This window comes from Alosa pseudoharengus, unplaced genomic scaffold (genome assembly GCF_046254945.1).
Source record: "Alosa pseudoharengus isolate Yale_2024_CS ecotype anadromous, Long Island Sound unplaced genomic scaffold, YU_APseudo_1.1 YU_APseudo_1.1_scf_5, whole genome shotgun sequence".
In the NCBI taxonomy this organism is placed as follows: domain Eukaryota; kingdom Metazoa; phylum Chordata; class Actinopteri; order Clupeiformes; family Clupeidae; genus Alosa; species Alosa pseudoharengus.
Window position 1 is genome coordinate 24,101,784 of NW_027468837.1, and position 72,089 is coordinate 24,173,872.

Below are 72,089 nucleotides of genomic sequence, written 5' to 3' on the forward strand. Positions count from 1 at the left end.
TTATTATTTTAATTGTGATAGCCTTATAATTATTAACATAGGTTATAGGTACTCATTGTTTGCTTATTTTATTGATAGACGTTTGATGAATAGCCTAGGGCCTAGGCTACTATAGTTGATTGGGAGTGGAGGGGCAAGTTTTCGAAGGTATTTTCAACTACAATATTAATATTGGTATATCATATATGTGCTGCTGTTTTACAGAAATAGCCATGATTCCCCATACCAAAAAGGACAACTTCACTTAATTGTTAGTCTATGTCATAAGCGTTGTTCCCTTTGTGTGAATGACGCTATTTTCCGCGTCTTTTTTATTCCAACCATGGGCACTTTGAAGCAGAAACGAGAACGCGCACTGAATTACCTACACCTGGCTTGACATAGTCGCTCCTACTCATCCTGGATTGGCATTAGTGAAACGAGTTGAGCTAGGATGACCAGACAACGCTATGTCAAACCTCGCTTTATCACTTATGGATGTCTTAATTCTGCCTTTGTTAAATACCCTTCTGAAGGTGTACAGATGATGCTATTTTCCTTTCAGTTAACAAAACAAACTGCTTTCACAGTGTAAGATTAAACTAAAAAAAGAACATCAAATTTTAAATCTATGATGCTTCGTCAACCCAGCATCACTTCACTTCATGTCTACCTTTATAAATGCAGAGAGACCATGTTGAAGGTCAGCTTGATATATGTTTGGTGTTCTTGTTGTAGAGTTAAACCCGTCAAACATATAAATGATGTTATTTTGTATCATAAAAGATCACAAATATGAAAAAGAAAACACATAATATTACTTGTGCATAAGATACATGCACCTATATATCATGTATTGTAGCAATAATCATAATTTATTACAATATTTGTAATTACATTTATATTAAACAAAATATTACTATACAAAGTAATTGCATGTAAGACTGATAAGATTTGATTAAAAGACATAGCCATAATGGACACTAAAGAAACTAAAGAAACCTGTGACATTTTTTTTTTTGGTCCTCAAATTATATCAATGTACCACGACCCTTCAATCGGAACTACACTGCATTTATATTTATATTTAGTCAAGTGAGATGCTTTTATATTTTATGCATGTTCGCAGCAGGACTCTTCACGCCATTTACCACTTGTCAGTCAGAACCACTGGGGAGTAACGAAACGTGAAGCCATTAAAATGACATAATTAATATATGGGATGTGTTTTGGGATTAGGGTCAGTTCGACACCATGCCGTGTAAGGGTGCACCCCCCTGGAAAAATGATGCACCCTGTCAGTATCCAGGAGTCTTCCAGAAAATTCCTATGAATCTATTTTTTTCAAATGGGGGCACTTTCAAATCAACAGCCTTCAGCATACTTCCAGGAAGCCAAGACTGGATTTGGGTGCTTTGAGTTCCAGAGGTGAGCATGTCTGCGCTAGAGTTTGCTCTCAGACAGGGCCTGCATCCTGAGCACTCCCTCCTGGGCACAGGAGGCCGCCAGCACTCCATCCTGCCTCCACAGCCGGCCCTGGACCAGACCCCTGCTGCCTCCTGTCACAACACACACAACAGACATTACAGTATGTCCACACAGTGCACACACATTCAGACCGTCTAAATTAATCTTTTTACATATCTGTTTCTTTACTCATTCCTGTCAGATGTCTGAAATTTGATTCAAAGAGAACACATTGCACTTGTACTGATAAAATGCACACGAGGGCCAATCAGCTTCTGATAAAGAAACAGATGCAGATGCATCACACATTAACATTCAGATAGCAGATATCTGCAAGATGATTTTTAATACAGCTCAATTGTGTAGTTTCACAATCAGGGTAAGTGCTTTGTTTCAAGAAGCCTAAAAATTAAACCTTCTTTAAATGTCATTATTTTTGGGGTTTAATGTACATCCTTTGATGGAAAAAAATGTAAATGTTTATTGGAGTGGACATATGAAAGAAATGTAGTTTATCCATATAAAGTTTAATACATACAATATTTAAAGTGTTTATTAGTGTTACTTGGGTTAACATAATTTAAATAACACTTGTTAAGTAAGTTGCATTATCATATATAAGGTACTCTGTATAGCATATGTATAGAAAATGTGTTGGAATGGTCAACAGCTGTTTGACGGAAAACTTTTACTATATCAGTTATTATGATGTTCAAATGATATGCGAAATTTTGTTGGTAGGCTGTTACTTGGCTTGATGCATATCCTCTGCTAAATAATTTCAACCAGGTCAGCTATGTTTCTGAACTTATGATTGACGCAAATTTGGACCATAACTCAAATACCTGCCAATTTCATTATAATAATGATTATAATTATTTGCTTTATTTGACGTCACAATTGTAACATATTACATAATGTTCTAATGTGATCCAGTTTTCTGCCCACAGTAAAAATATTGTTAATATAATTTGCTGAAGTGATATAGTTTTAACCTCAAGTTGGGGACGAAAATGACTGAAAGACGTGTTTTATCCCTACAAATGGTATTTTTGCACTTTGTCAAGGTGCTCCTAAGTCTAGTAATTAATTCAACAACATACAGTTATCCAACATAATTACATACTTTGAGGTACACTGACATGTATGCGGAAAAGGTCAAGCACTTACCCTGGTCGTGAAACTACCCAATATTTGGGAAGCACTGAGAAAATATACTAAACTTGGGCCTGAGCTCACGGCAGTCTCACCTCATTCTCATACTCCATACATTTAGTCACATAAAAGCACAATCAGTAGGCCATTCTTACACTCCACCTTTTGTTGTTCTATTTCTTTCCCTCCTATCTAAACCCTCACTTCTATTCTTCCTCTTCCCATAGCCTGGGAGAACCCAGACAAACATTTTACATATTTGAATTTGCACTGCAGGTCCGGTCCGTCAGGCAAATTCACTCCAATTTCTAATGTTCCTAAAATCCGGGCACACATCACAATCGTCTATCCAACTGCGTCCAGAGGCATTTTGATCAGCGTCCATTGGTGACTCCCTTTTGGAAATGGGAGGTGAATGAAGCTTGTCCAGAACCTATCTCAATTTTAATTGAGATAAGGTCTGTTAATAACCAGGCTACTCTTCCTAGTCTGATGTCATGCAAGCTTATTTAACCCTGAGTTGACTGAAAGGTCCCTTTCTGGTAGTATCGATGTGAAACTCCTATGGAAATCCAAACCGCAATGGATATTGAAGTAAAATGGTTAATAAATTATGGTCATATTCATATTACAAACAACCATATTGTGTTATTAACTGATGATAACACAATCTGAATCAGAATCTGATTTATTGTACATGACTAATGGTGGCCCACAGGTTTGTTTGTCAAAGTTTGGAATACCGACTAACCTGCCCATGGACTCTCACACTCATACAGCATCCACTCGTCGGCACGGAAGGTGTTGTGGAACCACATGGCGTGGTCGAGGGAGGCTGAGAACTGGGCCCTGTATTCCGGGTAGGGCAGCACAGTGGTGCCCAGGAATGAGTAGTCCGACACGTACGCAGCCACGCAACAGTGCAGTTTCATGTCGCCTTCCCCTAGGAAAAGAGAGGAGTTCCTTAACAGTTAGGAGTTGTTACTTGATAAAACATGTCCAAAGAAATATATTGTTACTCAGTATCACACATCAGATTTGACATGGAAATACATGTTCCACAGTATAATAAAACTTACTTGCTCAAAAACATAAGTGAAGTAGATTTCAAATGCCAAATGTTTACATCTAAGTCTTTCATTACCAATATGCCCTCTTGCTCGAACCCAGAAGAGTTTCTTTGGTTCCATGGCAACACGTCTGTAGAAATCAGGTGGATTAACTGGCTTGATTTCAATGGGGACCTCATCTGCCAGGATTTTATTAAGTCCTTGTCTGGCCTTGTCTGCCAAATTGGGAATACTGTGTTTAAACAAAAACAATGGTAGAGATCAACACAGAGCTTCACAATTTGTGTATAGTCCCTCTACAAAATAAGAAAATAACCTGCAACATGCCTAACTTTGATTAACTGATGACCTATAAGCGTGAGTATCATTTTGTTTTGAAAAAAAGCATGAGTATCATTTTGTTTTGGGAAAGACTGATTTTACAGTAAATGTACACATACATTTCATGTTTGTGCCTCAATTCAGTTGTACTCTATTTTGTTTGAGAATTTTGGTGAGATTTTGCTTTTAGCAGACAAAAGTGGTTGAGCCGAATTAATTTATGATTGTGGTGGGGACATACACATACAGAAGTGTACATGTGGTTGTATTCCTGTTCATGACTAACTCAGGGGCTATGTGATTTGAATGGCATGGCAGACTTCAACGTGCAGCCCAAGTCTAGTCGAATTCTCAGCAGGCTCTTCACACATTGCTTCAATAATGTTGGAGGAGTGTAATTTGATTGGTTGTTGAGCTGAAATACCAACAAGCATTTGCTGTAACTGTGGACTGTCCCTTTAACGCTGCACTAACTTTGACAGTATGGGGTTGAGGGAGTGGGAGCCCCACCTGAGGTACTGCTGGATGAGCTCCTCAACAGTAAATAGCTCCTCGGGCGGTGGGACAGAGGGCATGGTGAACTGGTGCTCCAGGACACTGGACTGTTGGAGGTGGAAGGACGCCTGACAGATCAAAATGGGTTTCCCGTACTGGATGGCCTTGACCGAGCGCACAGAGAAACTGCGGCCATCTCGTGTCCGCTCCACCTGGTACAATACTGGAACTTTGGGGTCACCTGCGACCAGAGATTTTCAGTAAGTGGCTATGACTGTAAATGAGACTCTAAAAATCAGGAAGTGAAACTCTGCCTTTACCTGGGGGTGGGGGGTTCTATCTTAGCACTAGGGATTAAAGGCATTTCTCTTCTACTTACATACCTGCTCTTACAAAGTAACAGTGAAGAGAGTGGGCAAAGAATTGGTCTGTGACAGAATTGGCAGCAGCCACCAAAGCCTGTCCAACAATCTGGCCCCCAAAGAGACGTTGAGTGCGAGGTACCCAGTGATGCTTCCCACTGGATGAAGAGAGAATGAAACAAAATCCTAAATGACGTTGGGATTAAGTGGGCTCTTACTCAAAGCTACCAACAAAGCAGTTGCTATAGCATTACACGTAGCCTCGTAATTTCATTAACACAAACACATATAAGGACAGAGGGTTAGGCCACTGTTGGGCGGTTAACATGTTGGTAGGTGTAGACTAGATATGCATACAGATTTTACGTTGTCATTTGTAACTTGTTGTAACAGCTAGAATTATTAAGCATGTAACCTGTAAAGATCCGTGTCGATTTTCTCTAAATTCAGAACGCTAGTGACCAGTATGCTTCTTAGATCCGGTGTATCAGAACTGGACATATTTTCTGGGTTTGTGCCGTTACAAGACTGGCTCTTCAACTTTTCGTTTCGATTATTTTTATGTCCCATGCACGGAACTGTCGACTTCTTGCAGGTGTCCGCCATATTGTCGGGGGCTATTACTTCTACGTCACGTAAAGAGGCGGTGTTTCCCTTTATCCCAGTGGAGTAGGGGTTAACCCACTTACGCACTTTACGCAGCGAAGTGCCGGTGTCGCAGCACATTAGATTGGTGATAGACGTGCTAATACCCTTCAAATTTCCCGTCTCTTAGTGGATATTCATTCAACACTCTTCAGTTGTAGCCTACTTGTACATCACGACAAGGTCAATGAGTAGGCCTACAGTTCTTACTTATTCTGTAGACCTTTTATGAATGACACACTGTGCAGAATACATATAACCGTATCACTTTAATATTACCAAATAAAACATATATTTGAATGAATGTATTAACATGAATGTTGCTTATTTAAACATTTTACAATCGGAATCTAAGTCCATTAGGCTAGATCACAGTTCATACTAAATCACGACGCATCTGTTGTGGGGCAGCCGTTCAAGGCACATTGATCCATTTACATTACACTCGCCATTTTAACATTCGTGTAGTTGTAATGTTACTCTACAACCACATGACGGCAGCTTTGCACAGCATACCAGAAAACACGAGCGCTATGGCAAGCACACACATCATATCGCCCGTAACCTACACAGCCTCATCAGTACAGTACCATCATAGTGGGGAGAACGTGTCGATTTATCCTTTAATTTTGTTATCGACTGTAAGCAAATAGGCTATTTACTTGGCACATGTGCTGACACTCTCCCCACAGTAATGCCACTACTATGCAGAAAATGTTTTTTTTTTCCTTCATGAAATTGCTGCGCGTACTCTTGATCAATGACATTGAAATTCAGTATACGAATCGTATTATAAGCCATCAGCGCGCATTTACAGGCATACACACACGCGCGCGCGCACCCGCACGCACCCCCACACTCAGGATTCCCCCCACCCCTAGAACAAGTCTCTGATATTAGAGGCTGCAGTTGTCGAACCAAATTACACGCTTCCGTTGCTTGCTCCCGTCTCCATCCAGCTCTGGACTCATATTTTCATATTTTCCTCCTTACTCTACTCGACCATCACCATGGCTACATCGGATGGAATAGATGATAGCATAGTGCAGCGAGGAAGATCTCAAAGTGACCCAAGCATCGTTACAGAGGCTCGCATCGTCTACGCCAACAGTACAGGTAGGACTTAACCTATGTTGTGTCATGATTCATGTCACAATTAAGAGCGCATGTTCTCATCACATCAAATGTGATAGGCAGGCACATCTTCATGGGTGCGCTGTGCTGGAACTATCTTATAACCAAGACCTAGTAAATCGTAGAAAGTCCAGGATTAGGCTGCTATAAGCACATTCGGTTAAATAATAAGGCATGCAAATGAAAAACATGCTGATCGTTGATTGACAGTGTTGACTGACAGCCTTTTATGACGTTCTCTGCGGGCTTCACTTTGACATTTTGCTTGCTGTGCATGAATAAGACATTTAGGTAGAGATTGATCAAACATTCCAGCTTCTGGAATTTAGTCAAGGTGTAAGATCTCTCTTTGCAGTTTGCATCAACATTATCTCAAAAGGTCAACACAGTGATGTCAATGAAGTGTTATTATAGATGCAATTCCCAGCACCCAGTCATATTTTTCTGATAATAATAAGTACATTATAAGTTCCCTTTGCTCTTCATATAATGTCCACATGCCTTGCTTGCCTCTCTGCAAGTCATTGCAGTCACATTGAACTACAGGTTATGCAGCAACCCCCCCAAAATCCCTGCAAAATACAACTGACAGAAAACTGCAGTCTCACTGTTGATGTAGTTTACCCTTGCAGTCTGCATTTGTGAGTCTCTCCCGCGTGGCCAGATGAAGTGTTTATGGTTCAAGTGGCATTCTGGCATGCCTAAGCGTGACATGTTTCAGTGGGCTTTTGAGCCCAGCCAAATGTGCCTGTGCATCCATGCTGCATCTGAAACGACCTCCTGCTACAGCCGAGTGGACAGCAGAGAGGACAGAGAGTGAGAGAGAGAGGCGCATGTGTCCCCTTCACCTGCAGTGGCCGGAAGCATGGAGGACAGAGAGAGAGAGAGGGGGAGGAGGGAGGACATCCAAATTGGCCACAATCATAATCATAATCATACTCGTCCCTAAATGAGGAGATGATGGTGGACGTTAGGGGTCGTCTCATTAAGAGGAGCCCATTGGTCCATAATTCACCATGTCCACTACTTTAGCAGACTGTGTTCATCAGTCATCGCCCTGTCCCGTCTCCAAACCCCATTAAGTGTCCTTGGACGAATGTGACCGATCCCTTTCATCTCCATCTCTGAGAGAGGAGGGCTGAGCATCAGACGACAACAATGCTCAGTTGTGTATCTGGTTGTTGTCATGGTGACCCCTGACGGGGCTCAGAGCCTGTCCTCCTCCAGCATAAGGGGGAAGACACAGCGATGCCCAGGATGCTTCCGTCAATGTGGAGGCAGCGTGTGATTCTATCTGATCACCCTTAATGAAGAGAACCTCTCCCAGGAGTCAGTAAGAAGACTGCGCTGCCTCAGCAGCATGTCAACCCAAATCCACTTACCTACGCACAATGACAGCATAGTCACACACACACACACACACACACACACACACACACACACACACACACACACACACACACACCACAAACAAACACTGGCAGGGAGAGAGAGAGAGAAAACTCATTGGAAATTCATATCAGGCTTACATCTAAAACATTTAAAAGTATTTATATAATGATGTGCTGATTAAACTTATGACTTAACATATATGTGGGATCAAGGGAGGCAGTCCTCAGGGTAGTTGCCTGTGCTAAAAGATCTAATCTAAATATCACAGTATTGTACCAGTGTTAAGTGATTAGCCACAAATCCAAGGCTAAATGTGCGACAGCTGCCTGTGTGCAAATAGGGAGCTTTTAGCACAATTCAATCAGTAATTCCGTGTTAGCTGTGCTGTCGAGGAGAAGAGAGAGAGGCCTTTCAGATGTAAACCCTGTTGACTGGTAGAGCAAGCCTGCATTATTGTACCTCAGGGGCATTGTAGATCAGGATTAACTGCAAAGCCTTTCAAATAACATGAAGAATTAGAAGCACAACACAATCTTGTTTGCATGGATACGTCTAATGTAATGTTTGTTTTTTTTTTACAAAACACACCTGCTTGCCAATGTGTCAAAAAAAGGTTCAGATGGCTTAATTGAATCAACTGTGATGTTAGATTCTGGAAGAACTAATGCAGAAGACTGCAGCAAATGCTGTGCATACTTCACTTCTGGAAAGTTCAGCCAAAGGGCCTTGGCCTTTTGTGGATTCATATCAAGTAATCTAAAGTTCGGAAAAACAGATCTATGAAATTAGACTTCTGGCAGAAGAGATAACGCCCCAACCAAATGAGTAAAGTACGATATAATCAGCAAAGCCTCTTGCATTCTCTTTCCTTATTAAAGGAATTATCCGGAGTAAAATGCACTTTAGATCAATTTACGGATGATTGGGAGTACATACGTTGAGTTGACATCAAAATCATGTCATTCGGATGTGTTTTGAGAAAGTTCGTTTTTTTACCGTTTTTAGTCAAAACTCGTTAGCCTGGAAGTGACATTCCAGGGCATGTAATTTTGCTGCTACAAAACACTATTTTTATACCTCTTCTACAGTTCCAAACAACATTCCACTTACGTGGTAGTGAGTAGAGGGTCCCTAAAGCCAAACCGAAGTATCCCGAGGTCTTTATGTGGTCGAATAGAGAGTCCAGAATGAATTTTAAGCCAGAAATCAAGCCAGTACCTTTCCGGAAATGTTGCTGCTGTAGCTGGCATCTTTAGGGGAAAGTCCGTAGGAGTCGATTGCCGAGTGTGGAGTAACACGCTCTGGAAATTCACAATTTCGTCGCCGTTTAAAAAAAAAAAAAAAAAACATAGTCCAGTATTTCTTTCGAAATTGAAATGAAGTTGTATGCAACAGCAAACCCTAGCTTACTAACAGGTTGGAATTTTGAAATGTCACGTGACATGATGTCGTGCAACGACGTGATGCAATCGACTCCTACGGACTTTCCCTTAAAGATGCCAGCTGCAGCAGCAACATTTCCGGAAAGGTACTGGCTTGATGAAATTCATTCTGGACTCTCTATCCGACCACATAAAGACCTCGGGATACTTCGGTTTGGCTTTAGGGACCCTCTACTCACTACCACGTAAGTGTAATGTTGGTTGGAACTGTAGAAGAGGTATAAAAATAGCGTTTTGTAGCGGCGAAATTACATGCCCTGGTCACTTCCAGGCTACGAGTTTTGACTAAAAACGGTAAAATTTTCTCAAAACACATCCGAATGACATGATTTTGATGTCAACTCAACGTATGTACTCCCAATCATCCGTAAATTGATCTAAAGTGCATTTTACTCCAGATAATTCCTTTAACCACTTATGGGTGACACTATATTTTTATGTTTCAATTTAATTTTTTTATTACAAAAGGAGGTTATGGAGGTTGAGTGCATTTCTATGCCTGAGTACTCTCGGGAATCCTTATTGGGTGGATCGTTTTTTCAAGGTCTGAGTGATATTATCTCTGCTCAAAACACAGGGCATTATGTAAAAATTGAGAGGCTCTCATGTCATCATTCTACATTTCGCTGTTTACCTAGTAAACACAGTCAGACTACTGGTGGTGTGTTAGTGTTTGGTTGGAGGGGATAGGGGTGAGGGTATGGGAGCCAGCATTTACAGAGATTGGCCAGACTGTGGAAGTTTTGTGTGTCCTGCTGTCGTTGCCATGGTGACAGGGCTGCAGGGTTTGTTTTGGTCGGAGTTGAATGCTCGCGCAGGGCCCCTGGATGTTGTGGCGTGAAATGCTAGATTATGTAAGTGGCAGGAGCTGAAGTAGGAGCATGCCGCTGCTGGAACATCTTGTGAGATGGCAGACGGAGGCCAGGGAGGCTCTGTCAGATCTCGCTGATTACCCATGATTCACTGCCTCTCTCACCATTCTCTATCTCTCCCTCTCTCTCTCTCTCTCTCTCTGTCTCTCTCTCTCTATCACACACACACACACACACACACACACAAACGCATAAACCCACACACAGCCCTTCACTCATTAGTATCACAGTGTGTTCCTGATGTTGTTCTTGTCTCTTTGCCATGAAGGCAGCTTTGGTCTGTCCTACTAGTAGACCCCTGCATGCACACACCACACAAATACAAACACACAAGCATACAACACACAAACACATGCATACAGACACACATGCACAGCACACATAATTATACACACTTTGTACAACACACACACACACACACACACACACACACACACACACACACACACACACACACACACACACACACACACACACACACACACACACTTTTGTAGATTTAGAAACAAAGTCTTTCATCTGTCTTTCTCCCCCATTATGGCTTTGATCCTGCCTCTTGAATGCACACTTGAGGACCAGAGCAGAAGCCCTCCAATTGCAAGAACAGAAAGAATAGATCAAATAATCTGGTAAGGAAATGAGAAAGAAGAGAGAGTGAGAGAGAGTGAAAGAGAGAGAGAGAGGGAGAGAGAGATGGATGAGAGGGATCTAAGTTACAGCTTATCAGCCTTGGATAGTACTAATTTAGAAACACTTGAACACCTCACAGGGAGATGGAAATGACTGTGGCACTGCAGTGAAATGGCATCCATCTTCCAGCTTTTAGTTTGTTCCCCCTCTTCCTCTGGAGACGTGATTACAGAGGGGGTGACGGTGACTCATCGAGTCAGTGTTCTCTCAGAGAGCGAGAGAGGCAAGCTGACCAACGCTCAGGCCCTTTTTTCGAGCATCTTACCTTATGACAGTGGTTGGGGTCTGAGGAGGCCAGTGAGTTCGGCTCTTTAAGGTGGGCTACTCTGAGCAGCCAGACTGGACTGGAGAGTGTGAGAGGTGGGGGTCAGGCTTATGAAAGCTGAGCGCATGTGACTCATCCACTCTGCACTCTGAGGTGGAGACAGGATGGAGAGAAGAGGAGAGAGGCGTGAGGAGACACTAACAACGTCTGACATGTTGACCACGGCGAGTAGGTCAGGGGTGAGGTCACGTTTCGAAGAAAGAAAAAACAAAAATACTCATTCAGGCCTTGGCATTATCATCATCATCATCATCATCATCATCATCATTTTCGCACAATCAATGCTGCAATTTCCAGAAGGATCATTGTGCTACAACCATGTGCATTGATATTTAGCAGATGTTTTTAAATTCAGAATGACTGATTTGATCAGGATGTGTGCTGTCTGGGGTGTTGTAAGCAGTACTCTTCCAGTTGAGCAGTACCATAACTAAAGGAGATTGTTCCAAATGATAGGGCGGTGAAGCTATTTGAAAATGGAGCTCATTCAGTGTATCGATCATCCAATCAAGCAATCACCGACTGAGTGCTGAGTGTTTGCTCGTCTGCTGAACTGATGAAGCGAGGCGTCGCGTAGTTAATGTGTATTTTAGCCGGGGCTGTCTTGGTGCCTTCAGCGTTGCCTGTGGGGGCCGTATATCACACTTGGATTAGCTGCCCTACATTTCCAGCTGATCCTATTGGCATAATCTGCCACGCTGCGACATCAAAGGGTACCCCGCCCCTGGGACTTTTCCTCTCCTTTCACAGGTCCGCCTAAAGTGAGACGTTTCTTTTGAGTCTCTCAGTGCTGCTTAAGCAGTGTCTTATAGTGCAGCCTGATGAGGCCGATGAGAGCCCTTATCCGCTGAAATCAGGTGTGTTTAATGTTTTATTAATGTGTGTGTGGAGGGGGGGGGGTGTTGGGGCTGGGTGGGTGGGTGGTTGTGTGGGGGGGGTGCTGTGCTGTCTATAATTAGCCCTCATGTTCAGTGGTTAATATTCAGAGCTGGGATGATGAATATGTGTGTGCTGGGGAGTGTGCAGTTCAAAGGGAATAGCAAGCAGGTTGGGCTCCTGTGTTCCCACGTGTGGTTGGCGGTGTTTGCAAGCAATTCAGCTCCTCCAGAAGTGCATGTGCCGATTTATTTCACTCACATCAGCACATGTCATATTCAGACAGCAGACAACAGCTTGTTTTCAGACCTCTGTTGAAAATGAAATCACGCCAGCTGTGCGTTTATGAGCCTTTGATATTCCGGGTAGAATGGTTTGATCATAATTAGACAATTACACTGAAGTATTAGTCAAATTAGGAAAAAGGGTTCTTTTTTTCTTACTCAGTCTAAATCTTCAGTTTACACATACACACACAGACAAGAGAGACTGCCAAATACAAAAGCACACAGAAATACATAAAAATATGCACACAGTTTCAGACATTACCAGTAGTTCTGGCAGTTTCATATTATACAAGAGCTTTGTGGAGTTGACATAATCAGGACAAATTGGTTTATGTGAGATAATGAAGCCTGGTACAGGTTGATTTTCATCAAGCCAAATGTAATTGTGAACTATTTTGTACAATTATGCCAGAACAGAGAAAATTACCACAGAGGGTGATTGTCTGCCATGCTGCAAGAAACACATTCCCATAAGCATGGTCATGCTCAATGAATTGGCACCTTGAGACTGGCAAGAGAGGATAAACTCTAGTCTGGCCGGCACAAACAAAATGGGATCTGACGCAAAAGGCAGACTGCACTTCAGGAAAAATCCATACTACAAAAAGCTGACATATTTGAATTTCGTGGCTGTGAGACTCAATGATTAAGAGCAATAATCGCTGAGTCCACCAGAGATGTACAAGGGGAGGTGAATAACAGCCTCGTTTCTGTAGCACACCAGAGACTTGTCAGTGAAACAGGAGATAAAAAGGAGGAAAGAAAGTGTGAAGAGCCAGGTCTAAAAGGAGGGGGGACTCAGCCAAGATAGGGGCCACCTGCTGGCAGTCTCCCTGAGGGGCAGCGAGAGAGAGCGCCGGTAAAGACGGAGGTTAAAAGAGGCGCTGCCCTGCCAAAAGAGTCTGCAGGGAAAAGCCATTGGCCTACATCAGTGAGGGCCGAGAGCCATACTGAGTCCCTTCAAGGCCAGCAGCTCTCACAAGGACAGTGCAGGAACGCAGGCAGGATGCGCTAGTGGAGGACAGGGCCAGAGGCATGAAAGGGGGCCGCCGTAATGTAAGGGCGGTACGTGCATCAGTGGGGGGGGGCCATGTGGTCGTCGTTGTCATGAGATCCACTCCGTCAGGCCTGGAGTGACACCTCGCCACCTGGACACCAGCAGGGGATGGGAGGAGAGGGGGGGCGGGGCCGGACCCGACTCTGCGCTGTCCAAGGTCACCCGGCTTCTCAACGCAAGGCCATTTTCTCTGCAGACCTGTTTCACTTTCTCTCTGTCTCCCAGATATTTTTTAATAGACTACTCTGCAACAAGGCTTATCTGGCTGCGCTGTTCTCTCTCCCTACTTAACAGAACATGCCCTAAGGAAAGGCTCTAGTCAGACTGACTGTGTAAGATGTGCAATGAATTGCCTGTCTTGTGAAAAATATGAAAAACAGAAGGGCACCGTGATGGATGTTCGGCACTGCTGTACAGTCATTTGTCAGACATCACATAAATCACAATGTAATTTCATGCAAAAACGGAAGGCGGCTCTCAGATAGTGGGGGGACAAGGGAGCGAGGGGTGAAGGAGAATCACAGACACTGAGATTAGGACAAAGCTGTGAGGTGCGGACGGACATGTTCAAACAGAGGAGAGAGGAGCGGAAGAACTGAGTGAGCAGAAATCACCATATTAAAGCTCTCGGTATCTGGGGCAGTGTGAAGTTACTCGCTCTCTAGAAGCATTAAAATAATATTTTATGCATGACATTACCTTTTGCAGAGGGGGAAAATCACTACAGGGCTCATGGTTTACTAAGATTACTAAGGTTATTGCATTTTAAAACAATATTTCTGGGTTATTTTGGATTAAATCATAAAATATATTGATGCAGTATAGTAGAGTGCTTAGCAGTATATTGTATTAATGTTACCTCATCATTCATGTGAATTAGATAGATAGGTAGATAGAGTACTAGATCCATTAACTGTAAGTAGTTTTACAGCAGCACATGACAAAAATCAAATCCAAATTTATGATTAAATCTAATGATCATGAATTTAGTTATTTTTTTTCCTCTAGGCCTTCAAACTGTGAGAGAATCATGTAAACTGTTATATGATGGTAGAACAAAGTAATGCTGAAATGTGATTGCTATTGTTGCCAGTGGGTTGTATGATATATTTCTAACATACTTAATCTACATTCAAGCTTTCTTCTCTAGTCTGCTTGAGTCTGTGGGACAATGGGTTCTTTCTGTGGCGTCCATGCAGGACGTTGTGCTGACTGAGAAGTGTGTTAGGCTGAATTGGCAGCATTGTGGCCCAGGCTGATGATGCATTTTGCTAAACAGAACCCCCCTGCTGCCTCTTACCCCATTCTGTAGAAACCATGCCGAGATGTCACCAGCTTCCATTGACTTCAGCACCATAGACAGCAACCTCACACAGAGAAGGGTGTGGGGGCGGGGGGCTGGGTAGTGACATCACTCTGCTCCAATCAAATGCCACCACACAGGCCCCAGAGAGCTTCAGTGATCCCATTGGCCCTGGCCGGCTGTGTGTCATAAGGATAGAGTCCGACCATGCTTCAGTGCTAATTAAAGGCAGGATGGGCACAGAAGGCCTATCAGGGCTAGCCAGCTTGCAAAAGCAGGCTTGAGAGAGCAGAAAAATTTAAAAATGCCCGTCCTCCCCCTGGTTTTCCTCTCAGCTCATTAAAGAAGCTGTTTTCACACGTGGTGCTTCGGACCAGATGAGATTGAAAGAATCAAGATATGACATGTCTCATATACAGTCTTAAAGTGCTAAAAGGAAACCGGCAGATATAGAAGACAGGCTCAGTCTGGCTCTCAAGACAGGTCAGACTTGCCTCACATCTGCCATGGAAAGCTGTGTTCAAATCTCTCTGCAGACAGAGGCTGCTGTACGGAGGGTAGTAAATGCTTCAAAGCTCACTGGATGGGGAGGAGCCCCTGCTCAGTGACCCACATGCACACGCTGTCTTCCATTCTGTCTCCTAATAACGCTCATTTCTCCCCAACATGGAGCTCTCATGTGCTTTTATGTCCTTACATAATTGGGCCGCCTTGGCTTTCCTTGTCTTTTATTTATGCGGTTGACTCTCTCTGTCTGTCTCTCTGAGTGGGGAAGAACCCACTGTCTGGTAGGTCCCATGTAATCACTGACTTGTTTACTGAGACTGCCTGAGATTTACCGAGCCATGGTGGAGGTGGTGATGGAGAGACAGAGACGAGAGAAGGTGAAAGGGTGGAAGAAAAAGAGATTAACAGTGCAGTGGTATAGGGTTGAGAGAAAGAGAGACAGAGGGGTACAAATGAGACTAAACAAGCAAAAGAGACAGCATGAATGAGCCCCAGTGTGTTAATCTATCTGTTGTGTGTGTGTGTGTGTGTGTGTGTGTGTCTGTGTGTGTGTGTGTGTGTGTGTGTCAATGTAATAACAGGTCTTGACTCTGGGCAGTGATAAGTCTGCCCAGTGACTATTCTGTGTGTAGACTCGTGCACTCCTTAGGGATCTTCGACCAAGCGACGCCATTAGCCATTCATGCATCATAATATATTTTTTATGGGCATTTCATGTGCTGACCTAAATGCATTCAGCTCTGAATAACAGCAAAGCATGTTGCACATGAAAACACACCCACCTGATTCTCCTGCCCACCACACACACACACACACACATACAAACACATACACACGGACACAGAAATTCTTCCATTATCATCACAAAGGCCGACATTAGTAAACAAGCCGAGGAGATGTCCTATTTTCCTCTCCACATATATTTGTGTGATGAGCAAAAACAGTGATGCATTTAACACTGCTGACGTCCCAACAGTCCCATCATCAGGAGTCTGTGAAATGTAAATGCAATGCAAGCTAAAGGTGTGTCTGTGGTGTGTGTGTGTGTGTGTGTGCGTGCGTGCGTGCGTGTGTGCGTGTGTGCGTGTGTGTGTGTGTCTGTGTGTGTGTGTGGGTGGGTGGGTGGATGTGTGTGGAGTATCTATTTTTTGCAGCTGTTCTTCCTTCAGATGTAATTAAAATAACACACTAACACCTCAGAGAAACACTGGGAGGTGGGCGCATGGAAGCTGATTGGCTAAGAGGACAGATTACTAATACAGAGACGCAGGAAGCTCCCCCCACACACACCTCCAGGGTAGAAGATGCACGCATGAGTTTACATTGACGCAGAGCAGCTGGTATTGTGGCTTTACAAAGAAGTCTTATGGTGTGAAAAGTCAAAGCAAGATATTATGTTTAGAAGTAGGATTCTTAAATGTTGTTCTTAATTCAAATCTATTTCCCTGTTTCTTTAATTTGACTTTTGCTTTAATGCTGTGCTATTCATAAACTCAGTTCGCTGTGGCACCATTTTAAATCACACCAACCATAATGTGGACATTCGTACATTTTTTTCTGTTTATGAGGGATGAAAACCATGATAACACATCATTTGACCCATTAGTGCTCAGTAATTATGAATGTGTCTCGCAGTGGACATATAGCGGCAACGCTTACCCAGTAACTTGTAAATGGAGTCGAGCAATGCTGAGTCGCAGTGGATAAAGGCCAATTGTTACATTACATCCTTTGCACTAAAAACGCACTGTCCGCTGTCACTGGGAGAGAACAAGCCAAGGGGAAGGCGGTCACTGGGGTCGTGTAAACCATTAAAATGGACGCAAGCAATTCATTTTGGGCCAAATTCTGTGCCTCAATGCCTGTAGCTGAATATATGATTAATTGCTTGACCTTTTCCCTTGAGCAAACTCCACAAGGAGCCATTTCTTTAATGCACGTGTTCTTTGAAGGGGACCCAGAACCAAAATGAAAAAAAAAACAATTTTCAGCAGAAAAAAACAAGCATTTGAAATACTGTATGCACTCAGTATGCACTGAGAAGCTAGGGAAAATACCGACTCTAGGCATCCCTTGATAACAAAAGTAGTGCTGTCCACTGATAACATCTGGAGGCTCCAGGGTGAGCAACAACAGAGGGTGATTTAGCAGATTAAGTTATGTGTGCAAGATGCTTACGAAGAACTAGAAAAGGCAGACTATCTGTACAATAGCAACCACACTAAAGCTTGTGTGTGCTGCTCGCCAACCTTTTCTGTGCACCTGTCCTGTGTCCATATTTGTTTACATCATTCATTCCAATGTTACTAGGAGAATGACCAAGAGCATAAACAGACCACTACAATCACAGTCCCTGTGAACTGCCTTTGCAACATTTATTGAAGGCTGTACACAAAAGAAATTGAATTGTGGGCCCAAGACAAATTATTGCTGGCCCAGTGAGCCACACACACATACCTTTGCAGGTTCTGGTTTCACTCAGCAATATTGAATTAGGAGAATGTGCATTAATTATTCAAGCCTTACAAACAGCAAGGGTGTAGTCCCCAAAAGCACAGCGTCTGTTCAATTATTTACACAGGACCATATTTTGGCGGTTGACAAGGGTGTGTAAAGCCATGTCTGAGCTCCAGTTTGTCCATTATGTCTGTAACATCTGAGAAGTCTAAGGGAGTTCATGTTCACAAATCAAAGAGGACCCCTATGAAGCACAATGTAGAGTTTGACTGTTTCTTAAAATATCAATATTTACATGTAGAATACCGATATATTACAATTACGTAATTCTAAGGGGAGTGTAACAGTGCTCTTATTTTAGAGCATCTTCTTCTTGTGTGAATCCTGTTATTGCATTTTTCTGTTCCTGAAAGAATGTGAATAAAGGAAAAAGGCAGAAGAGGAATGCCCAAAAAATGAGAAGCTATTTGCTCAGAAATGCATGCAAGTATAAACATATATTGTCAAACGCCCTTCAATAACTTCATATTTTATTTTCAAATATGTCTTTGTGGATGACGCCTGTGTTCATGCACTGCGCCTACTGTAATTGGTTGGGTAGCCTATATCTTTCTCGTCTCTCTCTCTCTGTGGATCGTCAAATCAGTCAAGATGGCTTTGCATTCTGTGGCCTGCCATTCTTTTCCACTGACATAAGCAGCCCCCAGTAGCAGCAGCAGTCTTTCCTCTGAGCTCACTCAGAGGGGAAAGACAGAGCACTGGTGCCAGAGTGAGAGACAAGTCTGGCTCCCTTCCCAGGCCAGAGGTACTGTATCACTTCCAGTGGAATCCCTGAGTGGACATCTCGCTGCCCCGGCAGGCTGTACCAACTACCCCTGTTTTGCGACGCATGGTGTCTGTTAAAGAGCTTTGGGTTGGCTTGTATTTGCAAACTCGTTTCCCCCCTGCTCTGTCTTCAGCCTTTTTTCTCTCACTCTCTCTCTAACTCTCTCTCTCTCTCACACACACACACACACACACACACACACACACACACATACACACACACACACACACACACACACACACAGATATATACACAGTCTCCCTTTCTTGCTCTCTTATTCTTTAACATAATCTTGCCCAATCTCTCACTTTCTTTTTCTTTCTCTGTCTCTCTGCCATTCATTCTATCTTTTCCTCTCCTGGCTTGTCTCTCTGCACTTATGCACACTTACTGTAAGAATGGGAAATGAAATGCTGGGATGACTCATCTGATTCACTGTCTCTTGAGACCATGTCAGTTCTATTCCAAGAACCCAAAAACCTGCCCAAAAACATGTCTTTCCCATTTGTCATCCAGCTGCCATCAGAGCCAGTGCCTTATCTCGTAACGATGTTGGAGTCATGGACAGAGGCTGAGTTGGAAAATATAGTTGAGTGTACATTTTGTGGTGATATGTCATGAGCACAATCGCAGAAAATCCAGCCAGGAAATGCTTTAAGCCATTCAACCAAATCAGTTGAGCTGTCTGAAATATGGAAGAGCTTTGGAAGTTGAATTTGAAATTCAAACTTGAAAAGCAAGTGTGGCTGACATTTTTTAATTAATGCACAATAACAGTCTTAGCAATAACATAGGGGATATAAACTATTACAGTAAATTTGAGAAGAGGGCTATGCCTCTTTGATATCTCAATCAATGTAGCATATAATATACTGTAGTTGAAAGCTTATTGGCTGTACTGTACCTACAATTTTCAGATGCCACCATTTATCCTACAGTATGTGTCCTATAGGCCTGTAGGCAAGGCCACTTTGTATGTCTGTTCCCTGGTAACTGAATTTGTGATATTGTCAACACCTTCTTCAACCTGTCAACCAAAACATTAGCTCTATATATCAGATATTCAAATATGACTCAAAATACTTTTGAAAATTGTGCTTGGATATTTATTTCCTGGTTATGTTCATTGATGTGTTTATTACTACTGTCACTGACAAAAAGCTCCAGTGATATCTTTGAACATGTATGTTGTGACCTTGCCATGCCTGATGTCAATTAAGTATTAATGGGCTCTTGGACACTTTCATTACCAAATATGTTATTATTAATGAATGATCGATCATCATTGATTTTCAGTAGGTCTATAATTACACAGAGGATCTTGCAGTCAGTTGAAACATAAATAATGACATTTCCTTCCCTTGGATTTGTGATAGTTGATTCGCTTAAGCTAAGAGCAAATCACTATTTATTGTAGACATAGCTCATACTGTATGCCTATTAGCATGATCTACATCACACTGGCTCTGAAGCAGTACCATAAAACTTGGACCCATGCAACACAATAGATGATATACTGCTGAACCACAAGTGAAGACTACTTAATATTTAATGTTCAGTGTAAACAACATTTTTATGGTCTCAGTGTGTTCTTGCATCAATTATGTGCATCTTACTCAGTTAAGGTGAGGCTTCACTGCCCAGGAAAATCAATTGTAAAGCACTTATGTGGCATTGCTGTGTGGCTTAGATGAGCTCTGCAAGCTCTGTAGCTTTGATTGGCTTTGAGCAAGTGCAAGCCTTGTAAGCTTTTCTTCTGCCTCTCTCGAGACTGCTCTCCACTCTAGATAAGGGTTGGCCAAGGCTTTCCTCACTAACCTCAATCATTTCTCATTTATATATTACACTGTTTGGTTGAATTTCTTATTGTCATGCGTTCTTTAAAACGTGTAATAACTGTATATTATTTGCACACCTATGAAGTAGCTCTGATTTTTTGGCTGTGCGTCAGGGCCTTGAACGTGCATTTCTTTCTGTGAACCAAACGCTGTGTCGTCCATTACCCCTTACATATTACACAATTCTTTTTGTCTTTACTCACTATTGATTGAGCTCAATATTATGTTTAGAAAGACCCATATACCCCCCTCAATTTCTGTGCCACACTTACTGTACATATTGTCTGTGCCTGGAGAGATCAGTCTATCTTCGAATTTCTTGGACTGTGTCGTGTATCTGAAGCCCTGCATTTGAGGCAAATGCTAATGGTCATGCTGCCTTCTCTGTTTGCAACCACAGATGGTTGTGTTTCCTGCCAAAGTGATTGCTGTCACAACAAACATTCAGATAAAGTGATCGTCCTCTAAAGGGAGAGAGGCGAGACAGGCACACCGACTCAGACAAAGACACACACACACACAGTCAAAGCAGCACAATTACATATCAATTAAGGAGCCAGATCAATGGCGATACATTCAAAATTGGACCACAACTAATCAATTTTACTGGCTGGCCTAGTTGATGATGGCCATTTGTTAACAAGCCAGTAAGCATCAGTGGGAAGAGAAACATGGCAGCAAAACAAACCCCTTGACATTTCTGCTTGTACCATAACCCTTATGGATATCAGAGATTTTTATGTATGGGCCAAGGGCCATCTTGCTGTTGTAAGCCTAATTATGACCCGACTCTCAAGTGGATAGTAATTGACTCAGTGGTCTCCTGTTGCAGTAATACCTGTATTTAACAAGAAGCTGGTGTAATTATGCTATTTTTATCTCTATATCCAAGCTGGTATTATAGTGTGTACTCCCATCGTGTATTCCAAGATATGACTAAAACTAATATAATATTTGAATGGAGTATAACTTGACATAGGCCACCATTTTACAGTAATAATACTGTATATGGGCTTGATAGACTACTGCCTACCACAAACCTTTCTAAAGCTGTTCATTGTTAGCTGTAGGCCACACTATTAAATATATTGTAGCCATCTATTCAAATATAAGCCAGATGCAGCAGCATATGTAAATATATTTTTCCCTTGATTTTTCTGTAGTCTATGTTTGTCCCAGGAGCAGATTTTGTTCCCCTTCTTTTAAATAAAACTGTCTTATTCTTGAATGAATGGCCAGTGTTCATATTTGCCATCAACAGAGGCGGGCAGACAAGACTGTTTTCAGGCTTGTAGCACGTGGTCTGTCCGCTGACATGCATTGAAGCTGAAAACATGAGCTATGACATCGTTCGCCCCACAGCCGCTACTACGATTGGTGAGGGAAAAGATAGTGGGTGCGGTAGGCAGAATATGAATTAGTCCCAGCTGTAGCAGACGTGTAGACCGCATGCGGGTGTTCTCGGTCCTAGTCAAGAGTTTACAGAGGACATAAATTCGCTTGTAGGCTACCGCTGAATTCTGTTATTTACTCTCGTCTCCTCCCTGGGGCACCACCACCACGGTTGTTTTGAGCTCTCCGGCTACCCCCTCCCTTTTATCGCTGACATTCCACGGCTTGCATCACTTTTCCCCCATCGCGGCGTGCAGGCGCGGTGAAGCTTTTGGGGCGAGCGGGAAGACAGAGGTGAAAGTCTTGAAGACACCCGACGAGACTTTGGAAATGTCATGTGAGTGTGTTCAGAGTTTAAACCACTTTTGAGCCGGTGTCCTGATAAGTGTTCGTGAGAGATAATTAGTTGTTGCTGGGTGACACATGCCTACGGGAATGCCTCACAGTAATGTGCATGGCAACGATGTTGCGAAGGCCAGGCATGTTGTGTTGCTCGCGTGTGGCAGACAGCGATATCGTGGATGTTTGTGTGGCTTGTACAAGTGTATCTAGGCTAGGCCTACTGTAAAAAAAAAGAGTACTCTGATCAAACTTTACTGTAATCTAAAACAAGAGGGGATGAGAGTGACAGGGAGAGGGAGCGAGAGAGACTCCATGCAGGAAGTAAACAATTTTGTGCTTGTGAACTAATGTAGTAAAGTTGTCTTTTTACTGTAAAATCTCAAATAAGTCATCTGAAACAGAAACATGCATCTTGGAAATACGAAACTGTCCACATTTCTATTTTTTTCTTTCCAGAATGTATTGATTGTAAAAGCCTTTGTGAAGACTGTTGGGTGAGAGGCTTGATTTAGATATTTGCACAAATTTTGACAGTCATTCACAAGTTTCCATGCTAGTAAATCTTTTAGAAAACAGCTCCCTGCAAATTAAAAATAGAGGCGTACCAGGGATGCATTATGCATAACTGGGCTCCGATTGGCTACTGAAGCTTTCCTTGTCACGCTGCGTGGCAACAGCATCCCTCTCCACCCAGCAACCCCCTTTTCCCTCTTCTGCACCCGTGATTCTCTCCTGCCTCCAAGGGGCTTTTCTGCAGCATCCCTGGTAGTAACCATGGCAACGGAAGGATGACCCAGGCGGGGTCTGCCGCGGCAGCAGCAGTTAACTAAAAGGCTTGACCTGAATACCACACATGCTGGTTAGCTGGACACACACAAGACCAAGGCAGATGACCTGCTTATCATTGTACTCAGGAGTTAAGAGTGTCTCTCCTTCTTTTGTCAGTGAGCATCTTTCCCTGTGAGCACTGGGAGGCACGAGCACATCCTCGTGCATTTCATTTTTGTATTTTATTCTTCACGGGTGACTGCCCGTATGCAAACCAGAACTACCCTAACAGGCATTTAATATCCATTAGTATTGATACACATCTAATGAATTGACTGTTTGGGGCAAATGGCCTTTGCAGAGGATGTGAATGAGTGGCCATATTGGATCGTTAATGCACTGTGACATGGGTGTAATGTGGTCTCATTATGGTCGCCTGTGCTTGAACCTGGATCAGCCTGCGTGGTTTAACAAGATTGTTCAGCCTCAGTAAGCCTGTGTTTGAACATACCAGACTCACGTACAGTATAACAGCATGGGCGGGGTCGGCCATAACAGCATTCACCCAAGCTGTCCATGCGGTCTTTCCAAACTTGCAGAGAGCATGCCCAGGATTCCCCTCTACTATTCTTAGTCAGTGCAGTCCTCTGGCCCTGCAGAAACACCAGTGGCCAATGCTTTTTAGAGCATCATTATTATGTTCTGCCCTGAATGGAAAGACTGAATATTTTATGTGTTAGACTAAGTTATTTTTTGCAAGAGGGGGGAAATGGAACATTCCTTAAGAAAGCGCTCCTAATGCATTTATTGTACTAGAAATAGTACAACAAATGCTGTTATAAAAGAAATACACACACACACACACACACACACAGTTTTTGGTTACTGCACCCTTGCCATCAGTACTGTTCCCTGTATCACAGTATGTGTTACAAAGCAGTACATGCATGCATGTGAAATGTCTCCTATAAGGATGTGTAGTAAAATGTGAGGGAATTCCCTCCACAGCATGGGAAATGCTTGACTGATATTCAAATACAGAGTGCATACTTGCTACCACTGAGCACCAGTGGTGAATATGCATAGGTGACAAATGCTTCAAGGGTACTTTCTTTTGCTCATTCTTGCAGTCTGAACACCCTCCTCCATCTGCTGTACTGTACAGTGCCTGTGCATTGCATTTTAATTCAGGTATGCACTTGAGAGGAAAGAGGAGCAGGTGTTGTTGTGTTTGCGAGCCGGTGGGTGTGACTCGATAACGAAGGCGAGGGCCGGAGATGAAAGTGACAGCGGCGGCGGAGGCTCTCGGCCCGGCCCACGGTTCAGCCCGGCCCACGGCTCATCTGCAAATCCCCGGAGGTGTCGCTTCTCCATCTCAGCCAGACTGTGTGGGAGAAACTATTTCTGTCCTCCCGCTCTCCAGGAGGTCGCATCACTCTCTCTCTCTCCCTCCCTCTCTCTCTCTCTCTCTCTCTCTATGTTGCTTTCAGTTTCTCTCTCCCTTTGTATCTCTTGCTTCTCTGCTACTTCTATTCTCCCTCTGTCTGTTTCTCAATCTGTCTCTCTCTATGTCTTTCTCTCTCTTTCTTCCATTCTCCCTGTCTCTGTCACTCCCTCTCCGCTGCCCCACTCACAGACACTTGAGGCAACAGTAAAGTTAGAGGCACAGCTCATCAGTCCAGACTAGTGCTGTAGATTGTATTAGGCCCCTTGGCTCCATAGGCTTGAAGAGGGGGGAAAAAAATCAACAACCTGAGCTCCATTTTGAATGTAGATTAAAGGGGAGAAGCCCTGGCAGATGGTCTTCTACCGTTATGTCTTCACCAACTGTCAATCACCTCCCGTCAGTCATTCACGATCTGCACCAAAGCTGTCAAAAGCAGCTCCCCTACTTCCTACATATTCTCCTCCCGTGTTTTCCCACCTCCGTGCGTGTATCTGTAAGAGCGTCTGATTTGTGGACTGGTTTGAGGAGGGGGCTGCTGGGAGCTCAGACCAGCACTTTTGACTTTGATCCACGCAGATTGAAACCCCCACGGAGTCAGATTGGCACTGGGGGAGGCCTTGATGAGAGGCAGTGGATTAAGAGTTAATCCGTGGGAAGCCCTCCAGTGTGTGAATCCCCCCCCGTTGGGAGCGGCTGCTTGTGCTTTCTGTGTCAAATGTCAGGAGTGAAGCGGCTACCACTGCTGCTGCTGTCCAGTTCCACTGCATCAGAGAGCGTCAGGGTTTCTGTCCAGTTACTAACTCAGCTTGTTTTTCTGTTGAAGTGGCTGATTGTCGTGTGTGTGTGTGTGTGTGTGTGTGTGTGTGTGTGTGTGTGGTGGGGGGAGGGGGTTGATGTGGGCGTCAGGGCTTTCCAATCTCTACCTCTGCTCATTTTCAGTTCAAGTGGCTTATTGTCATTTGTGTGTGGGTGTGGGTGTGACTGTGTGTGTGTGTCTGTGTCTGTGTGTCTGTCTGTGTGTATGCTTTTGGACGGGGCCAACACCGGTCTGCTGCGACCATGTAAACCCCATTGCACAATGGCATCCTCTGTCCCAGGCTCTGTCAGCAGCAGCAGCAGGAGGAACAGCAGAGGTTAGCGAGAGAACAGGGCCCTCTGTATGGAGTAGGAAGTCATAGATAGTCACTGTTGTAGCGCAGTTCACATGCAAGCCCCACGGGGGAACAGAGGGAAGTGTGTCTGACCACAGCTTACTGAAGGGTGATGAAGCCGTTTGCATGCCAATGGAGTTAGCGGGGGTTATGCCGGGACCTCGGCTATTGGGGTGGGTTCCTTTGAGTGCATTATTAGGAGGAGTACAAGTGCCAGTTAAAGTATAAAGAGGAAATTGAAAGGCGCAGTGAATAGTTTTAACTGAGGGATGACATATTGAATGAGCAGGGGGGGCAAAGAGGGACTGAGAGAGAAGGGAAACAAAAGCATGAAAAGACAGATCTCTCTCCGAGGCGATTATTTTTGCAGCTCTTTTCTTTAATTAAAAGCAAGTGTTTTGCCTGAGGGGAGTGACCCAGATGTGCATTCTATTTGAAGAGAATCTCTGCTGCTGTATTCTCCATTCCATTAAATCACAGTAAATCACTGTGTTTTGAAAGCCAGTTGTGTTTGTCTCAGAGCTGGAATGCACAACGCAACTTAGGTTTTTGGCATTAAATAGAGTTCAGGAAGGCTGACAGGAAGCCACATGACTGCATGACGTTGTGATTGAGTTAGCGAGGATCAGAAATAGCATCTGCGTTAGCCTAGCATGCACCTTAAATATTTATTTTAAAATAGATGATTAAGTGATGGAGTAGCTGCTGTTGAGACTGAGTCACTGAGGGACTAAAATAGTTTCTGAGTTTGCAAACAAGTGAGAGAGCAAAAGGTTTGAGTCAGTCAGTCAATTAGCGAGTGAGTGAGTGAGTGAATGAGCGAGTGAATGAGTGAGTGAATAAAAGAGTTGTTTTTTTCTGGTTCAAGCCAGAGAGTGATATTAAGTGAGTAAGTGAATGAGTGAATGAAGGAGCTGTTATTGTTCTGACTCCTGCATGTTTTTGTGTCATGCTATAGATGTGATGGACCAGCAGAGGGCGCTGCAGTCTGGTTGCCTGGTGACGGGGGTGCGCACCCCTCCCGTCCGCCGCAACAGCAAACTGGCCAGCCTGGGCCGCATCTTCAAGCCCTGGAAGTGGAGGAAAAAGAAAACGGAGAAACTGAAGCAGAACTCCACAGGTAAAGAGACCTCAGACCTGTTGTACACAGAGCATTTGTTCATGCAAAAATATTTCCTTGCTTTAGTCAAAAGGTCTTTGAATCTAACAGATGCAATTTAGGTTGTTGTCAACAAAAAGTGCTTCGCAAAGTTTATTTAATTGATTTGAAGATCTCTCATAGGTTCTAGATCAGAGACTAGAAACCTTTCATAGGTACAATATTTTGATTGAGCTAATTTAGCAACAATGAGCATGTTTTATGTAACACTATGCAACATTTTGCCTCATTTGTATGTTTTATGAGTAACTGCTTTTGCTATCATCTTAGAATGAATTGTGATAGATGTGGTTAAGTCAGAACAATGTGGTTCTGTGAGGGAGAGATTAAGATACCTATTGAGAAAAACTTTTCCAACATGCCATAGCCAACAATAACACAAAAATATAGCATGCCAAATAAGGTGTTGCTGGCCTGGACTGATGGCTACGTTGGAGTGTTTTTGTCAAACACTCCGTAATGCTGTTTTAAATCTGAATGCAACCTTAAAATTTCACCTGGCCCTCAGTAGTTTGGGGCCACATATGCTGCACCGCTCTGAGATAATGAGGTAAACAAATGCATCCTCTTATCTCCAGCACCAAAAGCATTATTTCACACCACCTGTCAGAGCAGATCGGTGACACCTTAATGGCTTCTTAGAGGATAGCTGAGTGCACTCTTTGCTGTGTCAGGTGGAGTTAGCGGTGTGTAGTGCTGATGAGGTCCCTTGCGGGTTCATTTAAATGGAGCTGGCTGGGTGGATCAGCAGCTCATTAAAGATCACATAGAATGGAAAAACGTTTTTACCTTGGCTCTGTTGAAAAAGGAGAGTTTGGCGCATGGGAACCGTGAACTGGAAAACAGTTGTTTCCTCCTTTATATGCAATGGATGGATCTCGGATGTTGAAATTACCTCTAAAATCTGAACAAAGACAGAAGTACAGACTGTGATGCAAATACAGACTGTGATGCAATCCCTCCCTCACCGCCCCCCTCCACACATTACATTACCACTTCTAATTGGAGATTCAGGTAGAGGCTGCTGGAGCCTTTTGTGAACGGTCTTTGGCTGCAGCCAAGTGTAAAGCTCTCTTAATTATTCATTTGAGTGCCAGATAAGCATGAGGGGATGCTAGATGTCTGCTAAAATGGGCTGTTTTATTCCTCAGCCTAATTATAGGGTTGTAAATGAGCTTGTAAAATACCATCTGAGCATGTTTGTCAGACCAAAGTTGCTTACCTTCTGTGTTAACATCAGAGAACAAGGTACAATACTCCGTTCATCCATTTTATGTCATCGTTAAGAGTGAATGAGGGATGTGTGACTCTGCACATAGGTCTGGAGAAGAAGTCAGCAGCACGGCAGCATCGTGACGAGCTCACCAGGAAGGGTCTTGGAGATCAAGGATCAGGTGAGAGGGAGCGAGAGTGATAAACACAGAGAGAGAGAGAGAAAGAGAGAGAGAGATAAATACTCACAGATATACGCATGCACAGAAAGAAAGAGAAAGAGGTAGTGTGCTTGTAAGACTCAACAAACCTACACAAACAGTTGGAGGGAATAGGGGAGACAGAACGAGTGACACACACACACACACACACACACACACACACACACACACACACAGTGTTATGCAACTGCCCACTTGTTATTCACTGCTGATTATCAGCTGCCTGTCACAGGTGAGTTGTGGAGAAAGAAGCACTCATTGCAGCTGAAGGCTTAGGATCGAAAACAACAACACTTATTTTGATCCAAAACAACAGCACTTATTTTGATCCAAAACAACAGCACTTATTTGGATTTAAAACAACAGCACTTATTTTGATCCCAAACAACCGGACTTATTTTGATCCAAAGCAACAGCACTGTCAGTCATTTAATTCAGCGCCATACTCTTTTGTAGTTGAACCCTGGGCCTCTGTTGCCCCAGGCCACGGCTGGCCCAGATCTGGGAGAGATCCGTCCAGGCCAGCCGCTGTGTGGAGCTTCTCAATTACGCTAAATCATAATGAAGCTAAATCACAAATTAAGCTAAATCAATCAATTAATACGTCTTGCTGATACAGACACCACCTGATTCAGCAATATATCTCCTCCATTTTGTGTATTAAGGTCATAGTTGATGTTTGCTTCCTGTGTCATATGTTATAGCTGATATAAATACATGCTCTTCAGAAACCCCAACATGCATGCATAAAATAAAAACAATCTTAGCAGACTGGATTGGGACCCTTGTTTATGTTGCATTCTGTAGAGTGTGCATGTGGGGGCAATGGGGACGAGCCAGGCACCCCCACCCAGGAGTTCTCCGACGGCGAGGAGCGGGACGAGGACCCCATGGCACCACTGGCCAGTACCGGAGACGACCTGGGCTCAGACGAGGACAACACCTCCACAGGTAAGCCTCAGCCTGGCACTGACTAAATCACAATGCACTGTATGGGCCAGGGGGGCACTGGACATTAATAGCTCATACTAGTGGGCAATGTACATAATACAGTTACAGATAATATACTGTATTTGTATAGATCATGTAAAAGAGTAATCATGTGTGGTAGTTATGTTACGGCTCCCACACACAGTTGCGTGCGGTGCAGTGCTGGAGACGCATCCCGTCCACTTTACATGGGCTTACGTCATCCATTGCCGAACTGAATTGTGGGTCCGTTGTGTCGCGTTGCTCCTGTCGCTCCCGCCGAGAAGTTCAACTTTTGCTGCACCGACGGACAACAACAGACGGCACCAGCCAATCAAATTACGGTTATACTATAAAAGTAATTTGCATAGCTACCGTCGGGAACACCCACTGGCATGCGTTGATGGAACGCAACTGTGTGTAAGAGCCGTTAGTGCATGTTGTTTAAGGAATGTTAGCAACTTGGATTTGTGGGGGGTGGATGCTGGGGGGTATTTTACCAAATGGCATTAATGAGTTATCTGGATCTGCATTTGGAAAATTCCTGAAGCAGCACTATTTTTTCTATCGCATTTGACTTATTGCTTGTGTAAGCGGTTATATTTTTTGGAGGATTTGCTAAATTCTTACACCACATTGGCAGAAGGATCACACTGGGGCTAAATCTTATTGAATTATCCAAAAAATGCTAGCGTTGCTCAAAGTGTTTTCCGACAGAGTAGTCAATAAAGTATTTTCATCATATACATACTACTAAATTATATTTTAAAATGAAAGGTGCACAAACCCTCAGGTATGGTTGACCATACAAGGATCACTGGATATCCATTCATCTTATTGTGCTCACTCAGTTCAGTTAGTCAAATATAAAAAGTAGTTCCCTTGATGGTCACTAGGTGGAGACAGAGATTGCTAAAACACTAGCTGATTTGCCCTGTGTGTGTGTGTGTGTGTGTGTGTGTGTGTGTGTGTGTGTGTGTGCGTGTGTGTGTGTGTGTGTGTGTGTGTGTTTATTTCTGTTTAATCAGTGCGGGACACCACAGAGGACGTTGACACTGCAGGGGACCACAGTCAGATGGAGGAAGAGGTTGTGGACGAGATTCCTTTTGTTGAGGCACCCAGTAAGAACGCCATGGGAACCACTGAAGCCAGCACGGAGAGGAAGGAGGAGACCAGGGCAGAGCCACCGCTGGTCAAGAGAGACCCCTGCAACCCTCCTCCCCCCAGCCTCCCCGTTAAGCTGCTAACTCGACTGGGAAGTTTGGACGGTGTGTGGGCTCTTTTAATAACTTCCCTACGAGTCTTAGTAGTGATAAGGGTAATATCAATAACAGTAGGCTAATAGTTTTCTGTTCTCTGAACAGTGATAATCACTTTATTTACAATTTTTGGTTCATAGAGATCAAACTGCTTTAGAGACCATACCAGTCCTAGCCTGTACTAAGTTGTTACTAATCTTAAATATTAAATAACATTGTTGAAAAAAGTCACATGAATTCTTAAAGTATTTGAGCAAAAATGACCTACACAGATGCACAACTGCTCTGCCATTTTCACCTGCATAACAGGCCTCTCTCCATGTTTGATAGGCTCCCAGGCCAACCACATTAGGCAGGCACCTGCTACTCTGCCTCGGAACTTCACCCTCCCCAAAGACTCGTTCCGGGGGAAGATCCTCACCCCGACCGGCTCACCTCACCTGGGTGCTATGCACCCTCAGCTGCCCCCTAGCTGCATCATAGAGGAACTGCACCGTGCCCTTGCCACCAAGCACCGCCAGGACAGGTGTGTAACATTACTCTTGAGGCTCAGCTGGTGGAGGAAGTTCATGGGTTAATTTCCCTGATTGCAAACATACAGATACATTTACTTTATAGATAACTTATATAATCTATTTAATTCTTTAACTTTATTGCTCACGTGTAAATGCTCATGTATTGTATTTCAGTTTCCCTGGTAAAACTGCCATGTGAGTATTAAATTAATAAAACTTGAAATTCATACAAGTAGAATCTGCCAACTGCTCCAAGGAGTATTTCACACTGTGTTATGAGTCATCCCACATACATAAACATACATACTATCATAGTAATATACATTTTAACAGACAATGGATTCTTTTTTTAATTATGAAGTATTTTATCTTCACAGAGACCGCAAACATTTGAAATAAAACACACACACACACACACACACACACACAGTCACACACATTTGTATGTATTTTTTGTAATTTTGCCGTACCCTTATAGAAGTTTTGTAGTGTGGGCTTCTGTGAAACAGTGGTCAGTGTCTGTGGCAGATAAATGAGTTGGAAAAATAGAATGGTTTCTTCTCTCTTTAGTTTTCACGGGAAAGAGGTTCGCTCTTCGCCAAAGCGCCGCTCGGACGGTCGGCTGTCCCGCACCTCCAGCACGGAGAAGGAACCCTGTGGAGAGGTCGAGAACAAGAAGGAGGCGGAGGAGAACAAGGAGAACATGCGCCTGGATGAGTTCTACAATGACCCAGACAGCTGGAACGACTCAGTCATCTCTGGTCAGTCTCATTCACTTAAATTTCCTTTATTGTTACTAGTTATAAAAAAGTAGTGAAAAGTCCTGCTGTATTAGATCTCATTGGAATAAATGATTGTTATGCATAAACTGCCAAAACCATCTAGATGTCACCCCCTAAAGCGTTATTTCATTGAGAAAATTTTCATTTCATTCGAGGTCAAAAAACAACATGAAATCAAAAGCTTTTGAGGATTGATGTTAGTATTTAATATTTATTTTGAAACTGCTCGACCTAGTCTCTTTAAAAATGTGACTGGTCAGCTGCATCTGTTGGCCTAATTCTGCTGCTGGTCTGGTGCCATCACATGTGGGTCAGCGGAAAACAAACGTGAGAGAGAGGGATAGAAATGGGGCGGAAGGGGAATGGGGGAAAGAGGGAGAAATGAGATCGAGGGAGGGAGGGAGAGAGTGGGGGGAAACAGAGAATGAGAGAGAGAGATGATCCTTTTCCTAGACCAAACACAGACTCAGGGGCATCAACTTTACTATGTAGAGTAAGGCAGAGCAGTCTAGGGAAATGCACTTTCACTTTAACACATCCAGGGCTTTATTCTGATAATGATTAACACAAGCAAGAATAGCTGTGAGATGGAACTTCATCTGCACATTCATTTAGTCTTCACATTATTGGTAAGATGGCTTTTGTCACTGCATTTAGATTGTATGTTGATGGGCAGTGTTCTGCTAAAGGTGATGATTATAATGACTGTATACAAGCATTGAATGACTGTGTGTTTGTGATTCTATTGATTTGAACTCTATTTGTATGCCGTTGCATGTCAGTTTTCTTATGACATGCATATGTTTCTGTGTGTTTGTATTCGGTTATTCATTGATTTGTTTGTGTGTGTATGTTTGTGCATGTATTTGTGTGTCACGCATGTGTGCGTGTGCGTGTGTGTGCGTGTGTGTGTCTGTCTGTCTGTCTGTCTGTGTGGTGTTTGTCTGGCGTGACCACAGGGACCCTGCCACGTCGGATAAGGAAGGAGCTTCTGGCCGTGAAGCTGCGCAACCGGCCCAGCAAGCAGGAGCTGGAGGACCGGAACATCTTCCCTGTGCGCAGCGACCAGGAACGGCAGGAGATCCGGCAGCAGATCGAGATGAAGCTGGCCAAGTAAGACACACAGCCCCTCCCCAGCACAACCCCCAAACTCCCAACGTCCACTCCCCTGCAACCATCCCCTCTGTCCTCATCCATCACTGTCCCTCCACCAGAAATGGGAAAACTCCGGCTTCCGGAAGTAGAACTCCCACCCAGTATTTGTTCCAACCATTCAATAAAGCAGCTCATTCTATTTTGCACAGCCCCTTTAGTCAGGTAGTACTAATTAATGAAACCACCTTTGTAAAGTGTGCAGGTAGAATAAATAGGACTTTTACCTTTTGGAGTCGGAGATTTCCACCTCTGCCTTCCCCCCTTCTGATGTACTTCCTCTCTCTCTCTCTCTCTCTCTCTCTCTCTCTTCTCTACTCTTCTCTCATGAGATTTTTTTTTTCATTCATCCTCATCTATATTTCGGTCTGTCCTCCCACACGCAGCTTCACTGTTCTCTTCTCCTCTCCTCTCTCTCACATCCCTCAAAGCCTCTCCTTTCCTCATCCCTGCCCCTCCATCGTCTCTCATCATATCTCTTGTCCTCTTCCTCCTCCTCCTCCTCCTCTTCTTCCCCGCCTATTCCTCCACCGTCTGCGAGGACTAGACGATAATTTAATACCTTGTGTTAGCTGTACATTAAAAATGTTCAGCTCATTTAAAGAACACTCGTCAAGCATAATTGTGTTACGCCATTTGGCAGGTAATTATTCTTATTTGAATCAGTCTTTGCTCTCACAGACTGAGAGGAATACATGTGCTCGCATCTCTGCCCGCTCTCTCTCAACCCTCCTCTTTCTCAATGATCTTCCTCTTTCCATCCTCTCACTCTTTCTTTTCCTCCTGTCTGTATTTTCCATCTTCGTCTTGGCCCTATTTTTCCCTCCTCTTTTCTTTTGGCTCTCACTCTCCTCTTTCAGCACTTTTCTTGCTCTCTTTCCTCTTTTTTCCCCTCTGTTCCTCATTCGCTCCATCCCTTCCTCACTCTTCATCCCTCTTTCTTCCTTTCTCTCTCTCTTTTTATTTCAAAGCCAGTTGTCTGCCGCCTCTCCTGCCCCAGTCTTCCTGAGTCTCTCTAACCCTCTCTTACATAACCGCCTTCCTCCTGTCTTCCCAAATCTACATCACCCCCCCCCCCCTTGTTTTTTCAACCCACACACAAACAACACACATTAGTCTCTCAAAGTCTCTCTGGTACGCAGCCCTCCTCACCAGAGCCCTGCTGCAGCCCTTCAGCTCAGCCACCGCTGAGATAATATGTGAACACGCCCTCAGGCATCTGCTAATGAAAAAAGAAACCATAATTACAACGCAGACAGTCTTTCTGATCAATACAGGGTCGGTTATTGAGCGTACGTTGTATTTGATTTCGCTGTGGCACAGTTTTGCCAGTCTTGCAGTCATAGCAGTCATAGTTGTGTCTGTCTATTCAATGTCTTCTCTTTGAATACTTGTAGGAATGTCTGGTGTCAGTTTCTGTCTGAGTGTGTAGACTGCCAATAGCGTTATGACAGAGTCACTCAGCAAGACTGATGTGATGGAGCCTGGCATTAATGACAAATGTGCCACCACACATTACTAGTCATGCCTGCTCACTAAAATATACAGCTAGCCTACATGGGACGTGTATGGCTCACATAGGCTGTGATTTGTCATTCGTGCTGACAACTCCACTAATCAAAATTACTCATTCAACTACATCAAGAAGTGCCACTGAAAACATGCCAAGATATATCAGTATTTGTTAGGAGAGGTATTGCAAAGAAAACAACTAATTGTGTGCAGGATATGTAATGTGTGTTAATGGGCTGGAAATACAGTGGCCATCGCTGAGTCTGAGGGTAATGTGGAATGTCCTAGAGTTCCCTACACCTATGTTGAAGCCAGACGCAGGCCTTCAGTCTGTAGAGAGTGGGGTATGTGCAGTCTACTCCAGTGTAGAGTGCTGAATTTTTGATATGACAAAGAGCAGTACCCCTTGTGGTCCCAAGGCTGTGCAATAGTACCACTTCACTGGAGGGGCATGGCTGTCTATGTCTGTATCCAGACGGCAAAGAATTCAAAAGAGGTTATGAATATTGAAGCCTGTGAAATGGGTTTCAGTGAAATTATCTTTTTTACCTCGTTTTTCACCTTAACAAATTTATTCAGATAGTGGCATGCTGGGTTTCAGTGCAAAAAATGCACAGGTGACTAGTCGCTCATGGACTCTACAGTAGTTACAACCTGAGTAATCCACAGTCAAACATGAATGAAAGAGCTGTATTTAGAAGAGGATGTTGCAGTCAAAATCCACATCACCATAACATGGGGTTGACATCAATGTGTGTGGCACTCAGTTTGCCTATTAAGGCCAATTCACACCAAAGATTTACGACGAGACGAAACCGTTGCTGCGGTTTGAATTAAATGCTGCACTTCGTTACCAGCTGTTGCAAGCCGTCGCAAAAGATTGATCATGTCAAATCTCAGTCGCAAGGTTTTAGAACACTTTTACCTCACTGCGTTTATGACGTTTTGCATTCAATCAGTCCAGCAGAGGCATCTGGTCAGAGTTTTTGCCAAAGAAGAGGCAGAAAAAATACTTATTTACTCAGTTTTGAAGAAGACCCGTGTCTGCACAATGTCAGTCAAAAAGGGTATGCATTAAATGTGTTCCCCCGTAACTGATGTTTTGCCACATATCCTACCATTGGCCAAATATTCTACCATTAGGGGGAGCTAGACTGTTACCATCAACCTTACATGGGCTGCTCTTTCCTATACATGTTTGTGTTCTTTTTTAACACAACATTCGGGAAGCTACTAGAAGAGAGGCTGTAATCCTGTTTACAGAATTATATAAATGTTATTTGGGGTCCTTTTCAGGGATTTGTGAGGATTTAGTGCCTGATTAGTTGTGTTTGTATTGATCACTGTGTTATGGTGCAGCACACCAGCTTACGCAATGACCCAGTGTGTAATATGTTGTGTTATTGTGAGGAGGTGGAAGCATTAAGCCTGCTCTCTTCACATTTCTCTTGTTATGGCAAAGCTAATCTTTTTCTTAAGAGATCAAAAGGGATCAAAAGTCTAATTTAATAATTTAAATGATATGAGAAGTGTGGCATTTTGCTTAATACTTCTCAGGCATAAATGCACTTCTTATAGATTTCTGAAAGGGAGGGGGAATCGACCAGTCATGTGGGTAATATATGTTAATTCAGCAGTGTGCTGTGTTGCATTTCACCGACCTACAGACCTATCCTCCCCAAGCTGCCTTTGCAGTAAGCAATAGATTTTCCCAAATTAACCTCCTGTCAATTAAGTAAACCAGTGGGAATCAGTCTGTCACTGGCTGGTCTATTTCTGGCCTGCCCGCCCGCGCTGCTTGCTCATACTGTAATTGTTTAGAGCTGGCTGTGTGCTTTCTGGTGCTGCTGCTCCACTATTTGCTCCTTGAAGTCAATTCGCCTGCGTTTGCAATGGAGTTCCCCTCCACAGCGGTGGAACACTAGTTTATTTTCTCCTACGGATATTTTCCTTTTCTTTCCTTTCTTTCTTTCTTTCTTTCTTTCTTCTTTATTTCTTTATTTCTTTCCTTCTTTCCTTCTTTCTGTATTTTTTTATTCCTTTCTTTCTGTCTTTCTCCCTCCCTGCATGTTTTCCCTCTGATCTAGATAATAGGTGTGATTAATAATTTAAAGGTGGACCTCTTTTGTCGGGAATCTGAACACAGGCTCAAAATACTCCTGCGACTTCCCAGTTGGAGCTCACCAAGCATTAGATGAGAGAGAAAAAAAAACAAGAGAATGAGGGCATGAAAACACCCTCCACCTCAAGGCCACCCACCCCCTCCTCCCCCTCCTCTACTGTATCCCCCACTGTCTGCTAAGAGGCCCTGGACACGCAGTGAGCGGTGAGCCTAGCTCCTGCTGGGCATTCTCCCTGCTGTGAGGAGCTGGTCCATACAAGATCAGGTCACAGGCAACTAATTAGAGGAGGATTAGGGAGAGAGCGAGAGGCCTCCTCTACAGCTGATGAGGTTCTAAGGAGGCCCCTGAGGAGTTATTGTACCAAGCTGCAGGTATCCGATAAAGACATGAGCAATTAAAGCAGGGGTTGTGAAACATTTGTTCTCTAAAAAGAAAGAAATGGTTAGGTGAAAAGTTAGAAGGATCATCCCAGCTTTGCGTTGAATTTGTGTGATCCACTATTTACATACATACAACACACACACACACACACACACACACACACACACACACACAAACGGCATAATCAGTGCACAGAAATATCAGACAAACGTAGATACTGTACATGTTTGTGTTTGTAAAGGAACAGACACCCATCAGGGCATTCTGTGTTGTGGTGCATTAACACTTTATAGTAAGGTGAGTTATGAGGTATTACTAAATGGTTTGTTAGCTTTTTACTATTATTAGATAGTATTAGTAAATTACTTACAATTAGTTTAATAAGTCACATAAAACACATTGTAAATGCTTGATGAACCATTTAAAATGTATTACTAAAATGGTTAGTTAAGTCTGTACTATTTATAGATCAGCATTAATATATAGATAGCATTAATAAATTATTTGCAAGTACCCGTATTTTCTGGACTATAAGTCGCACCGGACAAAAAATGTTTCATGAAGAGGAAAAAAACCTATATATAAATATATGTATGTTGCACCTGAGTCGCAGGACTGGCCAAACTATGAAAAAAGTGTGACTCATAGTCCGGAAAATACGGTAGTTTAAGTCACCTGACGTGCATGCGTCACTGATTCGACTCAAAGCGGCAACCGTTAAAAGCTGAGTTATGATAAAATGTCCAGATAAAATGTCCAGTTTTAATGAGTTTTCGATCGTCATCTATTTCAGTTTTACTCATCATAGAGTTCCCAAAATCGCAAATAAGGTGTGTTAGAGTGTCTATTTTCGTCATTTTAAAAAAAAGATAAAAAATGCAATAATGTGTTTTTGGCACTCAAGGTGTTAAGGAGAATATCAATAATAAACAACAATGTCAAATTAATCAACAACCTAATGAAAATAAACAATATAAAATATACAAACCATAACGCATAAGAAGCACTTAAAAAGACCTTAAGAAACAATTGGAAGTTATGGGAATAGACTTTTGCCTTTACTTGTCAAATTTGAATCCATCTCGGACCTTAGGCTCAAAACACAACTTATCTTGTTTCATAGTGTACCCTTCTGGACCTTAAACACCACCAAGTGCACACTCACAGACACACACACAGCCACACACAAAAACAAACAGCATCACATTGCACTGTAGCTCATCTCTCGTGTTGTTTTATGTAACCACACCCGTGGCATCTTACATGTAGGTGCTAAGCAGGCGGCCTGTGAGTTGGTGCCGTACATTAATTGATTACTGTTCGTTATTTCTGGGAGCTCCCGTCTTTTTCCCAGCACGAGCCAGTGCTACAGACAAAGCACTCAAGACATCTCCTTACTCGTGCCCAGCACCAGCCCACTACCGCTGCTGTGTGCGTCACAATACACGTGGACCTGCACGGGCATGGATAACCACTCACAAAGGACACCTCAGGAAGTGCAATAACTTTGTTACTGCCGAACTCAGCTGAACTTGAGCGAACAGCGACAGACATGTTTTGCTCATCAGCCATGCATACATATGTTCAGTGTTCAAATAGTAGGCAATCTCCCCAGATGAATATGGCCACACAGTGTCACTCAGTGTAACCACACCGTGCCTAATTAATGGAAAACTCTTTGAAAGGTCGTCTTTGTAAGGCTCTAATCTTCCATCCATTTGAGTGAGCGACTGGCATTTCATTGGAAATACTATCGGCCTGTATTTGCCCTTTGCCAAATGATAGCCTCAACATCTCTGCATTGACACAGCAACAACAGGTTTATAATGTCCCTTCTTCGCCCTTTTGGGGCTTGATTAACAAGACTATAGACCTAGTGGTCCCTCATGCCTGACATTTTTATAGCCAGAACTTTTTATTTTATACAACCCCAAAACAGAAAAAGTTGGGACGTTGTGTAAAATTTGAATAAAAACAGAATGTAATAATCTGCAAATCTCTTAAACTCATATAAACTTGCAAAAAGGACACAGACAGCATATCAAATGTTGAAAATTAAAATTTGACTATTTCATGGAAAATATATGTTATTTTTGAATTTGATACTAGCAACATGTTTCAAAAAAAGTTGGGACAGGGATAACAAAATGCTGGAAAATGTGTGTAATGATAAAGAAAACAAAATGAGGAATGTTTCTCAACTAATCAGGGTAACTAGCAACATGATTGGGTATGAAAAAGAGCATCCCAGAGAGGCAGGGTCTCATAGAAGTAAAGATGTAGGGGTATTCATCACTCTGTGTAAACCTGTGTGCACAAATGATGAAACAATGTAATTTGAATGCTTCTTAAGATGAAATTGTGAAGTATTTGGGGGGGTTCATCATCTACAGGACATAATATTATTAAAACATTCAGAGAATCCAGAGAAATCTCTGCAAACAAAGGAAGGAGCTGAAAAACACATTGGATGGTCGTGGTCTTTTGGACCTCAGATGGCACTGCATAAACACCAGACCTGTTTCCACACCTGTCATTGTATGGGCTCAGGATAACCTCTGATAACCATTGTCTATGTGCACAGTTTGATACTCAATTCAAAAACTGCAGCCAAAATTTTAACAGCCAAAATTGTATTGAGACACGATACAGAAAACACCACCGTCTTATCTGGGCCTGAGCTTGTGTAAAATGTACTGAGGTAACATGGAAAAAGGTCCTGTGGGTAGACCAATTAAAATTTGCCATTATTTTTGGAATTCATGGACTTATCTGGGCTAAAGAGGAGAGGGACTATCCAAGTATCCAACCTTTCCAACTTGTTTTAGTGATCAGTTCCAAACCCAACATCTATGACGGTGTGGAGGAGCATTAGTGCCTACAGCATAGGCATCTTGCACATTTGGCAAAGCACAATCAATTCTGAAAGATGTACAGGTTTTGAGCAACATATACTGCCATCCAGGCAATATCTATTCCAGGGAAGACCTTGAATATTTCAGGAAAACAATGGCAAAATTAATTCTGCACATATTTAAATAGTATTTATCCATAGAGGAAGAGTCCATGTGCTAAAATGGCCTGTCTGCAGTCCAGATTTGTCAAATTAGCTGCATAATGGAATGAAAAACATGACTAAGAATACCCCATACTGTTGAGCAACTGGAATTGTGTATTGGGGAGTAATGGGACAACATTTAATTCTCAAAATTTTCATTTTCAACATTAGATATGTTGTCTGTGTCCTTTTTGCTGCTAAATATGGGTTTACGAGACTTGTATATTATCACATTTAGTTTTTATTTGCATTTTACACAACGTCCCAACTTTTTCTGTTTTGGGGTTGTATTAGAACTGGCATAAAAATATTTTTTTTAATAAAAAGAACTTTTTATTCCAATTCTTATATTTTTCATACTCATCCTAGCCTCTTTACATTTTAGCTTTGATTAGCCTCCAGGAGGTTGCTGAACTTACAACAAACACATAGAAGTGCAGAGCAGTGCTGTGCAGTGTGTGTGTGTGTGTGTGTGCGTGCGAGCGCGGAGGGTCTCTCTGTGTTATCACAGGTGACCTGCAGCCCCTACCCCCCTCCAGCTGTAAGGAGTGAGGCAGGAGGAGAGTAGGGCCGTGCCGGTGTGTTCTGGCTGAATCTCAGACGGGCTCCTCAGCACCCCACCGTGAGGCCAGAGCTGAGAATGAGACACAAAAACAGATGACCAGCAGCACGCCTGGCCTCAGACATCTTACGTAAAGCCAGGCCATGGCCCCATTACATAACATGCATACACATACAGTACATACAGTACATACAGACATACGTCCATGCATACACACTGAATTAGACTGATGGACACCCACATACACACGCACACACAAATTTACAAAGTACCTCACCCAGCCTCAGACTCGCTGTCTTTCGTTGTCTTCCACTATATCCCTCTCTTGCTAACTCGTGTACACACACACACACACACACACACACACACACACTCACACACACAAAGACAATAGATATCTCTGGTGAAGCTAGGGATGACGTGTACTAAGGGTCCCCTCCTACCCCCACCACCCCTTCTGCCGTGCTGTTGATGAGTGGATTCAGGACAGGCCAGGGTTCCGCCCTCATATCCAGTGCTCATTGATCACATCCATGGCCATGGCCTCCCGGGTCAGAGGCCAATGTAAATATTTCCCCTGCTGTGACATAGTGGACGCCCCAAGGACAGAGACTAAAGATTATTCCAGCGTTTGCAACATCCACGTTGTGTCATGGTACAGGAGGTGTACCAATTGTTCCACTGGTACAGGGAGTCAAAATGATTTACATTATCGAAGGACTGTACTGTCCCATTTTACTGCAATGTTTTTGCATGTTTTTTTTTGTTGTTACTTATGTTTTTTTTTGAGGGGGAACAGTTTTGAAGATCCATTGATCTGTTGCGTTGATTAAGTTGCATCGCTTGATAGCTTAGTGAAATAACTGATTTTGATTGATGCTATAGGTATGGCTTCCTGTGTTTTTGACATATTGATTGGAACTCCTCTGACTTGTCACAAGCCAATTGCCCATACAGTACCTTTATGTTTTATGAGACTGGTGAGACTGTGGTGATTGACTGTCTGTAATCACAGCACCTTACAGGACCCCAGTGGTTCATAGTTGCTGAATATTTGTTAGGGGTTTCATATGAGTGATTTGTTTGTGAGAAAAGTGATGAAAATAATGAAAAAGGCTAAGCACCAACTGTATAATGGCAACAGTACTAGAAATAGAAACATATTCCACCAAAAGTGTCACATTCATATTAGTTTACCAGTGAACAATTTCACACTCACTTTGACAGCACCCTTTTTAACTGGACATCTCTATTTGATATTTGATTCGATTCACACATACAGCAAACCCTGTGTGTGTGTGTGTGGATGGATTGGTGGTTGGGCAGGCCCAAGCCAGCCAGTCGCTCTGAAAGTGTAACGAGATCCCCTCAGCGTGAGGCTGCCGTTGACTACAGGCATGTGAGTACAGGTGCAGAGGTGCCGCCTGTCTGTCTGTCAACAGACACAAGGAGATGAGGCCAGCTGACAGCCTGGACAACTGACTCTCATTGATGGACTTGGATGTGATGACAGTCTGCTGCAGTTGATCTGTAGTCCTCTCTGCTGTAGGTCATCTATCTGTCCACTCGAGCATGCTCAACTGATAGCATGGAAATTAAACTATGGTGAAAAGATTTGACCTCTGACCTCTGCTTTTAATGTCTGTTCCTTCTCTCTATGTTTTTTCTCCTTCTCTGATGTTCCTCTGTTTTTTTTTCTGGTAGCATGCCCGTATAGGATTTGGACTTACTGGAAAGTATGAATGAAGTGGCCATTCTCTGCGAACAGGCAGGAGAGTGTACAGTATGTGAAATAGAAACAGGACTGAATGACATTGAAGGGCTTTTGCTAAAACATTCTGAACTTGTGAAACCATTCAATGGAAGGAGTGTCCATGCTGTGGTCCAAACCCAAAATTAGATCTCTTGGCTCTGCTGAGGGAACACTTTCACACTAAAGGACGCGAAGGGGAGGCAGTGTTGTCCAGTCAGACGGACTCCTTGCTGGCCTCTCAGTGTTGGAACTGGGGCGTGGGGGGTTATGGTGTGGGGCTGAGGGAAAACGAGTGTGTGTGTGTGTGTGTGTGGGGGGGGGGGGGTTAGCAGCTGTGTGTCCTCACATGCAGTCCGTCCTCAGAGAGACGCAGCAGAACAACAAACAAAGCCTCTGCAGCTGAGCAAAGTCACATAGAAACACGAGGAGAGCATGAGAACACTCAGGACCCACACACCCACAGTGGCAGGCAGGGGAGGGAGACGCAGCAGAGCAGCAGACTGAGCTTCTCTACAACTGAGACTGAAATGAGAGCAGAACCAGAGAGAGAGAGAGAGAGAGAGAGAGAGAGAGAATTCTCCTGGTTGTTGTCCTGCTGCTGCCCTCCCCCGTCTGGACCTAGGATGACGGTGGAGGAGGCTTTGCTGGGTCGGGTTATTACAGGCCTGAGCCCCAGAGAGGACCCGAGTTTGGCCGGTCTATTTATGTCTCACTCTCTTCTCTCACCTTAGATGATTGTGTGTACCTACATAAAGGATTGCATATGAAATTAACATCTACGCATCTTTATCAGTAGATTATTTCATATCTTTTCTGGATCCATATCTTTAAAATGAAACACTGCCCTTACTAAAATGCTGCAATGACATCTGGGGCCCTATCATGACAGTCACAGGGCTGTATTTTGGGTCACCAGCGCATGGCGTAATACTCGTTATTCACCCGCGGAAAGTTGAATTCGGTATTTTGCACATTTATTTTTTAAGCATTGCGCCCAGGGGTGTGGCAATTAACAACCTAGGGAGGGGACTCGCGCATTGTCTAAAAATCGCTATCATACACCACCTAAACCTGGTCAGAAGTCAATGGCGAGTTGTTCATATGCTATTTTAAGAGCGCATGTCAACAGTCATATTGGCAGGTGCACGCACCATCCTTCTATCAGTCATGAACGCACACCAGCGCACGTCCATGCAAAGCATTAAATTGCACGATTACAATGGGAAACATAATTAGAATAAAGATATTACGAAATACTGTACATCTCATGATGAGTAGTTATTCACCATCATTTGCAAATTGGTAATGACAGTTAAAAGTGATTAGGGGAGAGGCGAGAGACACATATGGAGCACAGCTGAAGACGCACTGTCACGAGATATAAGCAACTCCTGCAGGATAAATGTTGTTTTATTCAGTCATTTGTGCAACATTAGGGTAACGGCTCCCACACACAGCTGCGTTCCGTCAACGCATGCCAGTGGGTGTTCCCGACGGTAGCTATGCAAATGACTTGAAGTAAAACCGTAATGTGATTGGTTGGTGCCGTCCATAGATTGGCTTGATTGGCCGGTGCCGTCTGTCGGTGCAGCAACAGCTGAACTCCTCAACGCGAGCGGCAGGAGAAACGCGACACGACGGACCCACAATTCAGTTCGGCAACGGATCACGTGAGCCCATGTAAAGTGAATGGGATGCGTCTCCAGCAACACGAAGCACGCAGCTGTGTGTGGGAGCCGTAAGTGTTGCTTTTTCCAGCCTATGTTTTCGATGGTAACCCATTGTCAGTCAATAGTGAAAGTAACTGCATATAACTGTCTTGTCGTTGACTGACTCCTTGGTGAAGTTAGTTTCACTTTGCCAATGAGTTCAAATAATAGACGAGTGCAAATGTGTGAAGGCTATGCTAGGTTTTAGTAAAGCATGGTTTAAGAATGACTATTCCATACGGTCTCGCAAGCAGCCTCCTTCAAATGCGCCAAAATACCGATGCATTTATTTGACATATCGCGCGTTGCGCCGTTAAAGGGAATGACAGATGTCATTCTCATTGGTTTAAAATGATGTTACGCCCCAAACACACCCATATGACTGATTAAAAGACCTAGGAACACCTTGTTACGCCATGCGCTCCACTTTTGAGAACGAAACCCCTCCCAATGTGAACTGGACATCCTACTAAATTTGAATAGACTTTTGACGAGTGACGATGCACTTTAGAATGTCATGATAGGGCCCAAAAGCGTATCGTCACTCGTCAAAATCTCATTCAAATTTAGTAGGATGTGTCCAGTCCACATTGGGAGGGTTTTCGCTATCAAACGTCGAGCGCATGGCGCAACAAGGTGTTCCTAGGTTTTTTAATCAGTCTTGGGTGTGTTTGGGGCGTATAACATCATTTAAACCAATGAGAATGACATCTGTCATTTCCTTTAACGGCGCAAAGCGCGATGTTAAATAAATGCATCGGTATTTTGATATTCAACGGCGCATTTGAAGGAGGCTGCTTGCGAGACCGTATTGAATAGTCATTCCACTAATCCATGCTTTACTAAAACCTAGCATAGCCTTCACGCATTTGCACTCGTCTATTATTTAAACTCATTGGCAAACTGAAACTAACTTCACCATGGTGTCAGTCAATGACAAGACAGTTATATGCAGTTACTTTCACTATTGACTGACAATGGGTTACCATCGAAAACATAGGCTGGAAAAAGCAACACTTACCCTTATATTGCTCAAATGATTGATCCTGCAGAGGAGTTGCTTATATCTCGTGACGGTGCGTCTTCAGCTGTGCTCCATACGTGTCTCTCGCCTCTCCCCTAATCACTTTTAACTGTCATTACTAATTTGCAAATGATGGTGAATAACTACTCATCATGAGATGTACAGTATTTCGTAATATCTTTATTCTAATTATGTTTCCTATTGTAATCGTGCAATTTGTAATGTTTTGCTTGGACGTGGCTGGTGTGCGTTCATGGATGATAGGTGCACCCGCCAATATGACTGTTGACAATGCGCTCTTAAAATAACATATAAACAACTCGCCATAGACTTCTGACCAGGTGTACAATAGCGATTTTTAGACAATGCGCCAGGCCACTCCCTAGGTTGTTAATTGCCACACCCTTGGGCGCATTGTTTAAAAAAAAAAATGTGCAAAATAAGGAATTAAACTTCGCGCCGGGTGGAAAACGAGTTTTACGCCATGCTCCAGTGTGCAAAATACAGCCCCTAGTTTTCAAAATATCCAGCACAGTTCTGTTCTATAATGCTGAGATTCCTACTATGTCTCTCCATACAGTCATACATACAAACATTATAATATTTACCGTCTGTGTAAGATAGTAAAAGTAATTCCTAATTGATAACATGCATTATTTCCCAGGGTGAATCTAATTGTACTACTCGGCACTGGTAATATAATGGAAAATATTGGATTCAGTCATTCAATGACTGTAAAAAGCCATAAAAACAATGATGCATCCCCTGTGTAGCAGCTTATTTATGCTCTGGCTCACTCTTTCTGAAGCAATATTTATTTTTATGTAAATATTTCATAGGTGATAGGAGTGCTTCGTGACTCGTGCTGTGGTTCTAATGGTGCACAGGTGTATAGATTTTATAAAACTCTCTGAGGTTATTGTGTAACACGGTTACTGTAAAACAGTGAGGCATTGTAGTCGTGCCAGATTGCACCAGAATGCAGTGCAGTGGGTGGGACTAGTGGCGGGGAAACCCCCATCTCGCTGCTAAAAATAGCCCCTGCAACGTCGGCAGACGGGGCTGAAAAACTGCGGCAGAATCCCTGGATCGATGCTCCACGTCACACTGCCTCTGTTGCTACCTCTTCTGTGCCAGAAAATTGCATTTTGCCCCCCCAACCCCCACCCTTGCCGTTTTCTCTCCCTCTTCTCTCTTACATTGGCTACACCAACCCTTCCCCCCCACCCCTACCCCACCCCACCATTTTCCACCTTTTACTCCATCCATCGTCGTGGCGATGCCCCCGACGCCAATGCGACCGCTGCGGTTTACCGCAGCAAATCTATTTCCTCTCCCTGGGGTGGGCGTGTGATGACCATCTTCCCGGTCCCCTGGCGGTCCTGACCTTACTAACAATAGCCCTCCGCAAGACGGCTCGAGAGCCGCGCCACGCTCCTATTGGAGACGGGCTGTTGCTATACATAGCTCAGAGCAGGCTGCTAAATTATGCATCGACAGGCTCACACACACAGACGCCCACACCCACACACATCACTGCCAGCAACCCCCCACAATTCCTTGGGTAGAAGGAGGAAGAGAAGGATAGTCGGAGCGCGTATAGGGGCTCGCTGCACGTGACGAGGCGCTGGCACAGACTGCCGATGAGGACAGCTGGGGTGTTGCGTCTGACGGCTGTCACCGCCGTGGAGGCTGCGCCCCAATGGCAGTGTGAGTGGGGTAGAAATAGCCGGTGCCCACACACAGCTGCTCAGTTTGGGTCCTCACATTTACACAAGGAGTACACACACACACACACACACACACACACACACGCACATACATGCACATGCAATACTGGTTAATTTAGGAGATGCTCCCTGCAGCAGCTAGTGTAAATTGGCTGTTGCATTCTCTGAATTCTGACGGTGGGCATTTTAAGACACATCTTAATTAGTTGTCTGCTTCAGCTTTTCTGGCCTTAGCAAACACCGTGGCTTTTTTTAGATAGTGGTCTGTGTTATCCACCAATTTTTCTGTCACTCTTTTGTTTTTGAGGCTTTTGAACCCACAAAAGCAAGATCTAGTAACATACTGTATGTGGTTTGGGCTGTTGTGGATATAATGTCATATGACGTTGACTGCTGTAAAGTATTCGCTCTAATTTGGACACATTTGCCCTAAATTCACTCTAATTAGCATTTTGGCAGAACTCAGGCCATTTTATAATTCACATATTTATTATTTTATTTAAATATTTTATTGGCTTGGAGACACCAGTTTGACTAATCAGTGCTAGAGACCAGATCACCTCACCACTCCACACCCACCACTCACGACTCCAGAGTGATTGTGCCAGTGCAGGATCCTTGGCGTGTCGTCTTGAACAACGCTTAGTGGCACACGTAGTTGCTAGGCAACCATGGCTGGTCAATAATGGCTAACTGTTGTCCCAGCGTTGCTGCAGACAAGTGAAGTCTTTTGTGGCTGAAATATTAATCTAGCATTCTGTTGGGGGTTTCTTTTCTCTTTTGAATGCCCCGCCCCCAGTAAGAGAAGTATAGCCTTGTCCTTGAATCATTCCGCTTAGGCTTAGCTGTCTCCTGTCGGGTCTTTGTAAAGGCGGTTTCTGTTTTTTATCCCCCTTCTCCAATTGTTTTTGTGCTGTCAGTTTAACACATTAGATGTTCAGAACAGGTAGGCCACCCCAAGGTGACCGTAGAGAACATGCTGCTTCAGACCAAATGTACTCTCATCTGAAGGCCCAGCTGGGGAAGACGGAGTGAGGCTTTATTATTAGGAACATGCGTTGGCTGGGATCATTGGGTCCCCTGTGCTCTATTGTATTAGGCAGCCATTAAGCAACGCCTCCATGGTCTCAGAGCTGTTTCTCTTCCTCATTTGTTTCTTTCCACTTGATATTTCAACTCTTCCGCTTTCAGGTTAGTGCCGTTACCCAGAAGGGGGTTTCCGGTAAATTTAGAGGCAGCGTCATTTCTGATCTAATTCTTATTGGAGATGATACTACTTGAACCTCCTGTTTCATCATCTCACCGATTGTAAGACAACACTTTCCTTGAAAGATTTGTCAGAATCTTATGTCTTGCGCAACTGAAGCTTGTGGTCTTGTTCTTTTGCAACAGTGATACATTTCTTGTTTAGAAGTTTAGAATAAGGTATTTTAAGCATTGTAGAGAAGACAGTTGAAAGTGACAGGAAACCTATAGGATATGTGGTTGGTAAATGGCCGTGGGTTGGCCATTATTGGTCCCCTTAGAAACTAAGGCCACATGTGGTATCGGATGCTGACACCATCGTTTGCACAACAGATCAATGTTTCTGTCCTTTTTCATACCTAATTTTGGCTAACCAGGAATTTGCCTAATGTGAGCAGCCTTCCCTATCCCGACTGCTGCAGCACATCTTAGCAGAGATGCTAAAGTAAAGTGAACGGTGTAGGTGCTGGTTTATCACCAATTCACAACCCTCCCTTCCATAAAATTACCACCATCTCTGAAATTACATGTTGTCCCCATGGATCCCTCTCTGCCCCCGCACAAAAGAGATCCCGTACGCCACGCGTTCATAAAAGACAAAGACCATCCACGATGCACAGAGAGTGTGGGGACGTGTGATTAGATGGTGGAGCTCGTGGGCAGGACAATATGTTCACTCTTTTATTCTGTCCTCTCAAGTGCTTCCGTGTGTCATTGGAGCTTTGCTTCATATCACGGCTTGCTGAGTCGGTGACAGAGAGTCAATCGGAGCTTGCTTGCAGTTAGGCTCTGACAAATGTGATTACGTGTCATGGTATTGGGTTCTTCCTAAAAATAGCTCAATATAATTTAATATCAGGGATCATTTAATAATGTTCAATAAGAGAAGAAAAAATAGGTGATGAAAAGATGTGGTGTGGATTGTGTATTGAAATGATGTATCATACAGTCTTTTTATAGTAACAGTGGTTGATTTGTGGGGGGAAAGAACAGTTCTGTATATTGCTAATGGACAGACTGGTCAGTCTATACCATGATTTGACAAAAAGTGTTATGTTTTCCACCCTTTCCTTGAGCTCCTCTAGTCTTATTTGTGTATTTATTATGTTACTGTATGTTTATTTATTTTATTTATTTATCAAGCTTATTTGTAGACTCCCAGAAAATGTGTCTCTCAGAATTAGTCTGAGTGTTGGCAAACTATCCACGATCAGATTTGTAATGTGATAGCCCTAAACCCTTTAAACTCTGACACTAATAGGACTAAGACCACGGCACGTTTCGGGGACAGTGACCAACCAACACAGGCGGTTTGAAGAGGGCATCACATTGGCCCACAGTAGGGAACTAAGGGACAGTCAGAAGGCTCCTAACCTCTCTGATCTTAAGCATGCTGGGCCAGAGTAAATGGCAGCTCTGGGGGTCAGACCAGGGGCTTTGATAAATTATGAATGAGTGCTTAAAATAATGCGGGTTTTATGTCTGGACAGGCTACCCTTTCTTTGAGCGCTCTGATATAGCTACTATAAAAACATAGCTGCTGTTTAATGTACAGAGAGCGTACTTAAAACAGGGCATAAACTGTAACTACTGTAACTATTTTTTGTCCTTACTGGTTTGTTGTATGTTGTAATAGTTACACTCTTACAAGGATGTGAATTATATGTTGAGGAGTGGATAGATTGAAGCCAAGCTTTAGATTGACAACTGACATGGAGCTGAATGGTTGTCAATCACAGAATTAGCCCTTGCAGTCTATGACTTGGGAGGACATACAGGTCAGCAGTGTAGACGGAAAACCCACTGTGATGTGACCTCGGGCGCAGGGCATTGCGTAAAGAGCAGCCAGTCAGGACTGGAGGAGGAACTCAGACAGCAAGCGGTAATGGTCCCTGGCAACCACAGCCCTGGGGCAGTCCCCAGCCCACTTGGCCAGCTTTTCAAAAACTTGAAAAAGGAAAATAGGCACACACACACACACACACAAACACACACACACTTACCATTATGCATTGAATATGATATGCATTAACACATACACAAATCTTGTGTACTTAAACACATTCACACACACACAATCACGCCACACTCTCTCTCTCTCTTTCTCTCTCTCTCACTCAGTCACACACACACACACAAACACACACACACATACACACACTCACGAGGACCAGGACGAGATGTAGCTGTAGAACATTAGGCCACAGCTCAGTGGGCATGTGCGGTCCACGGCCCACAAGTCCTGACTCATCTAGCCATCTCTCTGACGGGCGCTGCTGCCACGACACCGCCATCTCGGCCTGCTCCTGGTGCCAGGTCATCGCTTTGACATGTCGACGGCTCGGCCCAGCTCCCTTGCCAGCTCTCTGGACACGTTATAATCCGAGCGGCTTTGGCACGGTTCCTCAACGATCAGAGACCTTAGGAAGGTTGCTTTGAGCCCATCTATGTGAGCGTGCATCTGTGTGCACTGTGTAAGATTATCTTATAGATCGTCTACTTAGTGTAATGTTATCTCAACAGATTGTAAAGATATTTATAAATATAGATATTTATAGATAACAATTGGGTTTCTATGCCATTTGGTGAAGTGATGCCTCTACTCACACAGAGATTAGCTATAAAATGGTGGCTTTGTCAGTCCGTTTGCTCGGAACCCCTAAGTTTTGACATTTACCTGGTCTGCGTGGGAGCTCTGTGAGTTAAGTGGGCCCTGGCGGTGAAGCCGCCTTGATCTGAGATGAAAAGAGAAGAAGAAAAAAACTATGAGCACCCTCTGTACTCTTCATCAGCTGTGCTTCCTTGGTCACAAAGCGTCCATTCTGGGCGCCCTCACCCAGCTGATCCTGCTGGCAGGGTGGCCTTCTTATTTTGGATAACTGATCCCAGGTGTCCGCCCCACACACCTCATATTTCCAGGAAGATCGCCAAATACTCTGCCTAAAAATAACATGCACTCATTTTGAACTGTGAGGGGATTTTTTCCATTGTGTTTTTTTTTTTTTGTCCTTCACCCTCATTTTTCAATCAAGCAGAAAATGAAGCTATTTCGTCAGAGTTCCATCTGTGGACACAATGTCTGTCCCCCTGGCCCCTTTAGTTGGCATACATCATTGTGTCTGTCCACTCTGTCCCCGGCTCAGTCGTGATCCAGTGCCTGTCCCTCCAATCACTCCATCATAGTACGGCTCAGACGGACACGGTGTTCGATAAACTGATGTGTCTCCTTAATTGGAATGTGTCACTTTAGGGAGATGGGCACAAACATGTGTCTGTGTGTGGAGGGGAAGAAGGTAAATCTGCACACAGCAGCCAGCCAACCAATTTGCCATCCCAGGAGACGAATGAGTATTCCACCCCCCCTACGACCAACCCTGTTGAGTGTGCTGATGTTAGCCTTTGATCACATGTCCTTGATTGAGCACTGCTGCTTTGTTTGTTTGTTCTGAAATGACTAAGAGCTCTCATCGTGCCCGACACGTGGAACTGAAGAGCTCGTTTCACTAGTCAAGTCATTTTAAATATGGTGCACTTAAAACAATGGTTGTTGTACTGTTGCCAGAAACCATAAGAAAAAGACAGTAAACATGACATCATAAGCAGAAATAGAAATTATAACATATAACATAACATTAACATAAAGAAAAAACATATAATGGAACATAAAACTTCCACATAGAAGACTTGAAATGACTAATAATACTATTAAGATCTTGTACAGAAATGTGATTGGCTACAAATATTTTCTGGGAGTCTACAATGCTATTCAGATTCCATTAGGGTTTTAGAAATGGGGTGGGGGGTTGTTTGCGACCTCACCCGAGTCTTGTGAAGAATTCTAGAATGCGTGAGGTGTGGCTCACTGACAGGAATCTCATTCAGCTGAAGCATTTAAGCAATGCCTTCCTGTTAAGCACTCTGATGTTGTCCCAGTGTGATAGATTATCATCACAGTAACTAGGGTAACCACTAATACATCACAATATCATCACAATAACTAGGTAATTACACTGCTGATTGTATTCTCTTTATACCACTCAAGCAGCAACTGCATGCATGGGGCAGCCGTGGCCTACTGGTTAGCGCTTCGGACTTGTAACCAGAGGGTTGCCAGTTCGAACCCCGACCAGTAGACACGGCTGAAGTGCCCTTGAGCAAGCCACCTAACCCCTCACCTAACCCCTCACTGCTCCCCGAGCGCCGCTGTTGTTGCAGGCAGCTCACTGCACCGGGATTAGTGTGTGCTTCACCTCACTGTGTGCTGAGTGTGTTTCACTAATTCACGGATTGGGATAAATGCAGAGATGCAAATTTCCCTCATGGGATCAAAAAAGTATATATACTTATACTATGTGTTAACACTGCATTTCTGGCATTATTAATTGTGATATTGTGACTGTATCAGATTCATAATTGAAAAACACACAGAATATGTCCATACCAATTTTGTTGCCTAGCCTACTACAGACGCCTTTTATCCATGAAATGTAGAGATGTGTCGTTTTAAAAATGTTTGATCAGGTCTTAAGTTACCTGGTTGCCATTTCCTACAGGAACACTTCGTCTGTTGCTTTATTTGATTATTGGCTAATTGTGTTGCCTGTGGGCACTGCTTTGTTGATAAATTCCAAACGGTATTTAATTGGTCGCCAGCATGGCATAGCAACACAAAAAGCAAAGCATGGTTTGGTCGGGATGGGGAAGCCTGAAATCCCTACAGCAGCATTTCTACCGGGTCCTACCGAGTGTGCGTGAGAATTTCTCGCGGAACGCCCCCCTCACAAATTATGCAGCGGAGAGAATAAGGAGGCTGGCTTCGTAGTACCACGCCACTCTCAACAGCGCAGCTCAGTTGCGAGGCAGACTATCGAGAAGACTACTCATGCGTGAGAGTCGCTTCCCAGTTACCTGTGTCTCGGCGCAATATTTACGGGCTCACTGTTCTACGTTTGATTTCAACGACTATTTAGTACATTTATATTTAGACTATTTGGAAGCATTTATTTAGCTGAATACCGAAAAGACCCGATGTATGTGGAGCGTGGATAACCATCCCAACAAAATAAGAAGATTTTGAAACCATATGATCTACAATCTGTTTTGGGAGAAAATACAGACCTAATTCTTTGCCTGATGTGGAGGTTTTTACGAGTCAGGCATTGCAGGCGGTGTATAGATCCGAGATGGGACACTTTTAGGATATGCACATCCACATTGGCGCGTTGCTCATTTATGTGCAGGCAATCAGTCTGCTAATCAGAGACTTTGAGAGACTTTGGGTGAGAAACTGAATGAAAAGATGGTCCAGAACGTGATTCTGGTCTTCTTCCGTAGGAGACTAAGCCAGAGACCGGCTGTCGAGGAGTTGGAGAGCCGGAATATCCTCAAACGTGAGTATCTTTGTACAACTCCACACGTTCCGTGCTTTGTCAGACGGGGATTCCTTCACCGTCAGATTCTTTGATCTGAAGGCACATGCACTGCCTGCGTCTCATGGGCTTTTTTATCTGTGTAACATGTAATTGGTGTAAGAAGAAGGATGCGTTTATTTATTCACGTACTTGTTTATTTTTAATGTAGGCCTATATATATATTAAAGAAAGTATGTCATGTCCTAATTCCTTTTCCATACTGAGTCTTTTTTATTTATTTTTTAGATTTTCTTTGTATGTTTCATATTTTTATTGCAGGGAATGGTGGGCCAAATATTATGTTGTGTGAGAAGAATAACATATTTGTTGAACAAGCAAATCAACTAAATATAACTTAAGAGAAAAAGCCAAGATGAATTTGACCTGTATATTGCAATTTGTAAATTCAGACATCTCTGGACGTTATCTAAGTCAGACATAAACATAACTAAAAAGTAGGTATTACTAGGACACATAAATCAGATATTTGCTCATTTCAGCCTCTGTAGTGTCCTGTTGCTTAAAACAACCATGTGCTTCAGTTGTTGTTTACTTACTGGATTGATTCCTCCATTCATTGCTCTATGTCAGGTCATGCCACCTGTGTCCAGATCCTTGGCAGTCACCTCTCTCTTTGGCATTCTTTGTGCATGTGCATCTGTCACACCACCACCAATCTCAGTTCCCCTAGACCTGAGAGCGGGTTTACAAGACTTGAGTAAGCACAGATAGAGAGAGAAAGTATCCCAGATGCAGCCCTGACCTGGACCACCCCCCCCCCCCCCCCCCCCAAGACTGTCATTGTTTAGGATTTGATCCAGAGCATGACCTGCTGTTCTCAGCCAGCTGTCACTCAGGGATGCCTAACATGGTCCTATTCAGATCAGCTATAATGTGTGTGTGTGTGTGCTCTTCACTGTTTATTTGTGTGTGTGTGTGTGTGTGTGTGTCTGTGTGTGTGTGTATGTGTGTGTGTGAGAGAGAGAGAGAGAGAGAGAGAGAGAGAGAGAGCGAGAGACGTGCCATTTGTACTTTCTCAAGTTCAGGATAGCACAGTGTGGATTTAGATAATCCAGCTCTTACAAACTACAGGGGGAAAAAGAGCGAGAGCAAGAATTGGAATGATTCTGTCCCATTCAAAGAAAATAAAAATCTGGCGATCTCAACTTCATCCTCAGCTCTCTTAGCTCTCTCTCCCCCAAATCTCTTTAGGAGGGTTATCATAAAACCCAGACAGCCACCACCACCCCACCTCCCATCCTAGTTTCCAAAGCAGGACAGCTGTCCAATGCAGATGTCAAAGGCCTCGTGCTTGTCCAGTGTCAGACGACATTAAGCCTAAGTGCCCTCTATTAATCCCACCGAGGCCACCACTGGACCAGGCCGGCCGCACTCTTCATTTGTGTGTGATGTGTCATGACGCACGTGATGGTCCGAACTGACCATGAACAAGTGTCCCTGAAACTCTCTTGGGTGTAATTTTTGTGTTGATTGACAGGCATGGCTGGACTGGTTTTTTTGAGTGTGCGTATTTTGCTGACCTATGATGTCTCGTGTGTGTTGACAGAGAGGAATGACCAAACGGAGCAGGAGGAGAGGCGGGAAATCAAACAGAGGCTCAACCGAAAGGTGCGTCAGCAGGTCACCGCTGCCTCAAGAATCCCATCAGCGCTTAATCTCTGGCTAGATAAATCCATGGGCATCCAGACAGACAGACACACACACACACACACACACACTCACACACACACACGAGGCAGAGGCAGGACTTTAACAGACACACACAGAGACACAGACACACATGCACACACTCACAAAGACATGTCATGCACGCACATGCATTACCCCTGCCCCCAAATACACACACACACACACACACTACCAGTGTAACATATGCACAAACATATGCTTACACACACAGTGTGTAAATGAACTTGTTTAACAAATCATGGTATGTACACACAAACTTGTGTGGAGTGCACACATGCCCAGACAGATGGACTTAAACACATACCCCTAAACACACACCCTTAAACACTCATGCTCAGACATACATATACAAACACACACACACACGCACACGCACAAGCACAGACGCACACTATCTGACATGAACACAGACACACACACACACACACACACACACACACACACGCACACCAGCACAGCTGTCTTTTAGAGTAGCAAACTGGCACATGGTAGATTGTGCAGCATGAGGTAGCCTTCATTGATATAAAGTGGACAGAGGTCAGAGATCAGAGGGGAGAGAGCTCCTTTCATTAATCCAGGCTCTGGGGTGCCTGGGATGTTCTTTAGCCAGGACATTTCACCCTTGCTTCTCCTGTGTGCTCTCTCCTCTGAACTTTAACTGAAGCACTCTGGTACCTTTTTACAACACAGTGCTAAACAGAAACATGGTTGCTACAAACATGTTGTTATCTGTAATGGTGTCAACAGATCCTTTCCTGAGCGTCTCTCTCTCTCTCTCTCTCTCTCTCTCTCTCTCTCTCTTGCTTTTCTCTGCGCAGTTGAACCAGAGGCCCACAGTCGACGAGCTGCGAGAAAGAAAGATCCTTATCCGCTTCAGCGACTACGTGGAGGTGGCCAAAGCTCAGGACTATGACAGGCGGGCAGACAAACCCTGGACCAGACTGTCTGCATCTGACAAGGTACAATCCAGCTCACTACAGAGCTCCACCTGCTGACCTTGTCTGTGCATTGCAGTCTGAACTCAGCAGTGGATGTTATGGTTTAGCTGATGATGCAACGAGGCAACGTTTTGAGCAGTCTTGCAAGGCAATGTTGCTGAGTATTGTTTGGGCACATTCACAATTGTATTGGATATTTTATATTGGAGTTCTTAAATCATCAGTATGCAAACTTATCATGATCATCCAGCCCAAACACATGGAACTAGTTATGTGGTTGCTCAGCAACATCACTCAAAAAGTTGTCCCAAGTATCATCACCTTTTGTGTTTGATAATATCTTTTGTAATAACATCTTATGATTGTAGGTAGTTGTCTGTTTGGATATTTACTCATTTTATTTTTTACCAAAATGCTGTGATTATGAATTAGGTTATGATTTGACCTTTTTTCTCCACTAATGTAGAATCGAGGAAAAATAGATTTTGGATAGTAATCTGTCCCTTCACTCAACCTCTGAATTGTCCCTCAATCCCCGACTATGTCATTATTGTGTCACTTGCTCGGAGGTTCAGGGTTAGATGGCATGTCATTCCAGTGATGTAGTGAACAATCCTTGACACACTGCAGTTAGTCAGTTGCTTGGAAGTTATGATGGGACGCCCTCCTCTTTTCCATGCAAATGATCCCATCACCCAGCCACCACCGCTGTCTGTTTCTGGGTCACACCTGGAGGCATCATGTAATCATCCTCTTGTCTGCTCCCCCACAGGCAGCAATACGCAAAGAGCTGAACGAGTTCAAGAGTAACGAGATGGAGGTGCACGCGTCCAGCAGACACCTCACAAGGTCAGCATCACAGTGTTTGTGCCTGTGAGAGTGTTTGTGTGTGTGTGTCTGTATCTGTATGTTTATTAAGTGTGTGTGAGTGTGTGTGTGTGTCTGTATCTGTATGTTTATTAAGTGTGTGTGAGTGTGAATATTCTCTTTATTTGTGTTTATGCTTGAGGGTGTGTTCATGCCTAGCGAGGACAGTACTGATCTGATGTGCGTATCACACGTCAGATTAGACTTCACATCCACTCCACACTCCACTCCAATCTGGCTGATAATTCCTCGCATTTAACATAACACAGACATAACGGTGTCACCTTTAGCAGGATTTGCCAGGGTTTTAGTGTTTCTTCAGAAATCCTTGTACATCCTGTTATAAGCTTTTTTTTTTATCCCTGGTGGGTTGTGTTGGAAAAGACAAAGGGTGTGCTCCAAATATAGCCGTGTCAGCCTCTCCAGGGATGGGCAAGTTGCTTGGAATGTACTCACATTAGCAGAGGCTGACAAACATAACAAATGTCCACTCCAGTCTAGCCTACGCATTTGCTTACGTTGAAGTCTATTTTTATATATATATATATATATATATATATAGCCATTGGTAGCAAGATGATGCTCCCTATCTGAATGAGTTTGCAGTCAGACCTCATTTCACCAGCACTGGGGAGCACTGACCGGCTAATAATAAAGGTGATTAATGAGGACAGGTGTGGCTGATACGAGCAGCATTGCAGCATTCCAACATTCTTCTAATTTTTTCCCTTTGTGCTTCTGTCTGGCCCTACAGGTTTCATCGGCCATAGCGAGGTTTTCTTCTGTGAAGAAATGTGGAAGCTGGTTAACCCTGATTACGTCGGGAGAAGACCTCGCAAGGCTTCTTCTAGAGCAATGGCCTTGTGGGCCACCAGGAATTCTGGGAAGTTGTATTTTCCTTTTTTGTTTTCATTATTTTTTTTTTATTACTTCCTGGAAGAGGGCACAGTCGGTGATTCTTAGAGGCTATGTCTCTGGAGCTGGTGCCAAGAGCGAGGAGAGGGCCTCCGTCCGAGGTACCTGCAGCCCTCTCTCCCGGTCCGCAGAGGGGCTGGGCTACCCACTGCTTGAAACGAGACTATTTTTAACAGGACTCTCAACTGCTCTCCCCTTCTCCTTTACTTCTTTTCTGTTGTTTTCTTTTTGGAAGCTTGCCTTTCAATGCCAAGATGGGAGTGGGGTTAGTTTGGGGGTTGGGGGGGTGGGGTGGTTGAGAAGTGGGGTCAAGAGGGAAGAGGGTGGGGTTTGCGGAAGCGGGTGGTAGCTTTTTTTGTGGGGGCTGAGGGGATTTTTGCATGTGACCCGATGAACTTTTCCCACACCAGTCACTGGTACTGTAGTCAGTCACACCCCAGTCGTTTGTGGGCTCTCACTGAGGACAGCAGAGAAAAAAAATCAAGTGAATTTCATATCAGCTGTGTAAATGTCAATCTCTTATGAAAAACAAATGGACTACATGTCTTACCTTTGTAAGCACTATTTATTGTCTGCACAATACAAGTTTTGAATTTTATATATAAAAAACTGTTTTGTGTGATGTTTTTCACTGGGTCAACAGGGAGGGGGGGGGGGGGTTATGTTGCTTTGAGTATTTTTGATGATGTAAACACAATATTGACTTGACAATCACAAAACCACAACTTATCCATTAGGCACAGGAATGTGCTGCTGGGTACAGCAATCTTAGTACAATCAGACAGCCCTGTCCTAGTTAGGACTGCGTTTGGATATGCCTGCTTGTGACAAGTCTTATATAAGCAGTCAGGGCGAAAGTTTTGTTGTGTGTTGATGAGCATGCTTGCCTCTAATCCATTCCTCTGGAGCAGCATGTGGATATGAAAGGGCTTGTGACAGGACCGGAGCCAGGCTTACAGCACACACCAGATTAACAGAGGGACAAAACACACTGTCACGCCTCACCTGGACAAGCACAGAGTCTAGCATCAGCTGTTCTTAAGCACACACAACTGCAGGCTCAAAGAAGGCATACTTACCCAAGTTCATTTGAAATGAACATGGTTTGACTAAGATGAACTGTAATAAATTAGTTAATTTTCCTGAGTTAATGTCCCTCGAGTTACAGAATTGTGAAATTAGCAATTTAACAATGCTTTTGTGCTGAGAACTTAGCTTAGCTTCGAAATATTTTAATTTTCAGAGATCTTTCTTTTTTAATGTCCTCGCTTTCTATTTCTTCCTTCCTAAGCATACAGTACATCACATAGGGTGTCTTTCAAAAATTATCAGGCATACATGATTATAAACCACATTTTTATCAAGACCTTCCAGACTGATGATTGTTTAAAAACAATCTTTACCATTTTGAACAGGGTAAATAGAAAGAGAAAAAGTAAATGTTGAGGGTAAGGGATGAATAAGAAGATGAACAAAAAAAAGCATTGCTGAGCTTCATATCGACAAGCACTGAGCATTAACTGCTCCAATGCACAAACAATACGAGAGGAGGGCCTGCTTAACTGAGTTTGGTTGAAATTGACATGATTGAACTGAAATGAGATGAGATAGATTAGCACCACAGAATCAAGTTAATGTTCCTCAGTATTGTTAAATGACCAACTGAACACTGCTTTTGTGCTGAGAAAATAGGGTAGTCTCTTAATTGGCAAGGTTTGATAGAAGGCTTCCCTTCAATTGTTGCCTCTTCCTATTCCTTGACTCTTTTTGTCAGAATCTGTAATCTGGAATAGATGACAAAGCACATGTTTTACAGTTTTTCTCAGTCGCTTTGGTGCTTTTCTCACATCACTATTAACATTTGCACAGCAGTTAGTGCATTTCTCAAAACAATTAGTGCAAACTGCAAAACCTAGTGGATGACCTGCAAAAGCACGTCACTTGCTCAAAATGGATAGTCCATTCCTCAAAAGCAAGTATTTATGTCAATGAAACTGTCAGTGTCATCAAAATGAGAAGTCTTGACACCATCGTTTATGAACAAGATAGTCAAATGGCTTTGTCATGTTTTCATTATGACAGTTCTCTCAGTGTTTTCCAATGCAAAAAAAAGGTCAGAACTCGGTGACACTACCTGAACATGCACAGCACTATACAGTACTTGTATAGCCATTTGAAAACTACAGTAAAGTTACACATTGCTGTAGTTAGGGGAGTAAGTGAGTACAAGACACTGAATACGTACATTTTTACTGTATGCTCTTTGCAATTCCACAGCATTGTGACAGAATTTGATAACTAGTTCAACAATTTTGTATGTAATGACTCAAGCAATGAAATGAAGACTATTAGTTTTATTGGGAACGACTATTCAGCATCCATAAGTATAGTTCATTTTGACTGACATGACATAAGCACATGATAATGTTAAAAAACAGCAGAGAATTGTATGAAAACAACTGATACATGTCCAAAAGCATTTGCAATTTGTTCAGAGGAAGGAGAAATTGCTACTATGATGTGCACAAATGACTAAATGTTGTGGAGGTTGAACTAATAGTTATGAGAATTTTCATTCTGATCTGAAAAAAGCACCAAAGTGACTGAGAAAAACTGTAATCGAGTACCAGACAGATTTTCTTAAAACAAACCATGACTTGTTTAACCCATGGGTTATCTTTACTCGTCTGAACAGAGAACAAGTAAGAAAGATATGGTTATGGGATTTGGCAGACGCTTTTGTCCAAAACGACATACAAATACAAAACAATATAATACTTAACTTAAAATAATACAAAACAATATAATACAATATACTGTTTCTGAAGTTCATCCCCAGCCCCTTATTCACAGTTTCCCCAAATAAATAGATATCACAACACAAGTCTAAACAGTTACTATGACAACACCTGTCCACCTGCTGAATCAGATACAGTAAATTAATTAATCTTTACACTGTACCACAGAAGAAGTGGGTTCATCGGCTTCTAAGAGTTTTTACCATCTAGCTTTACCTTGGCCTTTTTCTGGAGCGTCAGGGCTAGATGATTGCACCCCAGGTCTTCTCGCATGCTGTGCAACAGCTGTGGAGTGGCTGGCCAGCTGTCTTCAAAAATGTGCTGACACAGTACGACTTAAAGGCAACTAAGTCGAGGCAACTTCAGCTCATCTTTTACAAGTTGTTTCATTAGGGCAGTAATTGATCTTCTTTGTTTAATGTAATGCTATTTCCAATGTACTTATGAACAATAGATGCAACTATGTTAATGTCATTTAGATGCCCCAATCTTCTGTCTGTAAGATTCAGAGATTGAATCACATAGGTTTTGACCTGGGGGGAAAGGGGGGGGGGCCTTTCCCCTCAGGTCAAAACCTATGTGAAGATCAATTTATCAGAAGATAAATGAATAAATAATCAATAGACAAGGACATGGGTGGGTTCAGCATTACATTTAGTAAATTAAAGTGTTCTCAAGCTGACCTTAGCTTTATGTCTTTAGGTCACATTCAGTAGCATGGTTTCTAAGTGAGGCTAGTGTAATATTATTGAAAGGTGTAATGTTTTGAAAACAGGACCTCATCCCCCCACAAAGAAATCAAGCTCGTATTTGGTGTAAATTATGAGTAATTCAGCCCCTTTGTGAAAACACAAAGGTACAGCATAACTGTCTAAGCTGAACAGGGGGTCTTTGAGATGAGCAGTCGTCAAGTCAAGTTTATTTATATAGTGCATTTCATACACAGAGGTCATTCAATGTGCTTTACATAAACAAAACCAAACAATTATAACAAATAAAAGCATAGAAGGGCAATATAGTCAAAGAATAGTTCAAAAGGTAAAGATCATAATAAAAAGAAAACATAAAACACAAGGTAAAAATCATTTAAAAATAAAGAATAATTAGTAAGCAAAAAAACAAAAACAAAGGCAAAAGTAGTAAAAAAGTAATAAAAGACAAGGTAGAATAATTATCACGGCAGATTCAGAACTTGTAACTCAGTGCAGTTAGCAGAAAGCATCTGAGAACAGTTTGGTCTTAAAGGAACACATCACCCAATGTCAGTAGTAATATATGTTCTTACCTTAACTTTCACGAGTTGAGTCATACCTCTCCCGTGTTGGTACGTGCACTCAAGCGCTCTGGCACTCGGCGCGAATGTGTTAGCATGTTGCTTTGCTAGCGGGCTCAGACATAGCCATAGTGGGAGGAAGATAGCAGTAATCAAACACATCCATGTTTTCCCTACTTAAATAGTTGCATGAGTAGTTGATAAAAATGTGTAAGGTCACACAACATGAAACGTGACGATTTTCCAAGCGAATAAACAGGAGAACTACAATGTGTGGCGCAATAGCACTTGGGAGTACTTCGACCTAGCGTAGTAATATTAATTAACACCTAATTGTAGAGCCCATCTTTCTCATAACTTTACCAAAACACTGGAAATCTGACTCAAAATGAAATTATTCTGTCAAAGAATAACACTTTTTTTCACTTCACAAGGTACATGCAGTCAATCAAAGTACACCAGGTTTCAAAATACTGGCTATTGTTGACATTACAAAAACTGCATAGACTTTTATGTTTCAGTTTTACAGGTATTTGCATGCAATTTTTACACTAAATTTCTTGGTTGGGAACTGTATGTCCACATGTTATGTTCACACACAAAAGCATTCCAGGAGGTACAAATACTGTTAGAAATACTGTTTACAGTATGATAGAACAGAAAACGTTTTACAGTATTGCAATGCTTACAGTGAACAAAAATATCCATGAAACACACAAGCATTCTGAACAAAAAACAACAGCAAAAAGCCCAGATAAAAAGGGGGGAGCTAAAAAAGCACAAAATTACTGTATCTAATCTCTGCAATCTTCAGGGTTAGGCCACAAGTTTTCATCAACATCGCATTGATTACATGGTCAATGATAGTGGCACAAACTTCATCACTGACAGCAGTTCTTGCAGCCAAATGGAATGCCAGGTCACATTTTTACACCTCTACCTTGCCCTCTCCTTGGGCCTGCTCTTCTCCCTGGCATATTGGAATATTGTTTTTGGGTTAGTGACAGATAAGGGTTGGTAAGATGAGAAAATTAAAAACATGTTTAAACCTTTAAAACAAAACATGCCTGTGGTTTGCTAAAGTGTATACTTTGTATTTCTGCTGTATTCATATTATTTAATATGACATGTATGCTATTTTTTAACAAAAGATAGAACTAACAGCCTGTTAAATTGTCAAATGGTGTAACCACAAAAATGACAAATATCTAATATTTCACACCTCCTAGAGTTCATGCAATTGCTCTCATGAAATGATTAGTTTATTTTGTAATATCCTATGAGAATATGTTTTATTATACTTATTTCTATATGGGTTTTATTACCCGTTGCGCCGTTAAAGGGAATGACAGATGTCATTCTCATTGGTTTAAAATGATGTTACGCCCGCAAGCAGCCAGCCCCAGGACCATCCCGTGAGCAGCTAGCCCCAGGACCATCCTGTGAGCAGCCAGGACCAGCCCGCAAGCAGCCAGCCCCAGGATCATCCTGTGAGCAGCCAGGACCAGCCCGCAAGCAGCCAGCCCCAGGACCATCCTGTGAGCAGCCAGGACCAGCCTGCAAGCAGCCAGCCCCAGGACCAATCTGTGAGAAGCTAGCCGTAGGACTAGCCCGTCAGCCTACTCTGAAACGCAAGCAAACCTCAGGACCAGCAGCCAGCCCCAGGACCGGCCAATAAGCAGCAAGCCACAGGTCCAGCTCGTCAGTCAGCTTCAAAACCCAAGCGAACCTCAGGGCCAGACCGTGAGCAGCCAGCCATAGGACCAGCCTGTCAGCCAGCTCCGAAACGCAAGCGAACCTCAGGGCCAGCCCGCCAGCAGCCAGCCCCAGGACCAGCCAAGCTGCAGGACCAGCCGTTGAGCAGCCAGCCATAGAACCAGCCATTGAGCAGCCAGACATTGGACTAGACTGTCAGCAGCTTGCAAATGGCATATGGATGTCAAAAAATGGCAGAATTGAATGGTCTTTCTGCTCAAGAAATGAACCCCCCTGCATGGCTGCCAATGTGATTCGGATGCTACCAGGACCTACACGCTTGGCAGTCACACACAAAACATCTTCTTTTTACCTTCTCATGCCATCCCCTATCAGAAAATACATATGCAATACACACACAGTGAAACTCTGCCCCTCATGTGTGGTATAGTCTGGTATAAAATTGCAGTGTTCAATGGCTTCAATGTGTTGTTCAGACAGATGTTATTGAGTATGTTCAATTTCTAATGAAATTCAAATAAATAAAACTTGCTTCATTTGTTCAATTGTAGATTATTTTTCAGTTATGCCTGTTTTATGATGCATTTCCTTATTTTGTTACATTTTGATACAAAAATAAACAAAAACGAGTGACACTTCTATTCATAATTGTGATTTAACAAAGGTAAAGGCAACACATTTAACATATGTGTTGTTTATATTACTTGCAATTGGGATGAAGTAACCATCTAGTGAGTATTTAAAAAAAAAAAGTTTGATTATGTTGAATTAAAAGGCCTAAAATGCAATGGGTCCACCAGACCCAGCAGCACCTCCTGTGTAACAAAAAAACGAACACCCTATGACAACCTAACCTGACTCCGCCAGATGGATTTGCTCCGCATATCCATCTGGGAACTTTTCATTGAAGAACTTTTGGGAAGGGGCGGACATACTGGTTAGCTGATTGGATAAACCATCTGTCTATCACCACCTTTGTTGGTTATCGACGGGCCAAATCAACCAATTAGATGAACAAAGTATTCTTCTAATGCCGTTTACAATTAAGTTAGGTAACGTGACAAACGTTAAGATGTTTTTAATTACCATTTATGAACCTAATCAACGACAATTCCCATCAAGTTTTCACGGTAGGCCCTACACTTCTGAAGATAGTATATTCCTCCATTATGAACTGGAATCAGCCGTGGAGGATGTCTGTGTCGTTCATTCCTCCCAGCTGCATGGCTGAGACTCATAGCTTCACAGTTTACCCAGGAATACTTTCTAATTTGAATAAAACTTGCGCGATAGCTCATCTCTGTGGATGCCGTCATGTTGTTCGTTGCGTCACACCTCAACCCGCCTCAAAGCCAACGCTGATTGGACGTTCGTTTGGTGAACTGCTCCAAATTTTCTTTAACGGAAAGTATCCAGACTGATCTGCGAGTGAAACCCTGAAGCTCGCGAGATCAGGATGGTCTCACGAGGCTAATGACAACCAACCAACAGCAGGATCTGTATTCACATGCACTCTGTGGCGAGAAGTTTTTCTTGCTTGTAAGTGGCATCCATTGGGGGACAAGAGGTACATTTTATATATAATAAATGTATTTCTATTATTTATTTATAATTTGAACATACTGTTTACATACATGCACATCATAATAAAATATTAAAAAAATAATTATGTAAGTTTAAATTAAAAATGAAAAGCTTTGACATTTCAAAAATCGCTTACATTGCAATCTAATTAAACCCTTTTAAAGCTATTGTTCATGCTAAACAGTTAGTCACTATTTAATTTATAAAAGTAATATAATTGGCACCTAAAATTACATACTCTTGGCCCTGAATCTGATCAAACTGGTCTCAAACAGAAAAGAGTCAAATGGTGTAACCGGTTACACCATTTGACATTTCTATTTAAAAGCAAAATTTGCAGGCATTATTATGGACAACTATGTACACACTTCTCCTTTATGTGAATATTCAAACACAGTTTTTACATTAAATTGAATATTTTATGATTATTATGATTTATCAACATTTTTAAAAGGTCATACCATTTGACATGTAACCTAAGCTTGCCTGGCCATGGTCTAAAAACACTATTATGTTACTTTAAGAGAGTTGCTAACCTTGACTCATAGCAGTTGGGGTCTTGAAGGGTCCTTCTCTATGACATAATTTCCTGTCACATGATTCTCTGACATAATACATACAAAATTGCTCCTTAAATGGTGGTTACACCACTTGACATTTTAAGTGGTTGATGTGACAGACACGATTCACCATATTAATTCAAACATTCAGAACAATGGGGTTTCATTATTTGTATTACATATAGAAAAGTTCTTGTGCAAGATCATGCCAGATTATTTTAGAAGGGATTTTGGAGATAATTTCACATTTTTTTCAGCAAGTGTAATTATTTGGTTCATGTTTTTGTGGTTACACCGTGTTGACAATTTTACCCAAATTCAGTTAATACTCTTTCAAAATTAAATAAATCCAAAACTTTAAGATTAGGGTTTGATGAAAATGATATTTGAAAATAATTTGTCAAATTATTTTCAAATTTTAACAATTTTAAATGTATGTAACCCATATGTACACAAAAAAATGAGCATCACGTCATTGACCCTTTTACTATTGTGGGATGTTGTGTGTTAACATTCGTAAATACTGCAAAAACAATCCATAATTTTGTTGGGAGGTATAGCTTGTCTGTCAAGAAAATGTAAGCATTGTGGAAATGTGTTCACTGACTGCATATCGTGTGAAAACGACATGAAATGTGTGAATGGTATGGCCACAAAAGACCGATGCTGTGCTAATTGTATTTAGAGTTTTGAAAATGTGACAACTGGTTGGACAAACGCTTGTTAGCGACTGAAAAAAACTGTAATCATCATTTGCAGGACAGGGGGAATATAAAGAGAATGAAGGCCTTGTGATAGGACAACTTAACCATGGGTCTGTGCATCAGCAGTGTGTGCATGCAGCTTTTGATCCTTCCTTGGTGGGAATGAGAGTCCCTGCAAACATGATCAGTGAAACAACGAATGAAGGAGAGAAATACTGAAACAGAGAGAAAGGATACAGAGTGAAAGTGAAAGAAGAAGAAAGAAAGAGAGAAACAGGGAAAAAGAGAGCGAAAGTGAGGAAGCACGAGAGAAAGAGAACGAGCCGAAGCACGAGCATCAGACAACAAGTGGAAGTGTTGCCATTATACCACGGCACAGGTGGTTTGGCTGACCCCCTGGCAGAGTCTCATGTGGGAATATTTGTGTGTGTGTGTGTTGACCTGCCCACTCTCTCTATGCTACAGGGAGTATGACTGGGTGTGTGTGTGTGTGGGGGGGGGTGCAAGTCTCTCTCCTGGGGAGGCAGGATGGTGCGTGGGCACGCCATGGTGTGAAGGGTGAGATCACTGCCCTAGTCTACAGTGTGCAGCGTAATCGCTGTCTGAGTAATGTCCAGGAAGGAGCTCACACATACACATACACACACACACATACACACGCATACACACTACACACGCAGACACACACACACACACACACACACTCACACGCAGACCACACACACAGACATACACACATATACAGCATACACACACACATACACACATATACAGGCGCAAACACACACACACACACACACACACAAACATGCCTGTTTGCACAAATATATATTCCTTGTGGCCATGTACTAGATCACCATGTGGACAGAGCCTGACCAGCCTGTCACCACCACCAAACACCTGATCAACGGAATGTTCTCCCGATTCAATGTTCCAAGAAGCTGCACAGTGACCAGATTCATAATTTCAAGGCTAAAACGAGACGCTGGTGCGCCCTCATATCGACAGACTGGTGGAGAGTGTTGGCTCTTCTCTGCCCAATCAGATTTTTATCATGACCAGCTGCCTGCAGCGAGGCCGCCATCTGCATCTGCCCCTGGTCCTGTGGACGTATCAGACGGCAGTCCATCAGTCCACCAAATTTGACCACCCCTTTGGCCCTCATGTTCGTACACAAGCTCTGGACTCGAATGTGCTCGGTGCCCCTTGTCCTGCAGGCCAGAGGTGAGGAGTGGGCCATGCTTGGACTACTTCCACAAGTCTCGGGTGCAGTGGCCAGAGGTGTTTGAGTTGACCAGGCAGGCCCTCTTCAGTGTTGCGGCTCAGCAAAAGGACACTCGCTGCAGGGGGCAGAGGTATGGGTGTTTATCATCTAGTGAGAAGGGTATTTTCCAGGGTCAAAGGGTCAGACCTTTGTGCTGGACCTGAAAACGTGTCTGACATAACGCTATACACATTACAGTTTTTTTCATCGCTAACAAGCTCTTACCCATACTTCAGATACTTTCTCTAAACTCACAGACTCACACCTACAAAACACAACTGGCCAAATGAATAATTTTCTTCTCAAAAACACATTTTGTTAAATATATTACTAACACATCTTTCTCTGCACACACTAACTTTACCAAAACACTGGAAATCTGACTCAAAATGAAATTATTCTGTCAAAGAATAACACTTGTTTTCACTTCACAAGGTACATGCAGTCAATCAAAGTACACCAGGTTTCAAAATACTAGCTATTGTTGACATTACAAAAACTCCATAGACTTTTATGTTTCAGTTTTTCGGTATTTGCATGCAATTTTTACACTAAATTTCTTGGTTGGGATTAGGAACTGTATGTCCACATGTTATGTTCACATTCAAAAGCATTTCAGTAAAAAGCTAATCAGTTTTTTTCCCTTTACTGTTTAGTACAGGAGGTACAGTAGAAATACTGTTTACAGTATGATAGAACAGAAAAAGTTTTACAGTATTGCTTACCGTGTATCCACGAAACACACAAGAGCATTCTGAACAAAAAAACAACAGCAAAAAGCCCAGATAAAAAGGGGGGAGCTAAAAATAGCAAAAAAATACTGTATCTAATCTCTGCGATCTTCAGGGTTAGGCCACATGTTTTCATCAACATCGCACTGATTACATGGTCAATGATAGTGGCACGAATTTCATCACTGACAACTGTTCTTGCAGCCTTTGGAATGCCACCACCACGCATTCTTACACCTCTACCTTGCCCTCTCCTTAGGCCTGCTCTTCTCCCTGGCCCTGCTCCTCTCACTGCACCTGCTCCTCTTACTGCTCCTGCACCTCTCACTGGGCCTGCTCTTCTCCCTGGGCCCTTTGCTCTTACTCTTTCTCGTCCAGACATTACAGTGTTTGTTCTTTTCTGTTTCTGTTTCTAAAAACATCACTCCTCAAAGTCCTCCTTTTACCGTATAAGTGTCAATGTAATAGAAAAAAATAACCCCTGCCCCTTGAGTCTAAGCCAGACTGAAATCAGCTGTGGTTGGCCCAATTTACCCAACATAAATCTGTTGTGTGTCATTTATTCAACTGTTTGTTTATTATCAGCTGAGATATATTGTTTTTGAACTGATATCATTGCAGAAGCAGAGGTTTTTATACTGTATCTAAGGTTTGGAATATTGTTTTTGCTATTGTGGGATGTTGTGTGTTAACATTCGTAAATACGGCAAAAACAATCCATAATTTTGTTGGGAGGTATAGCTTGTCTGTTAAGAAAATGTAAGCATTGTGGAAATGTGTTTACTGACTGCACATTGTGTGAAAACGACATGAAATGTGTAAATGGTATGGCCACAAAAGACCGATGCTGTGCTAATTGTATTTAGAGTTTTGAAAATGTGACAACTGTTTGGACAAACGCTTGTTAGCTACTGAAAAAAACTGTAAACAGAATCAGGTGGTGGGGTTTGTTGCAATGTGAGCCTAAAACCTTATACCTTTTTTTTCTGACTTTTGCATATCCATCTGTGAGAGGGTGCAGGTTACTTTTTAAAAGCAGTTGAAATCTAGATAGCCCATTAGATGAATGGGAGGAATTCACACCAGTAAAAACAAAAACATGCAATGGAAGCCTCAAACCCCATTCTTCCCGTTTTTCTGACTACGATAGATAGCCCATTAGATTAATGGGAACACTTCCCAGAGACAATGGAATTGACCCCTCATATGTCATGTTAAAAGCAGCCTTTGGTTTTGTTTGTCTTTTTTGTCTTGCCATTACGGTTTCAGTGCATCCATTTCCCAATGAGTAGATGACCACAACACATTTGAAATGGTTTGTTAAACTGTAGTTGTTTAAAGAGTCAATGATGGCAACGCTAAAACATAAAAGACTCAAATTAGACAGGGTATCTGCCAAAGTCTCTGCTGTTTTTCCCAAGGGTAGGTGGCAGCTGGAAAGTCCAGTCTGATAAAACACACACACGGCAGTCAAACACATTCACAGGTACACAGACACTCCCCCATTGGTACAGGCACAACAAATGTAAACACACATGCACAGACCCATGCACATATACTCTCTCTCTCTCTCTCTCTCTCTCTCACACACACACACACACACATACACACTCTTTCTCTCTCGCTCTCTCTCTCTCCCTCTCTCTCACATACATACACACACACACACACTCTCTCTCTCTCACACACACACACACACACACACAGACACAAAGTTATAGAGAGAAAGAAAGAAAAAAGAAAGAAAAAGAAAGAAATTAATGAATGAACGAATGAACAAAACTGCCTCCTCCTCTCATGGAGATGAGCACCCACACAGTCTTCCTCCTGTGTCACTCTGATTTGGGTGAGTGTTCTGCCTCACCCTTAGAACTCGGGAGCAGCCGCAAGAGAGTTCCAAGTTCTCCTCTCCTCCTCAAGCTCTTTTTCTTTCCAGTGTGTTTCTGACACGGTTCCAAAAGAGACCACAGTGCAGTGATCCAGCTACAAGCTTGGCTTACCAATACAAACATTATGTATTCTGAATAACACCATGGGATGGTGATAATTGCCATATAAAATGAGCACACTGACCTATATGCACTGATGAAGAACTAAATGAATGCCTACTGTTGATAGTACCCATAGCAGCTGATGATCACAGACAGACACACATACTGTAGCAGCCTACAGTTGGTAGATCTGGTACCCGCTTGAGCAAATCTGGTCTGGTCCAGGCCTGGCCCATGTTTGGTACAGGTGTACTGTAACAGGACCACATGTACCTGATCAGGAGCAGGTCAAGTGTATGTGGAATAGATCTGTTAGAGCATCGTGGTCTGTCTGTGTCCACTCCATATAGCTTCTCGTGACACAGTGTGCTGCTTCACTCAAACAATCACAACCCACAACCTCTCTCTCTGCTTGCCCAGGTTGCCATGGTCTCACAGGTCAGGGTGATCTCAACTAACTTCAAAGGCCATTTAAAAGTGTACATCTCTCAGACAGAGTAGGAGACATGAGGTTGACTTTTTTTTTCCTTTACTGCAAACAAATGTTTCATATGAGTCATACTGCAGCTCAGCAGAACATGAGTGGGTGGCAGGAGGCACGTGCACACAAAGACGGGGGTGCGCGCGCACACACACACACACACACACACACACACACACACACACACATATCATAGAACTTCTTTTGTTCGGCACGTTTATGACAGGGTCAGAACATATTCTTCGCAGTGGGATTAATATCCTGCTTGCACTTCGTGAGGTGTCTATAAGTGTGCACTTATAAGGCCGTCACTTATCAAAGTTTCATATCCCTGGTAGATAGAAACTCATAATATGAAAAGTATTGTGTATCTTTCAGTATGATTTCAAGCATGTTTTCTCTGGTAAGTGTAATGGTTCTAACTCTATGTAGGATTATAACGTAAACACTGCATCTCTAAACAATATTATTCATAACCATTGTATAGCAATTGTAACACTGACATTGTTACACAGACATCTCACTGTTATACCTCAAATAATGTAAATACTGAACTTTTCAGTATTTGTAGACTTATGAATTGGGAAATAAACATATTTCATTCAATGTAAGGCAAGGCAAGACAAGTTTATTTATATAGTAAAACCCCAAATCAGAAAAAGTTAGAACATTGTATTAAAATGCAAATACAAAACAGAATGTGATAATATACAAGTATTGTAAACAACCTTGTAAACCCATATATAGCAGCAAATAGGACATAGACAACATATCAAATGTTGAAAATGAAAAAATGTTGACTATTTCAAGAAAAACATATGTACATTTGAATGTGATGACAGCAACATGTTTCAAAAAAAGTTGGGACAGGGGTATGTTTACCACTGTGCTGCTTCACCTCTTCATTTAACACAATTCTGTAGATGTTTAGGAACTGAGGGCCAGATGTACGTACATTTGCGAATGTAACGTTATCAGCGTCATGGACACACCGCAGATTACGAACGCTGTCAGACCCAAGTTTCCATCGTATTTATCAATCGTTCAATCCTTAGTGTAAACTGCGCCTTTCTCTACCTTTCTCCGCCCATAAATGCAATGGAAGCAAATGTGATTTGCTGCTGCTAGGGTGCGTCTAGATTTCTAGGCTAGATGACAACATTAAAAATAATCAAATGTT

General features: G+C 42.9%; 2 protein-coding genes across 2 annotated transcripts; one reads left to right on the forward strand and one right to left on the reverse strand.

The window, feature by feature from the left end:
- Positions 1-671: 671 nt before the first annotated feature.
- acot8 (acyl-CoA thioesterase 8) lies at positions 672-5,456 on the reverse strand. Its single transcript, XM_076268734.1, has 6 exons — positions 5,265-5,456; positions 4,871-5,007; positions 4,503-4,728; positions 3,746-3,903; positions 3,353-3,544; positions 672-1,538 (listed from the first exon to the last, which is right to left on the reverse strand). The coding sequence occupies exons 1-6, from the start codon at positions 5,453-5,455 to the stop codon at positions 1,423-1,425; spliced, it is 1,020 nt and encodes a 339-aa protein (XP_076124849.1). The 5' UTR covers position 5,456; the 3' UTR covers positions 672-1,422.
- Positions 5,457-6,504: 1,048 nt separating this feature from the next.
- Positions 6,505-58,078, forward strand: phactr3b (phosphatase and actin regulator 3b). The gene is made up of 13 exons (XM_076267790.1): positions 6,505-6,610; positions 26,559-26,720; positions 28,079-28,153; positions 29,000-29,143; positions 30,190-30,429; positions 30,751-30,946; positions 31,506-31,696; positions 32,677-32,830; positions 53,301-53,356; positions 54,945-55,006; positions 55,906-56,046; positions 56,798-56,874; positions 57,647-58,078. Exons 1-13 carry the CDS (start codon positions 6,505-6,507, stop codon positions 57,660-57,662), a joined length of 1,620 nt encoding a protein of 539 aa, XP_076123905.1. The 3' UTR covers positions 57,663-58,078.
- Positions 58,079-72,089: the final 14,011 nt, after the last annotated feature.

Excerpts from the sequence above, each read along its gene's own strand:
- acot8 (XM_076268734.1), bottom strand. The coding sequence starts at position 5,455 with ATGGCGGACACCTGCAAGAAGTCGACAGTTCCGTGCATGGGACATAAA. Across the intron at positions 3,904-4,502 it reads CTCATCCAGCAGTACCTCAG|TATTCCCAATTTGGCAGACA; the intron begins GTGGGGCTCCCA and ends GTTTAAACACAG. Across the intron at positions 1,539-3,352 it reads GTGTGAGAGTCCATGGGCAG|GAGGCAGCAGGGGTCTGGTC; the intron begins GTTAGTCGGTAT and ends GTGTTGTGACAG.
- phactr3b (XM_076267790.1), top strand. The coding sequence starts at position 6,505 with ATGGCTACATCGGATGGAATAGATGATAGCATAGTGCAGCGAGGAAGA. Across the intron at positions 26,721-28,078 it reads ACTGAAGCAGAACTCCACAG|GTCTGGAGAAGAAGTCAGCA; the intron begins GTAAAGAGACCT and ends CTCTGCACATAG. Across the intron at positions 28,154-28,999 it reads TCTTGGAGATCAAGGATCAG|AGTGTGCATGTGGGGGCAAT; the intron begins GTGAGAGGGAGC and ends TGCATTCTGTAG.